This window comes from Corylus avellana, chromosome 2, assembly GCF_965113065.1.
Source record: "Corylus avellana chromosome 2, dhCorAvel1.hap1.2, whole genome shotgun sequence".
In the NCBI taxonomy this organism is placed as follows: domain Eukaryota; kingdom Viridiplantae; phylum Streptophyta; class Magnoliopsida; order Fagales; family Betulaceae; genus Corylus; species Corylus avellana.
In genome coordinates, this window is record NC_142491.1 from 21,597,627 (window position 1) to 21,669,715 (window position 72,089).

Sequence of the window (72,089 nt, forward strand, 5' to 3'; positions counted from 1 at the left end):
CAAGCTTAGGTGATTTGCCAACTTCCGTGAAACTCACCTTCTTCTGCTTCCCTAGGATGCAGCCTTTACACAAATCAGACTCAACTGACTTTAACCCCAGTAGTTTCCCTTTTGACATAAGTACCTTCATCTCTTTCTCACTCATGTGCCCAAGCCTTAGGTGCCATAGTTTTGAGTCAGCATCCGTATCTGCAACAGCAACTGTATCCTTGCTGTTCGTCGTCATATAGAGAGTACCCGTCTTATGACCATGAGCCAAAATCCTAGCTCCCTTGCTGACCTTCCACTTTCCACCGTGGAAATGAATTGAATGTCCTTCCTCATCAAGATGTCCCACTGAAATCAGATTCTTTTTCAGCTCCAGAACATGCCTGACCTTCTGTAGCTTCCATACCGAGTCATTGTGAACTCTAATGCGAACATCGCCTAGGCCCACAACATCCAGCGCCATTCCGTCAGCCAAATACACCTTCCCGAAATCTCCACCAACATAGTTCACGAGAATTTCACGGATCGCTGTCGTATGAAAAGATACTCCTGAGTCTAAGACCCAAGAATCAAGGGGACTATCAACAGATAGAAGTAGGGCATCATATACTTCTACATAATCATTCTCAGTCTCCTTCTGCAGTTCCCTGCAATTCTTCTTGTAGTGACCAGTCTTGCCACAGTTCCAACACTCAGGTTGTTGGCCGAATCTGAATTTGCTTCTCCCTTTTCTGAAATTTGATCTGCCTTGACCAGAGTTTCTATCTTGTCCTCTACCCCGAGTCTCGAGGTTTAAAGCAGCACCAGAACAAGAGGCTTCACCCGCATCTTTTCTGCGAACCTCTTCACTGAGAATCAAATCTCTAACGTCTTCATAGCTTAGTTTACTCTTTCCTACAGAGTTACTCACAGCCATCCTCACTGCTTCCCAGCTATTTGGCAAAGATGCCAAGACGATCAACACGCGAACCTCATCATCAAAATTAATTTCTACCGAGGACAATTGATTTGTGATGGTGTTGAACTCATTGAGATGATGTGCCACCGAAGCTCCTTCCGCCATCTTTAGGTTGAACAATTTCTTCATTAGATGCACCTTGTTGTTAGCCGACGGCTTCTCATACATGCTTGACAAAGCCGTCATTAGACCTGCTGCTGTCTTCTCCTTTACAACGTTGTCTGCAACTGATTTTGACAGTGATAACCTGATAACTGCTAGGGCTTTACGATCAACCAGAGCCCACTCGCTATCATCCATGTCGTCGGGTTGTTCTTCCAAAAGAGGTTGATGAAGATCCTTGCCATAAAGAATATCTTCAATCTGTACCTTCCAAAACCCAAAATCTTTGCCGTCGAATTTCTCGATTCCCATCTTTCCTTCTTCACCTGCCATCGCTCCCACTCGAACCAACAGCTCTGATACCAGTTGTTAGGAAATTAATCCTATTTCCCAAGACCCGTGAGATGCGAAAAATAAGAAGAATGCGGAATAACAAAGATAAGCAATCACACACGACACAAAGATTTAAGTGGTTCGGCTTAACAAGCCTACATCCACTGGCGGAGACGACCCGGAGAAAATCCATTATCAAAAGATGGAGTACAAAAATAGTAGAGAGAAAATCACTCAGATCCCAAAGCCCCAATACACCAAAATCTCACTATCACACAAGAGAGATTATTCATAAAATAGAATACAAAAGACAGATGTACAAACTCTTCTTTTGCTGGAACAGATGGCGGCTGATATCTATTTTCTTCTCTCACTCTGCAGCACCCTTTTTCTTCTAATCACTTGTTTTTGGCTCCTCCAAAAAACCACCAAGAAGAAAACACTCTTGCTGCCCTTGTACCTCCTTCTCTCAAATTCTCTCTTTTTTCTCTTCCCTTTGGTGCTTCAGGTTTTTGGCACACACAAAGCTATTTGGCTTGGCATACATTAAAACCAAGCTGAAGCATGCCTTTTATAAGGCTCAAAGTCGGTCAAAGGAAATCCAAAAGCAAGGTGGACTAAAACCTTCTCCAAGTCAATCTCAAACTCCTACACCTAGGAGGACTTGGAGAAAGAGTCGGTGAAACAATACTCCTACTACAAAGCCAACTAGGAGAAGCCACCTCACGGGCCCACTAGCAAATAGATGGGTTCATGTCACCCTTAACAGATGGAATAGTTCTTTTGGAACCCAATTACATTTCACTGAAAAAGGTGATCGGACACCTCTCTTGACTTAGAACGCCCCCAATGCTAATGCCAGATGCTAATACACTACAAGAAACTTGCTCATTAGTAGCGACTAGTACTTGTCACTACTATTATGCTAATGAGCACTTTATCGCCACAATTTTTCAATAGCGGCGACATATCACTGCAAATGTGGTCACAACTGATGGTGCGTGGCTAATGATCAGTAGCAACTACTTGTTGGGTCGCTGCTAATCATCACTCGACAGCAACAAGAAATATCACCTCTAAAAACTATAGAACTGAAACCATATGTAACAGTTGATGATCTATTACTAGCGACGACACATCTAGCAACGAAACTTCTATCGCAGCTAATTAATGATCTATCCCTAGTGGAAACACTTCTAGCTATGATCATTAATTAGCAGTGATACTTTGGTCGCCACTAATGATCTATCAATAGCGGCAACATATGGGTTCGCCGCTAAGGTCGTGAAAAAATTTAAAAATAAAATAAAATAAGTTTTTATTTTTCAAAAATTAAATATAAAACAAATCCCAAAACAGAAACAATTTCAGTGTGCTCTCTAAATCAACCAAAATAATAAAATCATACAATCTCTTATATATCCATTTCTTATTCATCTTTTTGGTAAATCTATGATTGAATATGTGAGACCTATATGTAGTCCCACATATTCACTGATAGATTTGTCAATTCTTATATGGAGATAGGTAAGAAATAGGTGAAAGATAAATAACAAATATTTATATATATATATATATATATATATATATATATAGAAGATTCTTACTATTCCGATTTTACAGGTTGGAGTTAGAAAGTATTTGTTACTCACACAAGGAACAATAAAATATAGTACGACCTTAGGACGATTTTAAATCATTAAGTTGTTCCTGAATGGGTCAACTGCATTTTGAAATATCAAATCATTAAACTATGAACTTCTGAATTTATAAACAAAATATTTCTTAATCGAAACATCATGAATTGACTGAGTGGTTGCGTGTAGAACAGATTAACAACAGCAGGCAGAAACATGCAGTAACAATGTAACATATATAAATAATTGAGCACAATCACAATACAAAAAAACAAAAAAGGATGAAAATATCTGAAGTTTTTTAATGACATAACAGGGTGAATGACTCATCAATATTATTCATCAAATAAAAATTCAACCTAAAGTGTAAAAAACATTCCGCGTATGAAACATCATGACAGAATATTGTTAATTATATTTCTGCTCAAACCTGGTCGTTGGAGGAATTTATCATGGTGTTATTGGAAGACTTCCCTGGAATTTAACTAAACGACAGGGTTCGTGGCTCTTTTATATATATATATATATATATTCTTGTTTAAGTAATATTTTTTGTTATAAAAGGTGGGAGAAAGCTACATTAGAACAATAGAACTGCACTGTTCCATTAATTGAAGTGGTCGGATTTGGCTAAATTTCTAAACGTGCAAATTAAGTGGACAAATAAAAAATCGATAACTTACCAAGTCTTGCAGCCTTACAGGCTCCATCTGGTGAAAAACACATACCGGTTCATTCACTAACTGCTATAATACTAGCAACCTTTTGAATCTGTTAGTATTTTTGTTGGCTTAATTCGGTTTCAAAATGTAAAGGTTACTGTCCACGGGCTCAAACATTGATATAGAATGCTCAAAATCCAATCTCCTCCATTCATAATGTGGATTCATGTGTCATGAACGTCCTCGCAAAGTTTCAACTCAATCGGACCACAAACACTTATCAATCAAAGATGTTGATCAAGGACTGACAGAATGTCCAATTACACTCCTCTGTAGGGGGTGTCCGAATATGCTGCTAGGCTGTCCGGACACCAATTCCAGCAAGCATGCTTTTGCTTGCTCGCAAGGCCCTGTCCCGACATGCACTTACCTTGTCCGAACACCCCGTACCTTTTTTTTTTTTTTTCTTGAAGATAATATCATGATCGCTTTATTAAATCAATCGGAGGAAGGAGTAGAACACTCCTCCATAAGAATATCATGAATACATTCCGTGTAACAACCCCTCCACGTGTTGGAGTTTTGTGACTTTCACCATAAAGTTGGTGGGACCCAGCATCATTAAAAGAGGATCCTTTTTGGCTCAAGTTTGTATTCCTAGTTGCTCTTGGAATTGGTTTTCCTTTTAGAGCATGACTTGGACTTGAAGTCCTTCTACAATTTGGAATTGGAGGAGCCTTGCTTAGCCAACTTTTATGTCCTATATAAAGGGGTGTCCACAGCACATAAACACACAGAGAAAAAACAAAGTAATATTTGCTTTGTGTTTTGGTGAGCCAATAATAGAAAGAAAAAAAGTGAGAGCAAGAAAGAGAGTGTCTTCTTTTCCCCTTTTGTTATTATTCTCCTTTGGGCAAAGTGAGAATTGGGTGTATTTGGGGCTTTGAGTTTGAGTGGTTTTCTCACCCTGTTACTCTCTTGTACTCATCTTTTGATAGTGAATTTTCTCTGGGTCGTCTCTGCCAGTGGATGTAGGCTTGTTAAGCCGAACCACTTAAATCTTTGTGTCGTGTGTGATTGCTTATCTTTATTATTCCGCATTTTTTTTTATTTTTCGCATCTCACGGGTCTTGGGAAATAGGATTAATTTCCTAACACCACGTTCTCTCTATATTTTCCCTAACAGCCATTCGGGCAATAACATGAGCAGCATTATTCGCTGCACGTCCCACTGCCCGAGCTAACCATTGCGGGAATTCTTCCAACAAAATCTTCATATCATCAATCTAATGGCCTATCTTACTCCAGTTGGGCTCGTCAAGGATGAGGGCATCCACAACTATCTTCGCGTCACCTTCCAGCACAATGTGGCTCAACTCCAACTCCCTCCCAAAGATTAACGCTTGAACACCCGCCCATGCTTCTGCAACCAAAGGGTCAGTGAGCCCCTGTTTTATCACGCACCGCACAGCCGCTACTTCCCTATTTGAGTTGCGAATCACCACTCCCATCCCAGCTATGCCGCGCTTGGAACATAAAGCCACATCCCAATTCAGTTTCCAAACACCCTGATCTGGAGCCTCCCACCTGGTAATAGTTTCCACACTGTGTTGACGGGGTCAGAGGCGGATCCAGGACTTAATTCTACCAGGGGCGTCAATAAAATAATAAAATATAATGATAAAAAAAATTTTTCTTTATATATTATATTTTTATTATAATATGATAAATACAATAAAAAAAAAATTATACCACAATATATGTATCACAAAAAGCATATTTATATGCTAAATTGATATATTAGTTACCATGTAGGCACTAGTATAAAAGTAAAGGAAAATACAAAATACAAAGTGCCTAAAATTGCATTCTATGCGGTCTTAGAAAAACAAAATCATCAAGTATCAAATCTGAATCGAAGCTTTCAGCAATTTCCCTTTCAATGTAGACAAGTAAATTATCTTCAAGAAATTCATCTTCCATTTTGTTACGAAGTATTGTTTTAATAATTGTTTACTTCTCATACTCTAATGATATTATAATAAAATTATTAGCATATTCTGATAGCTATTAGCCTAAAATGAATTAATAAAAAGAACAAATCTAAGATTAGCAATAATCTTCTGAAACTCATCGATGCTTGACAAAATCCCAAAGTATAAAAAACACACAAAAAAAAAATAGCAATATTGTTTTAGAATAAGATAAACAAAATGATGAAAATGAGAGATATATCTCAATTAAAAAGCTTAAATTATAACAAAGACAAATCAAGGCGTTAATGGCTTTAATTATAAGCTTTACTCTCAACTTACTCGGTTGGGTACTTGGATTATGACAAGAAAATGCCAAATATTGATAAATAAACATTAAATTTCTTGACTTCTTTTTTTTAATACGAAACCAAGAAACCGAAACAGATGGAGGAGGTTTTTTTTTTTTTTTTTTTTTTTACCTGGGGCAGTAAACAATTTATGCCAAAAAATTACTTAAAAATTTTTTTTTAATTTTTTTTTTACCAGGGGCGACCGCCCCCAGGTCACCCCCTCTTCTCTCCGCCACTGGACGGGGTACTATAGCATTGGCCTCAATATATTCCAGGCGAAAAGTTAGAGCTTGTTGGACTAAAACATTGGGGTGGGTGAAGGGTCCCCCATGCACAACCTCATTCCTACGGAACCATAATCGTTTAGCCAGCCCCACAAAAAAACATATCTCCTCATCGTCACATTTATTAAAAGTCTCCTCCACCAGCTGACTAAACGTTGGTCCGCCCAATGAGTATTTCTAGAATTTCTTCAGGCTCGCACCCCATGCATCCCGTGCCGCAGGGCAGTCCCACAATGCATGAAGACATGTTTCATCCTCCAAAAAACATAAAGGACATGAGGCATCAGAGAGAATCTTGCGTTGAACCAGGCTTCTCTTCGTCAAAAGGATCTCATGGCAGGCTCGCCAAAGAAAATTCTTGTCTGCAGTAGGTATTTTTAATTTCCATATGAGGCCCCACACCCCCCTGGCTGCAGTGAGTTTTGAACAGGAGGCTTGCTGCTATTTCTCCATATTCTTCGCAATGTGATAGGCACTTTTGACAGTAAAAACACCCTGCACCGTCCCTCTCCATATCGCAACATCCTGCCGATTTGTACAACTCAGTGGAATTGATAAAATTGCTGAAACCTCTTCAGCGAGAAAAATTGTCTCAAGTAATCCCTTATTCCAGTCGTGCGTATCCTGGTATATGGGTTCACACACTTGGGCATCCAGGTCAATGAACCGTGGAGGAGATTGGATAGTATAAGTTGTCGGGATGGGAACCCATTTGGTCCCCCATATCTTCGTTTGTTCCCCATTCCCTATTCACCAAAATAATCCTTCCTTCAATAACTCACGTGAGCCCAAAATGCTCCTCCATGCAAAAGAAGGTTTTGAGCCTAACTTAGCTTCCAAAATAGAGCTATTGTCATAATATTTTGCCTGCATGATTTTTGAAGCTAGGCTATCCAGAGTGTGCCATAACCTCCAACATTGCTTCGCAAGGAGTGCCTTATTGAAACAGTGGAAGTCACGAAAGCCCATACCGCCACTTGCTTTCGAAACTCCCATTTTGCCCCAACTTTTCCAGTGTATTCGATCATCGCCCCACCAAAACGTTTGCATTAAAGAGTTAATCTTGGAACACAAAGCCTTAGGGAACATAAAGACACTTATAGAATAAGTCGGGATGGCTTGTATCACCGCCTTGAGCAATATTTCCCTCCCAGCTTGAGACAGAAACTTTAGCTTCCAGTCTTGTAGTCTTTTTCATACCCTATCAATGATACCCTTGAATTCTTTCGTGCGCAATTTACCCACCAAAGCCGGTAAGCCTAAATAGGTATCATATCTGTGAGTACTTGAAATCCCTGCCACACCAAGTACTTCCTCCTTAGTAGTCTGAAGTGTATTACGGCTAAAATATATAGCCGTCTTCGATGGGTTTAAGCGCTGTCCCGAAGCACTTTCATACTTATTTAGCAAGGTTGTCAGACTGTTCCAATGCTCAATATCTACTCTGCAAAATAGTAAACTATCATCAGCGAAAAAAAGATGATTAAGGCGAGGGCCTCTCACCGAAGTAGGAACCCCCTCCAACTTCCTTTCTCGATCGGCTCATGCTAGCATAGAACTCAACACTTCTGCACAAATAAGGAATAAATATGGTGAAATAGGGTCATCCTGACGAATACCCCGAGTTGGAATAATTCTCCCAGTTGGTACCCATTCACCACCACTGCATAGTTTACTGTTGAAACACATCTCATGATAATTTTTGTCCATGTAGGGGCAAACCCCATACGTATCATTACTGCCTCTAGAAAACCCCATTCGACCCTATCATAGACCTTGCTCATGTCAATTTTGACCACCATATACCCCTTCTTCCCCCCCCCCCCCCCCCCCCCAAAAGAGAGTGCATGGTGTGAAGGGTCTCGTATGCAGCCAAAACGTTGTTTGTAATTAATCTCCCAGGTATAAAAGCACTATTGGTCTGGGAGATAATTTGTGGTAAAATAACCTTTAGGCGATTTGCCAGCACCTTAGAGATTATTTTATATAGCACATTGCACAGACTAATAGGTCGAAATTCAGTCACACACGACAGATTTTTAACCTTTGGGATAAGGGCAATCAAGGTAAAATTCAGCTCACTATCAATTATGGCATTATTAAGGGAAAATAGAATAGCTTTACAAACCTCGGGGCCCACAATGTCCCAATTCTCCTGGAAGAAACCCGTGTTAAACCCGTCCGGTCCGGGAGCTTTCAAAGGGGACATTTGAAATAAAGCATTCCGAATCTCCTCCACTGAGAAAGGGCCCACTAAGAGCTCGTTCATGGGTTCCGTGATTCTTCCCTCCAAAGCCTCCATACACTCCCCATAATCCACGTTTCCCCCTGTTGAGAAGAGATTTTCAAAATAATTGACAAATGCCCTCCCAACCTCCGCATCGATTTTCCATAAACCGCCCCTCTCATCATGAATATGGGTGATTTTATTGGACCTCCGACGCTGGTTTGCACAAGCATGGTAGAACTTTGTATTTTGATCTCCGAATTTCAACCAGTTAATTTTTGCTCGTTGTCTCCATTTTATATCTTCTTGCTCCAGCAGCAATTGAAGCTCTTTTTGGATCATGGCGGCTTCATTCCCATCAGGTACAGTCTCCTCGCCCAGTATCTCAGCCAGCCGGTGGCTTTTTTCAGCATAAAGTTTAGCCGGCTTACCCACTACATTTCGTCGCCATCTCAATAAAGATGTTTTGCAATTGAGTAATCCATGGGTCTTCACGTGAGAAATTCCCCTGCCAACTCTGCTCAATAATGTCCCTGCATCAAGTTTCCAACTCCCAGCCCGCTTCAAACCGAAACTGGCATGGTGTTCGTTCTCGACCAGCACTGCCCATCAAAGTCAGGAAAATTGGTGTGTGGTCAGAGCATATAGCTGCCCCTACCGAGATTTCTAGGTCCTAGAACAAGTCACACCACTCACGATTTGCAACAACCCTGTCCAGTCTTTCCTTTATAAATTCGTTCCCCTCCCGACAGTTGTTCCATGTGAATTTGGGCCCCGTGTATCCTAAGTCCGAGAGACCGCACTCCTCGAGAGTACTTTGAAAGGCCTCCATTAATCCCCTTTGATGTCCATTGCCTCCAACTTTTTCAACTGAACACAGGATTTCATTGAAATCGCTGAGACAAACCAAGGGATTGAGTCCATCCGGCCAATATGTAGCAACAAACTCCATGCTTCCCAACACTTGCAAGCTATTGGCACGCCATAAAATCCCGTCACCTTCCAAAGCGGGTCAGTTGGGGATAGACGCCGTTGCATTTATGTGAGGCCGACTAAAATTCTGGATTTCCACCCCAGCCTCGTTCATCTAGAGTAATGCCAATCCCCCACTTCGACCTACACAGTCCACCACAAACAAATGATCAAAACCCAATTGAATTCTCATACGTTCCATTCTATGAACTTGTAGTTTAGTTTCCATTAAAAAAACTACAAGGGGCTTCTTATCCTTCACCAGGCGGCGAAGCTCTCGAACTGTCCAAGGGTTCCTAAGCCCTCGGTAGTTCTAGCTCTTAATTCTCATTGCGGTCGGCGGAGCTGCTTAGCAACTTCCGCCATCCCCAATCCAATTTTTTCTTCACGTGGAGCCCCCCCCACTGGGCCTGTAACAATGTCCCCCTTTAGCACATCCTTTTTTCGCCATCTGCTCCCCTCCTTCGTTGAAATCTCGTACTTTCCGTTTCCCTGGAAATTCTCCACCAGACTTCACATTTTTTGACACCTGCGTCTCCCTATTCCATCATGTCTAGGAATTGTCATTGGCCCATCTCTTGTCAATATTTTCCCCACAAAAAGTGTCTTTCATTTTTTTCTCCACATCAGCCATGATAAAAAAATTGCCCCTTTCATTTTTACCTCCCACATCACATTCCGTTTGGCTATTGATTTTGGCTGTCCCCCGCCCTTCCTGCATTAACGTAGTCCCCTACACCTGCATGTGAGCCAACTCATTTAGGAATGCATTAAAATTCCCTCCATTAGTGTTCCCCACACTTTCCCTATTGAGCTTGTCATTATTAGCTGGATTATTAAGCTCCTCCATTTCCGTATCCAATCGCCCAGGATTCTCCCTGAGATTTTCTCCATTCAAAACTCCATGATTTTCGGGTCGCAGGTCAGCATTAATGGGATCGTCGCATGTTTTGGTACCGGATGTTTGGCCTCTACAAGGAAACTTTTGGCCTCGTAGATTACTTTCCAAAGGTGACCCCGTTCAGTGCTCCGCCATGTCAGAAAACTCCCCCTCCTCCTCATGACTTCTACTAGGTGGTCGTTTCCTACCCGGGGTCTGCCTCCGCCCATGATCATACCTTCCCCGACCATTGTCACGTTGGGGAGGGTCTCTTCTATCATCCCGTTGCCTGAGCCTACCTCCGAAATTCCGTTTTGGGGATGATGCGCACATCCAAGGTCCAAACTCAGTGGTTGCATTTTGTTTTTTTGGCACCTCTTCTCGCCTCACATCTTGTTGCCCTGTGCTTGATCATACCACAGTCAAAACAAAACTTGGGGAGCCGCTCATATTGGAAACCTATCAACATGGACGCCCCATTAACCTTCAGCTTCCTTCCTCTTAATAAGGGTTTATGTAGATCTAGGGTGATCTTAACCCGTAAAGATTCGCCCCATCCCATTCCTCCATCATCCACATCCACCTCTTCCACATGCCCCATTGACGATCCGATTTGTTGCCCAAACACCATGCTCATACAAGCCAAGGGAAGGTTATACATTCGGACCCAAAAAGCTGCTTTGTCGAAAAGGAACTTCGAAGAGGGGGTCAATCCATCGAAATCCTTGATTACAAATAAACTCCCTTCAAAAACCCAGGGGCGTCCCTCCAACACTCTTTGCTTGTCTCTTCCCGTCACAAAGTCCACTAGAAAAAGGTTGTCTCCAAGGACTTTGAAAGAAGGTGTTCCAGAGGGCTTCCACCCACGTAAAAGTGTGGTTCGTATGATTTCCTTACTAACCAGGTGATCAGCAATCAGTTTTCCCACTACACAATTTTTTCCTTGATGCACTCCTGCCTCCCAAGTCTGATTCTGTATCTCCAGTTCCTCGCACTCCACCTTCGACAAGGAAAAATTACCCCACATCCTTGTGAGATCGTCCTCCATCTGAGATTCAGTCTTTGCCATTTTTGTTCCTTCCACCACCGTAAAAAGCCTTGGAAAACAATTCCTTCTGCCTTAGATCTAAGATTTCTAGGGAGAAAACCAAAAACACTAATAACAAGAAAACTTTCTCGTGAAAAATCCATCTGCCAAGCAAAACAAACCAAACAAATCCTCTTCCACCTTCTCCCTAATAGATTACAGACAAACAGTAAGCGCCACCTCCAAGGCTACACCAACCATTGTCCCCATTAGGTTCTTCGAAGGCAAAGGCTCTGCCTGCTTTTTCATTATCCTTTTGAAATTAGACACCCCATACCTGTAACAATTTTAAATGATTTCAAACAGTGTCCAAGGTCTAGGGATTGTTGGACTATTATAAATACACCTCTATAGAAAGAGAGAGACGCGAATTTTCACCCCCAAAGAGTTCATCAGAGGCAGTACTAAGAGAGATCATATGTGGTGAGCTTTAAATTGAATTTCTTAGAGTTTGAGTTATTCCTTTGATAAATCTATGGTTGAAAAGTGTATCGGAAGGGTCCGGTAAAGGAGAATCACGTTGAAGAAGATTGTGAGTAAGGAGAAAAGTTGTATGCTTGTCAATCTTACAGAGCCAAGATCTTGCAAAGGGTTGTAAGTGTTCCTAGTGTCTGTAATATTTGGATAATCTTTTGATAGTGATTTCTTGGATTTGGCTACCCCAGAGAGGTTTTACTTTTAGATTGGTTTCTAAAAGGTTTCCTCTTCATATCCAAAATATTTGTGTCTGCCTCTTTATTGCTTTATATAATTTGGTGATTGAATTATTTTTGCTTCATAGTATTAATTCCGTGTAAATTGTGATAAACAAGTTTTTGGAGTTGTTAAGCGTTTTTCAGAATCCTATTTTATTATTTATTTATTTCAATGTATGTTAATTTATTTTTTTTAGAAAATAGGAAGGTGAAGGGCATGTATCAAGAAATTATAAGATAAAAGTGAAATTTCAAACACTTTGTGGATTCAAAATTTTATTAAGTTTAATCGTGCACTCACTCTACCAGTAAAAAAAACTGGCCATTAATGTCATTTTTTAAAGAACACTATTCATTAATGAAAAAAATGACACCAATCAATTAACCTTAGTTTCCATGCATGCAATATGTCGAAAAAATCAAATAACAGGAGAGTACATAAGCAACCATTTTATTCCATTATTATTATATATTGCCATCTCCTTACAAGAAGGGAAACATGGAAAAGTACTTTATTCAAACCGTTAGGTCTAACGGTTCATGGTGGCCATTACATATAGTTCTCTAATTATTATGCTGCAAACTTTTTCTGAAGATCGTCAACCACATTCTTCTCTAATTGGAAGGCCTTGATGAGAACATCCGGATTGATAGGAGGATTGGCTCCAAAAACGTTCTTTGCTATGACGATGAGCCCAGGATTCTGGCTGCCAAGACCGGAGAAAGATACAGCATTCGTGTTTCCAACATTAAACTGAAAGTGAATGAGACCAATTGGGAAGACAAAGACATCTCCCGGGTATAGAGTTTTGGTGATGAGGCGGTTATCCGGGTTGGATGTCACAAAGCCAACGAATAGAGTACCCTCTACGACTACTAGAATCTCCGTGGCACGAGGGTGAGTGTGAGGTGGATTTAGGCCGTATGGTGCAAAGTCTATGCGGGCTAGGGATACGCCTAGTGTGTTGAGGCCAGGTATTTTGGACACGTCCAAAAGAGTGACATTCGACCCGAGTTGACTTGCGGTGCTTCTAGGAGTGTTTAACCCCGGAAAGAAGAAATCGTTGGCAGTGACAAGCTTTGGGTCCTTGCAGAACTTTCCATTCACAAATACTGCAGAAAAAAGTAAAAAATAAAAAAGTAAAAAGTTCGTTAATATCACAAGACACTTACATATTTAAGTAATCCTCCTAGCATAATTCAATTGATATACGTAGATCCAAACAATCAAGAAGAAGAAGGTGTAGATACCAGCATCAGCTGTACTGTTAAGTGCAACACAAAAGTCTTGCAGAGGAGCTGGGTCATAGGCAGAGGCAATGGAGCATGCCAAAGCCATGAGTGCCAAAGCTACAAGGCAATTAGGAAACCCTTTCATCCTTCTTCTGTATTATGTGAATTCTTGGTTTTGTGAGAAGTGAGAGATGTTGCATGGGAACATATCTATTTATAGCCGGAAGTGAATGAACCGGTCCATGTTTTTCACTAGATGGAGCCTGTAAGACATGTTTTTTTTTTTCCCCACAATCACATAAGAGTTGGTAAATCTTCAACATAGGGTGACGATCTTTTATTCAGTGGTTGAACCGGCCATTACTTAACCACTTAAATTTGCTGAGATTAGAAATATTGCAGCCAAATTCGACCACTTCAATTAATGGAACAGCGGGAAATATGTTCTATTAATGTTACTTTTATAGAGATAATATATTAGAAATTAATTGAAATGCATGAAACACCTCACCTCTGTATAGTTGACCCTGTCCTAACTAGGCATTTAAAATATATATTAAGCTTCGAAATAATGTAGGGGGAGAGGGGAGAGCAGCCAGCAGGCATCAGGGTTGCTTGTATGCCATGACTATTACGAGCACTTAATTATGTTTTGAGTTGCGAAATTATTATATTGATTTGATGCATTCTACGCAAATTTAGATGTTCATACTGCCTGAAATGCTCCAAGTCAAATGATGTTGTCTTCTTTTGCTCTGCTCCAAGTCAAATGATGTTATCTTATCTCATTAAGATTATCTTCTTTTGCTCTGCTAGAAAAAGCTTTCCCAGATACTACCATTCTCAAAGGCATTTCGTATATTCTTGTCTTGTCTAGCTACTCTTTTTTTTTTTTTTAAGGTTTGAAAGTTTTTTTAGGTTGTTGGGGGAATAAATTCATGCATGCGCAACTTAATGATTCTGGTGTATTTCGTTTACAACAGAAGATCTAACTCCAATTTAAGATTTGAAAGGTTCTCTTAGGTTGTTTGGGGACACTATAAAAAAAAGGGTAAATATATCATAAGTACCTGAGTTAACGCGCCAAAATTAAATAGTTCCTAAGTTTTTTTAAAAAAAAATTTACTTTCTGGGTTAATCGAAATGCCAATAAAATTTCTACCGTCAAAATTTTTTAACCCCGTTAATTCCCATCAAAACGTACCGTTTTGCCACGTAAGCATATTAATTTTTTATTAATTTAATTTAAAAATTAAATCTAAAATTAATTAAAAAAAAAAAAAAAAAAATTCCCGAGAGAGGGAGCGTCGACGGTAGGTATGTGTGAAAATGCCACCCCTGGGATTTTTTCCGACAAGGATTGTGAAACGCTTAATTCAGAGGCTGTTGGTGAACTAAAAAAGGAATCTGTTGAAAGCTTTGGTATTGGAAAGGCCTTGGAGAAAGAAGAACAGGACACATTCGCTGAAGATGGGATTTCCGAGAAGGGAGAGATAGTTGGCTCAAAAGCAAATTTTCTGGGTAAGGATGGTTCTGTGGATGAGGCTGAATTAGTTTCAGAAGATTGCTCACTACAGTGTGTGAATTCAAGTTTGATTCAATTACCCACGAGCTCCAAGCTTTATTAAGAGCATCTTTAAACATTTTGAAGTTCTGGGGTTTTTTGGAGGTGAGCCAAAAAGGGCAAGATTTGAAGTTGGATCTGAATCTTGGGAAAGGGTTTATCCCAAGAGAGGCTAATGTATCTTTGGACTTTTTTCTTATGTAGGCTATGGCTGGAGATTTGTGCAGTTGGTTTCATTTTCATTTGTGTTTGATTTCTGCTGCCGAAGATTTTTGTTTTTTCAAGTTTCTTATCTGATTCTTTTGTAGATCTTACAGGAACGTATGAGCAAACCCGTTTGGTTTCTCACACACTTAAAGCATTCCTTTGAACATATCCATAGCTTTTCCTAAAGACCCATCATGAACATGAGCTGAAATCATCGAAGTCCATGTCACCACGTTCTTTGAATCATTTTGTCGAACAGGAGGTGTGCATGGTCTAAACCATTACATTTTGCGTATAGGCTCAAAAGGTTGTTTGCGATATGGATTTTTGAGATTGCCCGTGAGACCACAAGCTTTGCATAGAATTTCTTGCACTCTCTGATCGATTCAGGCTTTGGGTTCTTCTCAAATAGAAGTGAAATGGGTGGGGTGGCCAGCGGGTGGGCTTCAAATTTTTTTATTTTTTATTTTAGATTTAAATTTTAAAAAATTAATATTTTAATGAATTAAAACTGTGCGTTTTGACCTAGACTAATGGCTGTTAACAAATTCTGACGGCAGGGATTTTTCTGGCATTTTGATTGACCCATGGAGTAAATTTTCGAAAAAAAAAAACTTTGGAACTATTTAATTTTGGCGCGTTGACTTAGGGACTTATGATATATTTACCCTAAAAAAAGGTATGTTTTTGACGTGGCAAACAGTAACCCACCTTTTGCCACATCAATAAAAGTAGCACTTCAATAATTATTTTATTGACGTGTTGAATGTGCCACGTCAATATTTAGTGACGTGGCACATATTCCATGCGTCAAGAAATAGCAACGTGTCAAATATTGCCACGTTGCTAAAGTTAAATTCAATTTAATTTTTAAAAATTATATTTAAATAATTTAATATAGTAACATGGTAAACTATCACACGTCAATAAATATTGACGTCTCAAAATGACACGTCAATATTTATTGATGTGTTAAAATGACACGTCAATATTTATTGACGTGTTAAAATGCCACGTCAATAAATTATTAATGTGCCATTCCGCCGCGTCAAGAAATACTGACGTGCCATTTTAACACATCAATATTTATTGACGTGCCATTGTTTCACACGTTAAAAAAAAAATTATGTAATCTTTTTAAAAAAATTAACGATTAATAAATATTAATAACAAAATAATGATGAACGATTAATAAAAATTAATAACAAAATTTGATAAAAAAAAAGTTTTAATAAAAATTAACGATTAATAACAATTGGACATGCAGAAATTCCGTCCAAACCGGTATAGAGGAAATATCTTCCAACCCATATAAAATAGTGCAAACTGTTTATAAACATTTAAATGGCACATTAAATTTAATCTAGATTTCCTCCATACCGGTTTGAAGAAAATTCATGTCCATAACAATTAATAATTAATAAAAAAAATTTAATTGCTATGTTTTTTTTTTTTTTTTTTTGAAGAAAAAACTGCCTTCTCATTGATTAATTCAAACCAACTGGAGCATATCACTCCATCTGTAAAAGATCAGAAATACATGCAGGTAGCTCATGTAGCCATAACTTATCCATAAAATCTTGAGTTGCTATTTTTGAAAAAATATGTGCTCCCTGATTACCCTTCCTGCGAACAAAAGACATTTGCCATTGTTGAAGAGACTGTAATTCTTGCTTGATATCGTCCACCATCATCCCCATGCTGCTCCAATCCGGGTTTGAAGAATTAATGGCCTTTATTACCCCCTGTGCATCCCCTCAAAATGAAGGCGATCAAGTCCCAAATTTTTGCAAAATTGGACCGCCACAAGAGCTGCCCATGCCTCCGCCTTTAGAGAATCCAAACTGCCCACACAGGTTCTACTCAAAGCTGCAATGACTAGACCCTGCTCATCTCACACCAACACACCAAAACCCATCCAGCCTTTTCCAGATGCCAAAGAAGCATCCCAATTTACTTTTTTTCAGGCCAGTTGTGGATTTTGCTTCATGCGCCCCTGCTCCCAACCTGATAGCTGCATCAAAGTCTTCTATAGCCACCTTTGTTCGTTGAACCAGTAACGTGGGATGGGTCATAGTGCCACCATGCACCACATCATTTCGTCGAAGCCACAAACGACGAGCTAGGCCTATAAATTGCTTAATTTCAGCTTCTGCACAAAGAATAAAAATATCCTCAACCGATTGGAGAAAAGATAAGACCCCTGTAGAACTTTTCTTCTGCAGTTTCCGGCACCCCATACTCCAAGCATCCATAGCTGAAGGACACTCCCATAAAATATGTAAAGCCGTTTCTGGAGCATTCCCACATAATGGGCACAATGGATCTTCTACAATTTTCCGCTTGTGTAAGTTACTCTGAGAAGGAAAAATCTCATGACATGCCCTCCATAAAAAATTCTTTTCGGCATTTGGAATTTTTTGCGCCCACAACTTGCTCCACACTGTACTACGTCCCACCTGTAATGAGCATTGTTAGTTCTTGTGTTGGCTTAATTCAGTTCCAAAATGCAGAGGCTACTGTTCATGAGCTCAAACACTAATATAGAATGCTCAGAATCACATCTCCACCGTTCATAACGTAGATTCATGTGTCATGAATGTCTCTACAAAATTTCAGCTCAATCGGACCACAAACGCCCATCGATCGGAGCTGTTGATCAAGACTGGACAGCATTTTCAGAATGCTGTTTCACTCATTGCATGCCAGGTCCGGACCGGCCTTTCCCGTGTCCGGACCGCAATTCTAGAAACCTTATTTTTGCTCCACAAGGCCGTGTCCGGACAGCCCATTAACTTGTTCGGACACCCCGTACCTATTATGCCCAAAAACATGTTTTTAGTGGGCCTAGGTCTAGGGTTTGATGTACTGATATATATACATCATTATAGAAGAGAGAGGTACAAATTTTCACCTCTAGAGAGTTCGTCGGAGGCTGTGCTAAGAGAGATCATATGTGGTGAGCGTTAAATTGAATCTCTTAGAGTTTTATTTTTTTCTTTGGTAAATCTACGGTTGAGAAGTCTATCGGAGTTCCGGTAAAAGGAAATCATATAGAAGAATTGTGTCGGATGTTCTGGAAATGGCTACTGCTGTAGAAGTCAAGTGGGTCGCTTGTCGTGTGCAAGGAAGTGTCAATTGCAAAGGTTTTGTAATCCTTCTTGTATTCCTTATTCTTCTTATAGTGGATTGATTTCCTAGGTTTGGCTGCCCCGGAAAGGTTTTACATTTAGAGAGTTCTCTAAATGGTTTTCTCTTCATAACCAAATATCTGTGTTCTTGATTGCATATTTCATATCTATATTTGGTTGATTTTTTAACTACTAGGTTAGATCTTTTTCTGTTTAATTTGTGTGAAACACCTAGACATTTGGATAGGTGTTGTTTGGAGTCGTTTTAGAATTTTCAATTGGTATCAGAGCGGGTTCACTCTGTCAAATGATTAAATTCCTGAGTGTGATCCTATATACTTTCTAGATGTCCCAAACTCTTAATTGTTTCGAAACTGCTGATAATTCTTTTTGTGAAGCTATTATGTCTTCTGATAAACAGTATTATTCTGATTGTGATTCTGATAATGAAATTGATCTTCAGGAGACTTATAATTTGTTGTTTCTGAAATTCTCTGAGCTACAAGTTATTAATTCCAAGAATCTAAATGAACTCAGAGAGGCTGAACATGATAAAGATGAACTAATTGGTGAATTGAGTGATTATCTTGATTTGTGTAAAACATTGAAATCTGAAAATCATGATCTTGCTAATAAAGTTGAGTCATTAGAGAATGAATTAAAGGAGTCCAAAACTCTATTGGAAAAATTCTCTAATGATAATCTTGGCAAAATTTTACATACCCAAAAATCTACTTATGATAAATCTGGGATTGATTTTGACAAGATTATTGCTCCTTCCTCTAACCTTGCTTCTTCTTCCAAGAAAGTTTTTGTTGAAACAGAAAACTTGGAAGAGCCATTGGATAAAGATAAGCTAGTTCCTGTTCACTCCTCAGGAAGAAGAGGAAAAAAAGTCTTAAAGAAAAAGAAGAAAACAGCTACTGCGACCTCAAGAGGTAAGAAGGGTAAGAAATGTAAGTACTCTCGTGTTAAGCACTTTTTACCTAAAAGCAACTCCAACTTTGTTTACCTTGCAAGGAACCAACCTTCTCAAAGGTTCATTCCTACATGTCATCACTGTGGTAAGATTGGGCACATTCGCCCTAATTGTTTTCAGTTGAATAATCATGAGTCAAAAAGAGATTATTTTCGTTTTAGGAATAGTCATGAAGAATTATTCAACATGCTAAGGGGTGTTATCACCCAGTTAAATGATTTGGACAAGAGTAACACATTTGTCCCCAATATGAAGAAAGTTTGGATTAAGAAGGTTGATACCATTCACCCATTGAGGGGGAGTGGTAGTGATCTCACCTAAATTTAGGTGAGTAAATAATATGTCTAGGAATGGTTGTTTTGCTTATTTTTGAAAATCCTAGAGCATGTTATTTTTCTTTACATTGCATTTTTTTTTGTTTTGCATTTGTTTTTCGTTCGTGTGCATTTTTTTTGTGAAAAAATTTCAAAAAGATAAAAATATGTTACTTTGATTGTTTTATTTTCTTTCTTTTGTCTTATGCACCTAGGTAGTCCATTAATTTCTCATGTTGTTTTTTATGGATTTAATTCTTTGTGTAATACCCCGAAATTTATACTTAGAATAAATGTGATCTTATTATCAAGGATAAGGAGGATTTGCAATTTTATTAAGATTTATATGGAGTTAGGTAAATAGACTTAATGTGAAAGATGATGGAAATTGATAGTTATAATTTTAGTGGGTTATTGAAAGAAAAGTCACATTGTTTTGGACGCCGAAAATTATTTGAGTGACCTTAAATAAAACTGTTTTAATACCTTATAGAATGATGAGAAATGAAGATTTTAAAAGTGGTTTCATGATTTTTGGATGCTTGGAGAAGGAGTTATGATTTTTAGAAGATGCAAGTGTCAAAACAGGAATTTCAGTCAAACAGAGGCACCGAATTTCGTGGGACTTTTGAGGTACCAAACAGTTATGGGTTACTATGATTTTTGGATATGTTGTGCATTTTGGAATGAGGAAAATTTCAAACCAAAGTTCGTGTCATTTGGAGTTAAATTGAAAGAGTTATGGTTTTTCCAAGTTTAATAGATCAAGCTGTCGAGTAGTTGCAGTACCTGCAATTTGGAAAATTAATTGGATGGGTTACTGATGTCCCTAAGCCACGATTTTTGGGTATGTGGTAGTCAAAAGGTTTAGGTTCATTGAGGATTAATTGTAGATTTTTATGACCACGTTCTAATGTAAATGCATGAGGATTTTAAAGCTTGACAAGTCACCAAGCTCAAGATGACACATGGCATTGTATGAGAAGTTGCTTGGGGACCAAGTTTAAGCTGCTTGGTTGACACCTAAATTTACAGATGGCATACAGCATGCTCCCACAGCTTTCTCGGTGAACACCTGGGCAGCTAATGTGTCAAGCTTACTTGACACTTGTACTGGTTCAGCAGGTGGCTAGAGTGTATGTGGGACAAATGTCCCACATACGGCCAGCTCTTCATCCTATAAAGGGGGGAAATTTTCCCCATTTGCTCACAGCTCAAGTGAGCGTGAGATGAGTGAGAGAACCGGAAGAAGAAAAGAAAGGAAAGAGAGGAGAAAAGAAAGAGAGAAGGGAAAAGAGAAGAAAAGAAAGAAAAGAGAGAAGAAGAAAAGAAAGAAGAGAAAGAAAGAGAAGAGGATGAAGAAATAAAAAATTTGAGAACTCTCCAAGGAATTGTGAGTTGGATGCGGATTCAAAATAAGGACATGCAATGCCAGGTAAGGGGACACAACACCAAAACCCCCAACAAATTTTATTATAAATCATTGAAATAAAATGTTGGGAATTTTATAAAGGATTCACTTACATGGTTTTCAATTGCACTTCCTTTCGTTTTTTTATGACAAGTTTTATTTATTTATATGTCATTGTTTAAGAATTTTACGTGATACAGTTACCCTATCTCATGATTTATGCATGACTGCAATTATGAATGAAAAGAGCTCTCAAAGTTCATGGCACAAATGAGTTTACAGATTATATCAAATGTTATATGTACATTCATGGCATAACATACAGTTACAGATGAGCTTACAGATCATATGAAATGTTATATGTGCATTCATGGTTTTAAATGTTTAACCCGAGACACGATTATAGTGACGATCGGTACCGCATAGGGTAGCAGGGCAAGCACACCGAAGGACGGTTACGAGAAGGTGTGTGCTACCGGCCAGGTGGCCTTCACCTAGGGAAGTTTCCAACTTGGTAGCTCTCCCCTGTGACGACAGGATGAGCATATAAGTCCTTCGGGACAAGCCAACGTGCGCTGCTCAAGGTAAAAATTGTGGCGTCGGGTCAAAAGGGTAAAATAGCAGTTTTGAAAGAAAGAAAAAGAAAGTGCTTGTACATCTCATAAGTCACCTAATTAATTGTCATTTATTTTATTAATTGTGCATAATTGATATCATAGCATAACATCTGCATTGCATATTTTATAGCATCTTGGTTTTGTGGCTACTTACTGAGTTGTCGAACTCACCCCTTCTCCCTATACATCTTTTTCAGATTGCTCTATATGTATATCGTAATAATTGAAGACATGGGTACCAGTGGGCCTCTTAGTTGTTAAAGATCTTATCGCTGCTTTATGGACTAGCAGGAGCAGTAGCAGTAGAAGTGTTTGGGACTCCATTCTATAGACTAGACGGCTTGGGCTAAGCATAGACGGTGTAATTTTATTGTTTATGAGATTATTGAATACTAGCACATTATGTGTTTGTGATTTATAAACGAAAAATTTTAGTACTCTGGTGACGTTATGATCTTATATTAGGAGAATTTTTTTTGTTTAAATATGAATATGTTACAATTGCTCTCAATCGCTCTACCTCTAGAACTTGGGGCGTTACACTTTGCGTCTTGAAATGTTCTTAATATGTCTGAGATGAAAATATATGTCAATGGACTTGTTTTTGTGGTTACCTAAAGCCTAAGCTTATGTGATACATTTTGCCTATGCTTTATCTCTTGTGCACATTTAAGCTTAAATTGAGGTTTTGTTTCACTTTATTTGTGAGGTCTGTTAGGTAACCATATGAGGTTTTTGACTAGTCATATTTTTCAAATTGACCATATGCTAATTGAACCTAGGGCTTAAAAATTCCTGCTTTCTCTTTTGTGATAAGCACCAAAAGTTTAAGGATACTTTCTCAAAGAGAAAAATAAACAAAATAGTGAAACAAATAAAATCAAAAGATCATATTCCAAAAGGAATTTATTTCACTGTGTCAAACTTGTGCAAAATGTTTTACAAAGAGAAATGTATAGGATGAGAGTGGCTAAGCCCTAGTATGATAAGGTTTGACTTTTGATTTGATATACTTGTCAAAACCTCATGGTGGTGAAACTTTCTCCTCATTTTGTAAGTTGAAAATTTTTCTCTTTGGATGGCTTACACACACACCACACAAGTATGGGTTGAATGGAACATTTTTTTTGCTTGGGTTAAGCAATATGAGTTTCTTGCCATTTCTAGTCTCATGTATATTTTGCATATTTGGAGCATGTTTGGGATATTCATTGTGCAATACATAAGTTATTGATATGTGTATCATGTGTGTTCATTTGACTTTTGAGGGGAAGAAACATGTTTTGCTTTTTTAGCTTCTTGTTGATTATTGAGTCATATGTTGAGGGGGAGTTTTTGGTGATGGATGTTCATGATCTTGCATTCTACGTCATTTTTTTTATCATGAGTTTTATTTCTGTATTCCTGTTCCACATATGCCTTGATGTATTTTGTGAAGTGTTTCAGGAAATATGAAGACCTTTTGTCATTCTGTGACAAAAGGGGGGAGTAAATATGGGGAGATGATGGGATTGGCTTGGCATTTTGGTTTTGTCACTGAATTGCCAAAGGGGGAGTTTGTTAGTTCTTGTGTTGGCTTAATTCAGTTTCAAAATGCAGAGGCTACTATTCACGAGCTCAAACACTGATATAGAATGCTCATAATCAAATCTCCATCGTTCATAATGTAGATTCATGTGTCATGAACGTCTCTACAAAATTTCAGCTCAATCAGACCACAAACGCCCATCGATCGAAGCTGTTGATCAAGACTGGACAGCATTTTCAGAATGCTGTTTCACTCATTGCATGCCGGGTCCGGACCGGCCTTCCCCGTGTTTGGACCGCAATTCTAGAAACCTTATTTTTGCTCCACAAGGCCGTGTCCGGACAGCCTATTAACTTGTTCGGACACCTCGTACCTATTATGCCAAAAAACATGTTTTTAGTGGGCATAGGTCTAGGGTTTGATGTACTGATATATATACATCATTATAGAAGAGAGAGGTACAAATTTTCACCTCTAAAGAGTTCGTCGGAGGCTGTGCTAAGAGAGATCATATGTGGTGAGCGTTGAATTGAATCTCTTAGAGTTTTATTTTTTTCTTTGATAAATCTACGGTTGAAAAGTCTATCGGAGTTCCAGTAAAAGGAAATCATATAGAAGAATTGTGCCAGATGTTCTGGAAAGGGCTACTGCGGTAGAAGTCAAGTGGGTCGCTTGTCTTGTGCAAGGAAGTGTCAATTGCAAAGGTTTTGTAATCCTTCTTGTATTCCTTATTCTTCTTATAGTTGATTGTTTTCCTAGGTTTGGCTACCCCGGAGAGGTTTTACATTTAGAGAGTTCTCTAAATAGTTTCCTCTTCATAACCAAATATCTGTGTTCTTGATTGCATATTTCATATCTATATTTGGTTGATCTTTTAACTGCTAGGTTAGATATTTTTCTGTTTAATCTGTGTGAAACACCTAGACATTTGCATAGGTGTTGTTTGGAGTCATTTTAGAATTTTCAAGCATGAAGCACCTTCGTAAGCGTCCATTTCCAGCTGCAAATGATAGGCACTTTTAATAGAAAAAATTCCATTTCTTGTGCGTCGCCATATACACATAGCATTTTTAATTGCTATGTGTATAATGATTATTGTAATTAATTTTAGGGAAAAATATAAAAAAGCCCCTCAAACTACTAGCCGTTTTCGATTTAGCCCCTTGATGTTCCAAAAGTCATAAAGTAGCCCCCCAAACTACCAAACTGTCGCATTTTGGCCACTCCGTTAGTCAAAACCGCCAGTCTAGACGGAAACTACAAAACGACGTCATTTGGTTACGGGTAAGTTACAAAAATGCCCTTGTATGTTTTTTTTTTTTTTTTTTTTAATTTTTTATTTTAAGGAGGAGTAAAACGGCGCCGTTTTGCTCAAAAAAGGGTTCACTTACCCTAAGCAAAACAGCGCCGTTTTGCTTAGGTTAAGTGAACAAAACGCCCAATCTCAATCAATCCCACGCAGCACAGGTCCCCCCCGTCCCCCTCACGCACAGCCGTCACCGATCCTCTTCTCCACACTCATAGCTCCGGTCATCCAGCCCATCGTGCCGGTCATCCCCCTCACGCCAATCGTCCCGTCGTCACGCTGTCATCCTGCAAAACCGAAAAAGCCAAACGTGTAAGTTGGGTGGAGGGCGGGCTAAGAATAATTTTCCCTTCTCGTGCCAAAATATATACAACTACTAAGGTTCTTTGTTAATGTCTACTTTCTATTGGAGTTCATTTAAGATTTGCAAGCCAAAGATGTGTTCTTAAATAAATAAATTTAAATTTGTTGAAAGTTCCTCATTTGGGAGTGCATTTTAAATAAAATGCCGGTCCGTCCGTAGGTTGAAAGAAGCAGGGTGGGTGCGCTGCATTTGGACAATTTCATTTATTTTTTTGTTAATTTTCGGTTAGCTCATGGTGTATTGCTTATTGTCATGGATGGCATGCATTACAACAAGGAGGACCACAGAAAAAAGGGAAGGCAGAATGCAAAAAAATAAATCATACAACCAACCCATCCGACAATAAGCAGACAATAAACTCATCATCAACCAATAACTTCAAATATTATATTATACAGAAAAAACAACGGGTTTGCAGACAAGGAAAAAAATATACAAACAACAAAGAAATACACAAAAACATAGGGACCCATATCACTTTCGGACACTATAAAGTCAATCTTTCTTCACACTAAATCAAACCATCAATACATCTGCAAAATGCCCAAAATCATTCTCCACAAACCCTAAAAAATAGGAACAACTCAATGGGTTACCTTCAGTGACCGATTGGGCTGTTTGGAGAGAATGATTTGTGGCTTTTTCGGTTTTGCAGGACAACAGCGTGACGACAGGACAACGGAACGATCGGCGTGGGGGGGACGACCGGCACGATCGGCTGGAATACCGGAGCTGTGCGTGGGAGACGATCCGATTGGGTTGTTTGGACGGAATGATTTGTGGCTTTTTTGGTTTTGCCGGACGATGGCGTGACGATGGGACGATGGGCGTGAGGGGGACAACTGGCGCAATGGGCTGGATGACCGGAGTTGTACGTGTAGAGAAGAGGATCGGTGACGGCTGTGCGTGAGCGGGAGGGGGGGGACCTGTGCTGCGTGGGATTGATCGAGATTGGACGTTTTGTTCACTTAACCTAAGCAAAACGGCACCGTTTTGCTTAGTGTAAGTGAACCCTTTTTGGAGCAAAACGGCGCCATTTTGCTCCTCCAAAAATAAAAAATAAAAAATAATACAAGGGCATTTTTGTAACTTACCCATAACAAAACGATGTCGTTTTGTAGTTTTCGTCCAGACTAACGGTTTTGACTAACGGAGTGGCCAAAATGCGACAGTTTGGTAGTTTGGGGGGCTACTTTATGACTTTTGGAATATTAGGGGGCTAAATCGAAAACGGCTGCTAGTTTGGAGGGCTTTTTTTATATTTTTCCCTTAATTTTATTTGTTTCCATAAGATATATATATATATATATATATATATATATATATATATTAAAACCCGTTAAAATGTTATAAAAATCATAAAATTTAATGTGTTTGAATTATAAGCTTATAATTTATATATTTATTAAGGCATTTCACAATATACGAAAACTTCACACGCATTGATTATTTTTTCTTTGAAATTAATCCTACTTGTTTAATTAGACCTTTCATATATATATAGCTAGCTAGGGTACGTATATATGTTAGTTGAAATAATTAGCGAGCTTTGAACCTATCTAGCTAGCTATAGCTGTTAAGTATATATGTATATTATAGCGTAAATATACCTTTCATGGACTATCAAAAAATCAAGTGATATAAGAGGCACTTTTTATTTATTTCTTTTTATAAATTAAATAGTTAATTAGTAGCTAGCTAGGTTTTATTAAAATTAACTACCAGTCAAAATGACACGTCAATAATTATTGACGTGCCATTATTTCACACGTCAAAAATTAATTAATTAATAATATTAATTATTTGTTTAAAAAAATATTAGACAACAAAATTTAATTTGTATATGTATAATTGGTATATGTCATCATATATTAAGAGATATATTCAAAACCATTAAAATTTTATAAAACTAGTTAATGTTCTTGTCTCTTATATGCAATGCTTTCACTATATATGGTTATTATATGTGCTTTGTATTTCTTTAATTTATGGTTATTAATTAATATTAGGTAACAAAATATATATGGCTATTAATTAATACTAAAAAGGGAAAACTTCAGAAAACCCCCCTGAAGTTCCAGCCGATTTGAAAAACCCCCCCTGAATTTCCAAAGCTCTCACTTAGACCCCCTAAACTTTAGTTTTCTCTCATTTTGGACCCCTTTAACATTAAACTACGTCGTTTTGAATGTTTTATACCCATTTTACCCTTCCCCAAAACTACGTCGTTTTAGGCTGGGTAATTTTAGGACACAAAACGATGTAGTTTTGGGGAAGGGTAAAATGGGTATAAAACATTCAAAACGACGTAGTTTAATGTTAAAGGGGTCCAAAGTGAGAGAAAATGGAAGTTCAGGGGGCTTAAATGAGAGTTTTGAAAATTCAGAGGGGGTATTTCAAATCGGCTGGAACTTCAGGGGGGTTTTCTGAAGTTTCCCCTAATAAAAATTATGCAATGCTTTCACTATATATAGTTATTATATATATATATGTGCTTTATATTCTTTAATTTATTGGCTATTAATTAATAGTAGGTAACAAAATATATATGGTTATTAATTAAAGTGATATAGTATTAATACATATCACCTTTTCAATATTGTAGGAATATTAATACATATATGCATTATCTTAGTCTTAAGTATATAGTATTTTTTTTAAAAAAAAATAAGTGATCATATAATTTTTTTCTCTTATTATTTTCAATATATTTCCTTAACGTGCCAGTATTTCACACGTCAAAAATTAATTAATTAATAATATTAATTATTAAAAAAAAAAAGATATTAGATAACAAAATTTAATTGGTACCTATATTAAGTAACAAAATTTAATTGGTATATGTATAATATATATGTATAATTGGTATATGGATATTAATTAATATTAGGTAACAAAATATATATGGCTTAGTAATAAAAATTATGCAATGCTTTCACTATATATGGTTATTATATATATGTGCTTTATATTCTTTAATTTATGGCTAATATTAATTAATAGTAGGTAACAAAATATATATGTTTATTAATTAAAGTGATATAGTATTAATACATATCACGTTTTCAGTATTGTAGGAATATTAATACATATATGTATTATCTTAGTCTTAAGTATATAATATTTTTTTTTAAATAAGTGATCATATAATTTTTTTCTCTTATTATTTTTAATATATTTTCGTGACGTGTCAAATGTAACACGTCAATAATTATTGACGTGGCATTTTATCACGTTAATAATTATTGACGTGCCATTATTTCACACGTCAAAAATTAATTAATTAATAATATTAATTATTTGTTTAAAAAAATTATTAAATAACAAAATTTAATTGGTACATATATTAGGTAACAAAATTTAATTGGTATATGTATAATATATATGTATAATTGGTATATGGTTATTAATTAATATTCGATAACAAAATATATATATGGCTATTAATTAATAATAAAAATTATGCAATGCTTTCACTATATATGATTATTATATATATATGTGATTTATATTCTTTAATTTATGGTTATTAATTAATAGTAGGTAACAAAATATATATGGTTATTAATTAATAATACAAATTATGCAATGCTTTCGCTATATATGGTTATTATATATATATACTTAATTTGTATTCTTTAATTTATTTGGAAATAATTATCTCCCCACTAGTGTCACTAAATACCGGCCCATTAGCTTGTGTAATGTACTTTACAAACTGGTTTCTAAGACCCTGGCTAGTAGATTGAAATTGGTGCTTCTTAAGATTATCTCCCCAAACCAAATTGCTTTTATTCCGGGGTGGCTAATTTCTGATAATATATTAGCCGTGTACGAGACTTTGCACACTATGCAGATGAGACTGTGGGGAAAAGTGGGTCATATGGAGGTGAAACTCGATATGAGTAAAGCCTATGACAGGGTAGAATGGGAATTTTTAGAAGCGGTTATGGATCGGATGGGATTTGATGGTTGGTGGATTGAAAGGATTATGATGTGTGTCAGGTCAACCACTTATCAGGTCTTTATCAATGGGACCCCTATGGGTCGGATCCTTCCCACGAGGGGCATCCGACAAGGCTACCCAATTTCACCTTATCTCTTGTTTATTGTGTGCAGAGGCTCTAAGCTCCCTGTTGACATAGGCGGATGGAAATGGCGAATTACCTAGAGTTCCAACTTCCAAGAAGGGGCCTCGACTAAGCTATCTATTCTTTGCCGATGACAGCCTCTTGTTTTGCAAGGCATCTCCCTCACACTGGATTCGATTGACAAATCTCCTTAAGACATATGAGGTGTCTTTGGGACAACGCTTAAACGAAGCGAAAACATCAATTTTCTTTAGCCACAACACTCCAATAGAGGAACGGACGAAAATTTTACGACTATCAGGGATCCCAACCACTCAGAGATATGACACATATCTCGGACTGCCAGCACTTGTGGGCAAATCTAGAAAGCAAGCTTTCAAGAGTATGAAGGACAAAGTTTGGAGGCGTCTTAGTGACTGGAAGCTCAAATTTTTGTCACAAGCAAGGAAAGAGATCTTATTGAAAGCAGTCATTCAAGCAATCTCTACATACAGTATGAGCATCTTCCTCATTCCAAAAGGATTGTGTGCCGAAATCAATTCCATGATGCAAAAATTCTGGTGGGGGCATCAAGAAAATGAAACACGTATTCATTGGATACGATGGAGTCAATTGGGATTGGCTAAGGAACGGGGTGGATTGGGCTTCGGAGATTTGGTGAGCTTCAACAAGGCCCTCCTAGCTAAACAATGTTAGCGTTTGCTACAATCCCCGAAGAGCCTTACAGCTACAATTTTGAAGGCAAAATATTTTTCCAATTCCTCTTTTTTGGAAGCAAAGCTAGGCTCAAGACCCTCCTTTGCATGGAGAAGTATCCATGGAGCTAGGGACCTTCTCGAGGCTGGATTGCTATGGAGAGTCGGAAATGGGCAATCAATAAAGATTTGGGGTGATGCTTGGATCCCAATACCATCAACTTTTAAAATCCATTCCCCTTCGAAGGTGCTGAATCCTAATAGCACGGTACAAGAATTGATTGATCGGGAAAGGGGTGAGTGGGATCAATATCTCTTAAATAGCATTTTCACAACCGAGGAGGTAGCGGCCATTAATTCTATACAAGTGAGCCAGCTGCAGCAACCGGATAAACGAATCTGGAGATGTACAAGTTCGGGCATCTTCTCGGTAAAAAGCGCCTATCACTTAGCAAAGGAGATGGAGATGAGGAACTGGCTAGGAGGATCTACAAAGAGGGAGGAAAGTATTCTGTGGAAATCACTTTGGAAATTAGCAATTCCAAACACAGCAAAAAAAATTTTCTGGAGAGCTTGCCACAATCTATTGCCCACTAAGGAGAATTTACTTCGACGTAAGGTTGTGAAAGAACCTTATTGCCCCATTTGTGAGCAGGAACTGGAGACTGCTCTTTATGCCTTGTGGGATTGTTCGGCAGCAAAAGATATATGGGGCTGCAGTAAAAGGGCCTTCCAAAAGATGACCACGGAGGTGGGGGGGGGGGGAGCTACATGCAGACTGCGGAGACCATCTTCAATAAATGTGAACTGTCCGATTTTGCTCTTTTTGTTCAATTATCACGCCAGTTATGGTTCCATAGAAAGAAATGGGTCCATGAAGGAATTTTGGTTAATCCCAATGTCATTCTCCACAAAGCAACAAGGATACAATGGCCTATGCCCAGTTATTACAGAAGAAACTAGAGGAAAAGGTTGGGTCTCCTCTTTTGAAGGGATGACGAGCACCTAACCAAGGATGGCATAAGGCAAATTGGGATGTGGCTATTGATAAAGTAAATGAAAGAGTGGGGATCGGAGTTGTACTCAGGAACAAGAATGGGAAAGTGATCGCTGCTCTGTGTAAAACGATGATGGGTATTTTAGAGCCAGCTATGGGGGAAGCATACACTGCCTATCACGCAGTTTGTTTATGCAGAGACATGGGAGTACAAGATTTAATTCTGGAGGGAGATGCCAAGCAAATTGTGGAGGCTATCCAACATGACACGGGCACATGGAGTCGATTTGGGCATCTAATAGAAGAGACAAGATGGATACTACGCACTCTCTCAAGATGGAATTGTGTCTTCATTCCTCATGAAGCAAATGAGGTGGCGCATAGGTTGGCGAGAGCGGCTACAACTGATATCAGTGATAGAATTTGGAGGGATTCCACCCCTAATTGTATTAATGATATTATTTTGATGGAGCATTTGGCTCTATCTCGATGATTGTTTGTTGGAGATTTTATCCTCCACATATGATTTTTTATCAATAAAGTCTACCATTTAATCTCAAAAAAAAAAATAATAATAATAAAAATTATGCAATGCTTTCATTGTATGATTATTTTCTTGACGTGTCACATGTGGCATGCACGTCAAGAAATTCTTGACGTGCCACATGTGACACGTCAATAATTTATTGATGTGTCTACTGTGGACACGTTAAGAAACCTTCTCGAGAAGGTGCGAGCCCAGCTGGACCCCTTTTTCTTTTTTTTTCTATCCTTTTTCCTCCTCTTTTTCTTTCTCCTCCCGTGTGCGCCCACAGCCTTCCATTTCAAATAAGTTTGATGGGATTTGTTTTGTCATTTTTTTTTTCTTTTCTTTTTCTTTTCCTCTTCTAGAAGAGATCTCTTCCCTATATATATATATATATATATATATATATATTTTTTTTTTTTTCCCTTTCTCCTTCTCCTTTCAACTAATTTCTTCTCTCAAATTCCTTCTTTCTGCTTGTCTTTCGGTTCTCACTTTTATATATATTCTTTTTTTTTTTCTTCTTCTTCCCTCTCTTGTTTGTAGCTTAAACAAAAGAAAAGCAAAAGAAGAGAAGGAACTTGCGAGAGAAGAGGAGAAAAGGTGAAGAAGAAAGAGAAATGGAGAGAGAAGGGAAGGGGTCTAAATATTTGAGGATTTTAAGGTATAAATGCTTGAATTTTAGTTATTCTAGATCTATTAGGCTCTTATATAGAAGTTTTTTTTTTTTTTTTTTTGTTAAATTTGCAAACCCACTTTTAGATTTGTTCTTCCACATTATTTGGGGGTTTGAAATATTTTAGGAATTTCTACCAGATGTTTAGAGATCGGAGTACTTGTGTAGTGATCACTTTTTGCCCTTACTGGGTTAGGGATTTTTTTTGCTCTTTGATTTTGATTGGGTTTCCAATTTTTGGTTTGATTCTGGGTCCCTTTTTTGATCTGCAGATGGTGAGCTGAGTTCCGGTGCTTTTACTATATGTAGTTCCAATTTTTTGATGAAATTTTTACCAAGAAGGAAATTGTCGTAGAGAGGGAAATGGAACTGAAAGAGAGAGATGCAGAGATCTAGAGTTTGGAAGAGGAAGTGAAAGAGAAGCAGGGGGCTGTAGAGATCCAGAGAAAGAGAGACAGTGAAATGGCCTAGCTATGGAGAAATGAAGGAAGAGAGAGAGAAAGAGATGATGGTGAAAAAAATTATATATATATATATATATATATATATATATATATATATTAATTAAAAAATAATTTAAATTAATAAATTTTTTAATTGAAAAAAAATTCCATAAATTTTTTTTAAAAAAAATTATTATTTTTTAATCATTTTTAAAAATTTACTGACGTGTCAAAATTTACACGTCAGTAAATTTATTGACGTGTTAAAATATAACACGTCAACAAAATTTATTGACGTGCCAAACAGTAACACATTAATAAATTTTGACATGTCAAACAGTAACACGTTAGTAAAAAAAATTTACTGACTCATGTGTTTTTGACCTTCAACATACATCAGAAACGCCACGTCATAAAATTTTTCTAATGTGTCAGACACCATGACACGTCAGAAAACTCTGGTTAAGAAAAAAATGATTTTTTGTAGTGTCTATTGCATTATTTTGATTATACTCTTTAGTTGAAATAATGTTATATATTGTAGTTGAATTAGATGAACTAAATGAAAGGATGTAAAATCTGTCATTAATTTTTTTTTTTTTTCTTTAACATTTTGCAATAGAAACATAATGGAAAATGCAACAATCTCACGACAGAGAAGATGGAGTATTATGAAAGATAACAAATTGAGGCATTAGTGTGAGTAGTGGAAGTAGGTCTAAGCAACTTAGAAATTACAACATGGTTCAACCAATGAATTCAACTTCTCCGAGTATGATGGACAATAGAAACGAAATGAAACAGATATAGGATACATAAAAAATTTACAGTACTATTACAAAATAAAGTAATATATATATATACTAATCTCTTATAACATTATGTTTTTTTGTTTTCTTTCTTTCTATTTTATACTGGACGACAATATCTTGCCAAGAGAAATCAAAACTATAGTTTCCTATGAATATGTATTCCAATTGCACCTTAATGGTTATAATTTCAAAAAGGATTGGAGAATTATACTGTTACAAGAATCTTTGGATCACATGTTTCACGAGAAGTTAAGATCCGAAAGGTAACTTTTGATTATATGTTTTTTTTTTTTTTTTTTCCTTTACATCTACACAATATTTTCCTACATAATTTGATGCATCTTCTAATTAAATTCAATAATTATAGGACATAGAAGATGAACAAATCTTCACTCAACATTCTTCTTCACCTATTAAAGATATAAAATCAGATGATAATGACATGCCTATGGTTAGTTCTTGTGTTGGCTTAATTCAGTTCAAAAATGTAGAGGTTACTGTTTACAAGTGCAAACACTGATATAGAATGCTCAGAATCCAATCTCCACCGTTGATAATGTAGATTCATATGTCATGAACGTCCTGCGAAATTTCAGCTCAATCGGACCACAAACGCCTATCGATCGGAGCTGTTGATCAAGGCTGAACAGCATTTCCAAAATGCTGTTTTCTCCCCACTGCAGGCCATGTCCGGACACGGTGCTAGGTTGTCTGGACAGGCTTTCCAGAAACTCTATTTTTGCTCCGTAAGGCCCTGTCTAAGCAGCCCATTAACCTATCCGGACACCCTGTAAGTTTTATGTCCAAAAACGTGTTTTTAGTGGGCCCAGGTCTAGGGTTTGATGTACTGATATATATAAGAGAGGCACGAATTTTAGAACCCTAGAATTCGTGAGAGGCTGTGCCTGAGTGATTATTTTGTTGTGAGCCAAATTGGTTCCTCTTAGAGGATTTTTGTTAGTTTTGATTGTGTGCTTAATTGAAGTCTATCGGAAGGGTCTGATAAAAAATAATCACATTGAAGAAGATTGTGAGCGAGGAGACGAGTTGGAGGCTTGTCGATCTTACAGATCCAAGGTCTTGCAAAGGGTTGTAAGTGTTCCTAGTGTCTGTAATCTCTGGATAATCTCTTGATAGTGATTTCTTGGGTTTGGTTGCCCTGGAGAGGTTTTACTTTTAGAGCGTTTTCTTAAAGGTTCCTCTTCGTCATCAAAATCTTTGTGTTCGATTTTGCTTGTGTTTGGTGATTGTTTGCTTAGATTTAAACATCCGTTAATTCTGCATAAAATTGTGATATTTATCTGTTTAGAGTTTTTCACCTATTAAATTGATTTGCAAATGAAAGCAAGATACTTAACACAGTAATTTGAAGAATAAGAAAGTTTCAAAATATGAGCATAAAAAGTTTCAAAACACGAGCCAATCTTCAATACATTGAGAAATGACAAGTCGCATAACCAAATCTACATTAATTGAGAATGTTCAAGAATTTTTTTTAATGCACTCATGATTGAGAATGTTCACGTGTGAAGCTTGGCACGTCACCTTCAAAAGGTGACGTGATGATTTTTACACGTCACCAATTAGTGACGTGTGAATAGTGTCACACGTCATTAACCACATTTGCAATCTCATGGTTTTTTGCCATTTTAAAAACGACATTACTCCCACGTCACCACCCTATTAGTGACGTTTTTTGGCCTAAAAACGTCACCAATGGGTAGTCATTAAAGCATGAATTTTTTGTAGTGTCATTTTTTTCTATTTCTTTTTTCCATTAATTGGAATTTAGACAGTTGCTATATATATATATATATTTTTTACAAATGTGCTTCTATGTGGATATCAAATGTAAATTAATACAATGATAAAACACCTCTCGCATTGCATTAAATATTGAGTGAAATATGTGTTTTATTTTGTATTACAAAGAAGAGAGAAGATTTTGTTTATTTTACTTGGTGTTTTTCTGAAATGATTAGAACTTTATGGGTTTTATTTGTATTGAAATATAATAAGTATCGCATCAACAATATCAAAGTTTCAGATTAGTATTTTGATAATCAGAATTCATGTTTTCTTCTTGGTATTTTTCTTTTCTTTTATACTTTTCGTTAAGTACATGTTTAATACACTTAAAACAAAAAAACAAAAAAACAAAAAAAAAAAAACAAAAAAAAAAAAACAAAAAAAAAGAAAAGAAAAGAAAAGAAAGTACATGTTCAGTAATGTACTTGTACGTGTATAACTTTTAGTATATATTTTCATTAAAAGAGGCGTGATAGATTTTTTTACACACCTATTTTAACTTATAATGAAAAGTAAGATGGGATAGGTTTAAATTTTTAGATTAAATTAAAATGAAGAATTCCGCGCATAGCGTGAGTTATGTGCTAGTATTTACTAAATCATGGACTCACACGTCTGCTTGTAAATTGTGGTAATGTAACAAATGTCACTTAAGAAAATGAAAACCAACAATTGCTTGGACTTTTTTCCGTGGGATTAGCATCAGGCCCTTAACAATGGAAGGGCTGACTTGAGCAAAGTTTACTGTGTAAGAAATTACATTTAAACTATGTCCCTTATGTCACATATATTATTGTAATTATAAAATATATATAATTACGGTGTTCAGTAATTTATTCCAATTAAAGCTTATTGTGTGAAATCAAATATTCTGAATTAAATTGCTGATTTAATTCTTGTGGAACAAGTATTTGATTTCATTACTAATTTTATTTTGTGGAATCAATTAGCTGTATTGATTATTTATTTGATTTTTTATTCCTTGATGGGAAGAATAATTAAGGTAACAGCTCTAATTGAGGGTCCTTGACCTACTTATAAATAAGGTCTATGTATTCCATCAATTGGCACTCACTGGTAGGCATAGGTCAGAAGAACCTCTTAATATTTTTAGTTTTCCAGATTTGTTTCTGTGAAGCTGTTCTTCAACTGGCTTGAGCAAAGCAATGGCCGGAGGTACATATATATTAAATTATTTTCGTTGCTAGTTTTATTGTTAATTAGCATTTAATATATATAGAATTCTTAGATGTGGTATCAGAGCCTCCTCTAGGCCATATTTGCTCAGTTTAATTTTTGAGATATGCCTGCTATAAAATTTTAATTTTGTTTCAACAATATATTTTTTTGTTTATTGATTATTGAAACAAAATATATGGTGAGGAGCATAAAGCATGAAATCGACGGCCATGTGGATATATATTGTTTTGTTTTGTTTTTGCAATAGTTATTCGCTCAGTCTATTTTTAATATGTTGGCGGTTGATATTTTTATGTGAGTGTTGAAATAAAAATGAAACCCAAGGCCCTTACAGCAATTTTCAATCCACTATTTTGTTTCAGATTGTGGTGGTTTATGGCTTTATTATGCCTGTAAAAATGCCCTGGAGTGCTTATATGAAGCGCCGGTCTTTCCCCCACTTGCAGCGGCTTTGGCCGCATAAAGTGAGCAGCAGCCCTTTGCCCGTGACAGTGGCCGTTTGCTGTTGGGTGGTGGCTCTGTGTGGCCAGCGCATTAAGGAAGCGGCACCGGTGGCCGGCGCATGAAGAAGGTGGCGGCTGCGGGGCATGAGGAAGAAGAAGAAAGGGGCGGCGGCTAGGTTTGGGGTATTTCCGGGTTGGGGAGTTAAGGATCTGGGTAGGGTTTCTAACCCATAAGGAACCGGGTCAAGTGCTTTTGGGCCACTGGGTATGGGTTCATTCTAACCCAAGCCCAATTCAGTTTTTTTTTTAAAAAAAAAATTGGTTTATTAAGTGGGCTAACCTGATTGGGCCAACCCAATACAGAAACCAACGATTGGCCCAATAAAGAAGCCCAACCCGATAACCCATTCAGTTTAAAAAATAAAATAAAATAAAAAAACCAATTTTCGGCTTTTATGGGATTAGAACTTGGGCTCTCAAGGTTAAAGGGTCCTAAGACATTCTACCATTAGGCCATGCATTTTCATATGCTTTTATGTAGCAATTTAATATATCTTATCATTTAAATTGTTTAGCATTGAAATTATTATTTCTTTAATGCATGGACTTAAGATTAAATATATTCTTTTTATTTATATTGTTTGATGCCTAGACCTGAGAATAATTAACTAAGCCACATATGTTGATAAATGTTTATGGTACTATCCAAAATTGCAATCGGAAAGCTCTGGTAAGGCAAGTCTTGGGACTTAAGTGTGCCGTTGTGCGCCCCCTCACTTTCCTGGGACAAAGTCCGGTTGTACTTTGGAAAAATACAGTTTACTCACTGACATGTTGGTTTTGTCTTTTATTTTTGGGAACTTTAGTCTTGGCATCTATACAGTTATTGGATGTTAATGAAGTCGTGATTATCATAATAATTTTGGGAGAGCCACAGCATCCTGATTTTATAATGATAATTGCATCAAGATCATATATGTGAACTTCATAAAGAAAATTAACATCTTGTTGTAATTAATTCATAAATTTAATTACTAATCCCCACAGGGACGTTATTATTTTTATGACTTAATTAGAATAAGATAATAAATTTAACTTTAAAAATAAAATTTCTCTTAGGCCCACAGGTACAGAGAATTTTATTTATTAATGTTAAATTTATTAGTCCTATTAAAGAGTAAATTTCATGCGTGATGCAACCTTTGCCTACAGGTAGGTTGAAATTTACTATTAAATTAACATTGGTAAATTTAAATAAATTAGATGTTAATAAATTCGTAATTGTCATAATAATTGGGAGAGCCATAGCATCCCGATTTTAAAATGATAATTGCATCAAGATTATATATGTAAACTCCATAAAGAAAATTAACATCATGTTGTAATTAATTCATAAATTTAATTACTAATCCCCACAGAGACGTTATTATTTTTATGACTTAATTAGAATAAGATAATAAATTTAACTTTAAAAATAAAATTTCTCTTAGGCCTACCGGTACGGAGAATTTTATTTATTAATGTTAAATTTATTAGTCCTATAAAAGAGTAAATTTCATGCGTGATGCAGCTTTGCCCACAGGTTGGTTGAAATTTACTATTAAATTAGCATTGGTTAATTTAAATAAATTAGATGTTAATGAAGTCATAATTGTCATAATAATTTTGGGAGAGCCATGACATCTCGATTTTATAATGATAATTGCATCAAGATTATATATATGAACTTCATAAGAAAATTAACATCATGTTGTAATTAATTCATAAATTTAATTTGCCAATCCCCACATGGACGTTTTTATTTTTATGACTTAATTAGAATAAGATAGTAAATTTAACATTGAAAATAAAATTTCTCTTAGGCCCACAAGTACGGAAAATTTTATTTATTAATGCTAAATTTATTAGTCTTATTAATAAAGGGTAAATTTCATGCGTGATGCACCTTTGTCCACATGTAGGTTGAAATTTACTATTAAATTAACATTGGTTAATTTAAATAAGATTATTTCATAGCATTAAAGTATATTATTTTTCTTGGTTATTGGATGTATTCCTACTGCTTTAATTATGCTAATTCCTAGTGGTAATTTTTCCTGATTGAAAAGAAAATGTGCTTTTCACTTTGGGGTATTTGGAGATTGAATTGGCGTTCCATGTGGACAAAATCAAGTACACCACATGAGATTGTTAAACATGAACGATTGTAGTGATTTAAATTGCTTAAGTTTCAATGTTCATGAAATCTCATATCAAGGAAAGCATTAGGGTTTTATTCCTTAATGTTTTAGGGCCAAAAAAAGGTCGTTGAGGAACATTTAGTGAGTTCCAATAAGGGTTTGGCCTGCACCCTAATAGAAAAGCTTTAAAGTAAAACCTTGTTTCAAAATGTGTCTGAGTACATTATGGAAATGAAAGACATAACAGTTCATTATAAGTCCCTAAAGGTTGAGTTTTTGAGTCATTTTGGTCAATTTTATTTTAAATTCTCTCATCTAAATATGGTATTTTTCAAATATCGTGTGGTACACATAAGGATAACTGATCAATAAAGGAACTTCTGATCATGTGTGTTCAAGAAGATGAGAGATTAAGACATGAGAATCCAGAAGTTACTCATGTTAAGGGAAAGACCCTTATAGGCAATTATGTCCACTACTTAATGAATGAGAACAAGGGGCCAACAAAGTGTTATGGCAATTAAGGTACTTGTTTCTCTTACACTAAGGAAAATTATGGGCATATAAAGAATGATTGTATAAAGTATCATAAATGACTTGAAATAAAGGTAATCTCATACATCTACTGTGTCATGAATTTCTTTTATTGACTCTCCTAAATACTGTGTAGATTGAATTTGGTTTAGCGGTCTACGTTGTCAACATAATGCAGGGTTTTTTAAATAATATTTATTGGGATCTATAGATTAATTTTAAAAATTCAGTTATGTCATTTTGACCTTAATAATGTTTTTATATATTCCACAATTCTTTTAGAAATTTAATTTCTATTTTAGTTTGTTAAAATCAAGTTTGAACATTATTAAAATTTTTGAGTGGAATATTAAATTAATGGTCTATTTAAAATTGATCTAGATCCCAATTTTTGGAAAATTAATCCCTGCATATAAATGTTGACATAAAGCAGAGTCTTATAAATGAGGAAATCCTCTATGTTATGGCATTGGAGATTGGAATATATCTCTATAAAGAATAAAATGTCGATAAATGATAGAGTTTTTACGACTTTTGAAATTTACTACCTTTGGTATATATGTGGACTGTATTAAGGAAAAACAGACCAACTACACCACTAAATATGCCAACAAAAGGGTTGTTGAGATTCTTAAGATCATGTACAAGTGTAGACCTTTTCTATACTTCTTGCCTAAATGATTAGAGATATCCTATCTCTTTCGGTAATAACCATATAAGGTTTATATATCTCTATCTTCTAACTCATAGGGTTTGGGCATTAAATGCTTCTAGTACCTATAAGGTAGAAGTAGAGAAACAAAACAAAAGGAAGTCAAGATTGTAAGATCTAATAGAGGCAGATAGTATTATGGTAGGTAAATGAAAAAAAAAGGGGGGGGGGGACATGAAAGGTAATACTAATATTCTATTCTCCTAATGGAGTGAAGCCTTGAAAACCGTTGTGTATACATTTAACTGGGTTCCATTCAGGGTTGTCCATAAGACACCTAAATTAAGGAATGAATGAAACCAAGTTCAAATTGTTTACACATATGGGGTTGTCTTGCTATAGTGAGGATTTATAATCCACACCTAAGGTAATTAGATTCAAGGACAACTAGCGGAATTTTATAGGTTATACAGTAAACTCCAAAGGGGTTTAGGCTTTACTATTCTTCATTTAGTCCTAAAATCGTTGAGTCTAGATATTCAAAATTTCTAGAGGACGCTGAACTTAGTGGGAATACTTATCCTCAAGGGATTGAATTAGAGGAAAGACAAGAGTTGACTGAAGCTCCTTCACATAAAGGGTGTTTGATTGTGCTTAAGAAAAATCAACTCATAAGGAACAAGTTTATAATGAACCTACTCAGACTTTGTCAAAAGTAAATGAAGTAGAATTAAGAAGATTCTCTAGAATAAGGTGACCAACAATCCCTAGTGATTATGTTGTATACTTCCAGGAGTCTGATTTTTATGTTGGACCTAAGGACGATCCAAAAAATTGTTTTCACATCATTTTGGGTGGAGATAACTTCACATTGTGTTTCAATGCCATGAAAGAGGAGATAAAATCATTGGCTAAAATTCAAGTCTGCAATCTAGTTGACTTACCAAAGGGAGTTGTAGCCATAGACTACAAATGGGTTTACAAAACCTAAAAGGATGCTTCCGGGTAATGTTGAACGATATAAAGCTAGACTTGTAGCCAATGATCTTATTCGAAAGGAAGGCATTGATTATCATGGTATGAGTAGCTCATTTCGGTTTAGAGCTATATCAAAAGGATGTGAAAAATAATTTTCCTGAATAAGGATCTTAAGGAGGAGGTGTACATAAGACAACATAAGGGTTTTATTAATAACAGTCAAAAAGCTTGCAAATTAAGGAAATCTATTAATGGACTAAGATATGTCTCTCATCAATGTTATACAAAAATTTTACAGGGTTATTACCTCACATGGGTTTATTGAGAACCTTGTTAATCATTGAATATACCTTAAGGTCAGTGAGAGTAAAGTTACATTTCTTTTAGTCCTGTATATAGATAATATTTTACTTACAAGCACTAATTTAATTTTGCTACATAAAGTTCCTCTCACTAAAGTTTTGGGAGAGATTTAGATTGAAGAACTATGAATCTTCAGTAGCATCTATTATTAAAGGGGATACTATCCCAAAATGTATTGGAACAAAGGCAGATGAAAAATATTTCATATGTGTGCACAGGTCTACATTAGACTTGACATTGAAATAACAGTTGGACTATTGGGTCAATATAGTATTGTGGAATATGCAATGAACTAAGAACTATAGTTTAACCTAAAGATACACCTACCATTTGGTGGTGTTTATTTAGGTTTGATTACATGCTATGAATTTGTTACACAGGCATTATAGTTGAGACATTTTTGTTAAAGGTTTCAAGATTGTCGATTTTGTAGTTAGACCCATAAAAATCTTCTGAGTTAATTCTACTCCAGTTATCTTTTCTAAGAATAAACTGAGTAGAATGAGAAGTATGTATATCGACATAAAGTATCTCAAAGAGAATATTAAGTGACATGAAGTATCTATTGAGCATATAAGTATTGAATTAATGATTGCGGATCCCATGACTAAAGGTTTACCGGTAAAGAAAGTATAAAGTCATGTGGAATATATGAGATTCATTAATTCATTTGTGCTTAGTTTTTTTCCTTAATTTGTCTATAGGCATAAAGATAATGTTATAAAGATTTTTGTGCGCATATATATTATTTTTATCCGTGGAGATAAAATTAAAGTTAGACCCGAATGACTTATAGGAAGTTCATTCATAAAGTACATTATCCATAAAGTACTCATTTAGGGAGGCATTACACATCGTGATACATGGAAGGGACGGCTTATCATATAAAAGTTTTACCGCCATGATTCATGTGTAGTATTCCTTGAGTGAGTGGGAGGATTCCATGAAGGATTGGAATAAATAAAGTATTGGCCATATCATAAAACCGAACACCATAAGCAATTTATGTGTCATAAGGGCCTAGTGGGAGAATGTAAGAAATTCCATTTAAAGTATGTCCCTCATGTCACATATATTATTGTAATTTTAAAATATATGTAATTACGGTGTTCAATAATTATTCCAATTAAAGCTTATTGTGTGAAATCAAATATTCTGAATTAAATTGCTGATTTAATTCTTGTGGAACAAGTATTTGATTTCATTACTGATTTTATTTTGTGGAATCAATTAGCTGTATTGATTATTTATTTGATTATTTATTCCTTGATGGGAGGAATAATTAAGGTAATAGCTCTAATTGAGGGTCCCTGACCTACCTATAAATAACGTATGTGTATTCCATCAATTGACACTCACTGGTAGGCATAGGTTAGAAGAACCTCTCAATATTTTTAGTTTTCCAAATTTGTTTTCTGTGAAGTTGTTCGTCAATTAGCTTGAGCAAAGCAATGGCCGGAGGTACATATATATTAAATTATTTCTGCTGCTAGTTTTATTGTTAATTAGCATTTAATATATATAGAATTCTTACATACTGTAGATGTTAGAATATATATCCCTCATGTGGCATGTTTTGATAGTAATGTTATGAATTAGAAACTCTGGTATATTTTATAATTGAGTTAGGTGGAAAAATTAGACATTTCCCACTTACGCTTTGTATTTGAAGCAGGGGCGTTACATGTTTGGATTTATGGTCAGAAATATATAGGACTTGTTTTTCTTATAAATGTGATCATAAATAAAGGAATATAGTATAGGTTTTTTTTTTTTAATATTTTAATATTTTAATTTTTATTTTTTACATCAAAATATGGAAAGAGCAAGTAGGAAACAAAAGTGACAAGGAAAAATCTGACATCAGCTTTTGGTACATAATAGGAGAAAAATATTAAATATCCAGAATCAATTCATGGGATCTGTCTTCCCTATATTCTAATTTACCTAATTTCTCCTCTCTATGATCGGGAGCTATCTCTCAAATTGTTAAGATCATGTGCCTTTCGTAATTTGAATGGGAAATTGTTAAGATCAAGTGCCTTTATCACACAAGTTTATCCCTCTATTTGATTAAGCAAGTAGATTTTATGCATGCAGGATTCGGTATGTGGATGCTGTTAAGGAATTTTTGGTTTGATGTAGGCTTCCTAATTGATATACATACTCGTTTAGTCTTTTTACATGATATACACATGAGAAGTACGCAAGGAAAAAGTGATGTCCTAAAGGTAGGCAACCCATTTGGCATATCTGCAGCTGAGTTTTTGTTGGCCAATGATATACTTGAGGGCCTCATGACTAATGATAAGGATGTACTCCTTCTGCACCAGGTAATGACGTCAATGCTTCAAAGACTGTACATGACATAAAACTCCAAGTCATATATAGGTGGAATAGTTCTTTTTGGACCCCAATTACATTTCATTGAAAAAGGTGATCGGACACCTCTCTTGACTTCGGATGCCCTCAATGCTAATGCCAGATGCTACTACACTACAAGAAACTTGCTCATTAGTAGTGACCAGTACTTGTCACTGCTATTCTGCTAATGAGCACTTTATCGCCACAATTTTTCAATAGCGGCGACATACCACTGCAAATGTAGTCACAACTGATGGTGCGAGGCTAATGATTAGTAGCGGTGACTTGTTGGGTCCCTGCTAATGATCACTCAACAGCAACAAGAAATATCACCTCTAAAAACTATAGAACTGAAACCATATGTAACAATTGATGATCTATTACTAGCGACGACGACACATCTAGCAACGAAACTTCTATCCCTGCTAATTAATGATCTGTCCCTAGCGGCAACACTTCTAGCATTGATCATTAATTAGCAATGACACTTCGGTCACCGCTAATGATCTATCAATAGTGGCGACATATGGGTTCGCCGCTAAGGTCGTGAAAAAATTAAAAAATAAAAAATAAAACAAGTTTCTATCTTTTAAAAATTAAATAAAAAACAAATCCCAAAACAGAAACAATTTTAGTGTGCACTCTAAATCAACCAAAATAATAAAATCATACCATCTCTTATATATCCATTTCTTATTCATCTTTTTGGTAAATCTATGATTGAATATGTGAGACCTATATGTAGTTCGACATATTCACTGATAGATTTGTCAATTCTTATATGGAGATAGATAAGAAATAGGTGAAAGATGAAATATATATATATATATATATATATATATATATATATATATAAGATTCTTACTATTCCGATTTTACAGGTTGGAGTTAGAAAGTATTTGTTACTCACACAAGGAACAATAAAATATAGTACGACCTTAGGATGATTCTAAATAATTAAGTTGTTCCTGAATGGGTCAACTGCATTTTGAAATATCAAATCATTAAACTATGAACTTCTGAATTTATAAACAAAATATTTCTTAATCGAAACATCATGAATTGACTGAGTGTTTGCGTGTAGAACAGATTAACAACAGCAGGCAGAAACATGCAGTAACAATGTAACATATATATATATATATATATAATTGGGCACAATCACATAAAAGGTTGAAAATATCTGAAGTTTTTTAATGACATAACAGGGTGTATGACTCATCAATATTATTCATCAAATAAAAATTCAACCTAAAGTGTAAAAAACATTCCGCGTAAGAAACATCATGACAGAATATTGTTAATTATATTTCTGTCTCAAACCTGGTCGTTGGAGGAATTTATCATGGTGTTATTGGAAGACTTCCCTGGAATTTAACAAAACGACAGTATATATATTCTTGTTTAAGTAATATTTATTGTTATAAAAGGTGGGAGAAAGCTACATTAGAACAATAGAACTACACTGTTCCATTAATTGAAGTGGTCAGATTTGGCTAAATTTCTAAGCGTGCAAATTAAGTGGACAAATAAAAAATCGATAACTTACCAAGTCTTGCAGCCTTGCAGGCTCCATCTGGTGAAAAACACATACCGGTTCATTCACTAACTGCTATAATACTAGCAACCTTTTGAATCTTTTAGTATTTTTGTTGGCTTAATTCGGTTTCAAAGTGCAGAAGTTACTGCTTACAGGCTCAAACATTGATATAGAATGCTCAAAATCCAATTTCCACCATTCATAATGTGGATTCATGTATTATGAACGTCCTTACAAAGTTTTAACTCAATCTGACCCCAAACACTTATCAATCGAAGGTGTTGATCAATGAGCGATGGAATGTCCAATTACACTCCTCTGCAGGGGGTGTCCGAACATACTGCTCGGCTGTCCGGACACCAATTCCAGCAAACATGTTTTTGCTTCCTCGCAAGGCCCTGTCCGGACATGCACTTACACTGTCCGGACACCCCGTACCTGTAACAGTTTTAAAAGATTTCAAACTGAGTCCTAGGTCTAAGGATTGTTAGACTATTATAAATACACCTCTATAGAAAGAGAGAAACACGGATTTTCACTCCCAGAGAGTTCGTCAGAAACTGTGCTAGGAGAGATCATATGTGGTGAGCATTAAATTGAATATCTTAAAGTTTGAGTTATTCCTTTGATAAATCTACGGTTGAGAAGTCTATCGGAAGGGTCCGGTAAAAGAGAATCACGTTGAAGAAGATTGTGAGTAAGGAGACAAGTTGTAGGCTTGTCGATCTTATAGAGCCAAGGTCTTACAAAGGGTTGTAAGTGTTCCTAGTATATGTAATATCGAGATAATCTTTTGATAGTGATTTCCTGGATTTGGCTGCCCCGGAGAAGTTTTACTTTTAGATTGGTTTCTAAAAGGTTTCCTCTTCATAACCAAAATATTTGTGTCTGCCTCTTTATTGCTTTATATATTTTGGTGATTGAATTGTTTATTGCTTCAAATTATTAATTCTGCATAAATTGTGATAAACAAGTTTTTGGAGTTGTTAAGCGTTTTTCAGAATCCTTTTTTATTATTTATTTATTTCAATGTATGTTAATTTATTTTTTTTAGAAAATAGGAAGGCGAAGGGCATGTATCATGAAATAAAAGATAAAAGTGAAATCTCACACACTTTGTGGATTCAAAATTTTATTAAGTTTAATCATGCACTCGCTCTACCACTAAAAAAAAACTGGCCATTAATGTCATTTTTTAAAGAACACTATTCATTAATGAAAAAAATGACACCAACCAATTAACCTTAGTTTCCATGCATGCTATATGTCGAAAAAATAAAATAAAAGGAGAGTACATAAGCAACCATTTTATTCCATTATTGTTATATATTGCCATCTCCTTACCAGAAGGGAAACATGGAAAAGTACTTTATTCAAACCGTTAGGTCTAACGGTTCATTGCGGCCATTACATATAGTTCTCTAATTATTATGCTGCAAACTTTTTCTGAAGATCGTCAACCACATTCTTCTCTAATTGGAAGGCCTTGATGAGAACATCCGGATTGATAGGAGGATTGGCTCCAAAAACGTTCTTTGCTATGACGATGAGCCCAGGATTCTGGCTGCCAAGACCGGAGAAAGATACAGCATTCGTGTTTCCAACATTAAACTGAAAGTGAATGAGACCAATTGGGAAGACAAAGACGTCTCCCGGGTATAGAGTTTTGGTGATGAGGCGGTTATCCGGGTTGGATGTCACAAAGCCAACGAATAGAGTACCCTCTACGACTACTAGAATCTCGGTGGCACGAGGGTGAGTGTGAGGTGGATTTAGGCCGTATGGTGCAAAGTCTATGTGGGCTAGGGATACGCCTAGTGTGTTGAGGCCAGGTATTTTGGACACGTCCAAAAGAGTGACATTTGACCCGAGTTGACTTGCGGTGCTTCTAGGAGTGTTTAACCCCGGAAAGAAGAAATCGTTGGCAGTGACAAGCTTTCGGTCCTTGCAGAACTTTCCATTCACAAATACTGCAGAAAAAAGTAAAAAATAAAAAAAATAAAAAGTTCGTTAATATCACAAGACACTTACATATTTAAGTAATCCTCCTAGCATAATTACAATTGATATACGTAGATCCAAACAATCAAGAAGAAGAAGGTGTAGATACCAGCATCAGCTGTGCTGTTAAGTGCAACACAAAAGTCTTGCAGAGGAGCTGGGTCATAGGCAGAGGCAATGGAGCATGCCAAAGCCATGAGTGCCAAAGCTACAAGGCAATTAGGAAACCCTTTCATCCTTCTTCTTTATTATGTGAATTCTTGGTTTTGTGAGAAGTGAGAGATGTTGCATGGGAACATATCTATTTATAGCCGGGAGTGAATGAACCGGTCCATGTTTTTCACTAGATGGAGCCTGTAAGACATGTTTTTTTTTTTTTTTCCCACAATCACATAAGAGTTGGTAAATCTTCAACATAGGGTGACGATCTTTTATTCAGTGGTTGAACCGGCCATTACTTAACCACTTAAATTTGCAGAGATTAGAAATATTGCAGCCAAATTCGACCACTTCAATTAATGGAACAGCGGGAAATATGTTCTATTAATGTTACTTTTATAGAGATAATATATTAGAAATTAATTAAAATGCATGAAGCACCTCACCTCTATATAGTTGACCCTGTCCTAACTAGCCATTTAAAATATATATTAAGCTTTGAAATAATGTAGGGGGAGAGCAGCCAGCAGGCATTAGGGTTGCTCGTATGCCATGACTATCACTACAGGAAAATAGCTCTTTAGTGACGACCCTGAGTCGTCGCTAAAGGCCCACATGTCGTCGCTGATGGTCATCAACGACGACTATGGTTGTCGCTCCCAGTCGTTGCAAGTAATCCGTCGTTAAAGACTAAACAGCGACGACATTCAATGTCGTCGCTATTAATAATTATCAGCGACGACAAATGTCGTCGCTAATAACTATCAAATTTTGTCGTTGAAAATACTTGTTAAAGTCAATGTCGTCGCTGATGACGCATATATCAGCGACGACATTGTCGTCGCTGATGACTCACACATCAGCGACGACAAATGTCGTCGCTGATGATGCACATATCAGCGACGACATTGTCGTCGCTGATGACTCACACATCAACGACGACAAATGTCGTCGCTGATGATGCACATATCAGCAACAACATTTAGCACACATCAGCGACGACATTTGTCGTCGCTAATGACCCACACATTTGTGTTTCTAATGATCGTTGTCGTCAACATCAAATGCTTTTCTTTTTGGCCGATTAATGTTTTAAATTGTTAGGTATTAATGATCTAAACATAACAATATGTTAAAGCTTACTTAAGAACTCTTTCTAATTAAATATGTTAAAAGGTCTGAAACAGAGTTAATTACAAGTGAAGAAGTCTAAAAAATAGCCCGATAAAACTACATAATTGTCAAGTTTTTAAGCACTTGCCAAAGAAGGCATACATCAACAACAGTGTTCCTTGAGAAATTAAACTTCATATGTAGCTAAGCAAACAAAGGATTACAAAGAAGGCTTCCCAGATGTAAGAACTGATAACTTGTACAACTCATTGATACCATATGTAACTACACAGAGAAGAAGAGATACCATACATGATACGCGGTGTATCATGTATGAAATTTTTGTTCAAAAATTTCAGAAACCGCGCTACTGGTTGGCGCTTTTTCTGCACTCACATCAGCGGCGACCAAAGTCGCCGCTAATTACTTTAATTTTTAAAAAATAATTTTAATTAAAAATGTAGGGTAAATTTGAAATTTTATAACATTTATAAGGGTATAAAAGTCATTTTCAAGGAAAAATATAATTCACAAGATATTTTTTTATAATTTATTAATAGCTTAAATTTTTGAAATAAAAATAAAAAATACACCAATAATTAATATAAAAGAAATTCACCAATAATTAAAATAAAAATAGCGATCAATCAAACCAATTCACTAGGATCGATCGGATGTTCATATACATAAAAATTAATTAAGCGTAGGAATAAATGAAATATATATACATTTGAAAACATCTTTTATATATATATATATATATATATATATATATATATATATATATAAATTAAGGTCACTTCATATATCAAGAAATTAAGAATCAAAATATAATAAATTATAAGCAATGTTTTGATGGTCATGATTGAAAAAGTAATTATGATATGATGTATCATAATTAAATAGTAAATTAGATCGATCATTTGATTGTATCACGATCAATCACACTAATATTGCACTTGGATCAATCGATTGAGATTATCACGATCAATCGGACTAATGATCAATCGGTTGATCTTATCATGATCGATTAGACGAATACACTAAGAGCAATCAGATGTTTGATCGAGCAATCAATTTTGTCAAATTGGATCAATCAATTGATTGTATCACGATCAATCACACTAATATTGCACTTGGATTGATCGATTGAGATTATCACGATCAATTGGACTAATGATCAATCGTTTGATCTTATCATGATCGATTAGACGAATACACTAAGAGCAATCAGATGTTTGATCGAGCAATCAATTTTGTCAAATTGGATCAATCAATTGATTGTATCACGATCAACCACACTAATACTACACTTGGGTCGATCGGTTAATCTTGTCATGATCAATCAGACTAATATACTAAGAGAAATAGGATGTTTGATCGAACATTCAATTGTATCAAATTGGATCGATCATTTAATTGTATCACGATCAATCACACTAATGCATTTGGATTGATCAATTGAGATTATCACGATCAATCGGACTAATGATTAATCGATTGATCTTATCATGATCGATCTGACTAATACACTAAATCCTTTTTTTTTTTTTTTTCTTTCTTTCTTCAGAACCATTATGGTCAATCGGTTAATCTTTTAAAAATTGCGACGACACTATCGTCACTAATTATGATTCTTATTTCAAGAAATATATTTAGCGACGACACAGTCGTCGCTAATTATTATTTTAATAATTTTTCTGTCATTATTTAGCGACGACACTGTCGTCGCAAAAGAGAATTCTCGTTAGCGACGACAATGTCGTCGCTAATTATGCTTTTAATAATTTTTCTTTAATTATTTAGTGACGACATTGTCGTCGCTAATGATCTGGACCCGTCACAACATTTTTGGCGGTCCTTTTCGCGCTTGAGAAAAAAATATTATTCCGACGTTAGCAACCACATATCAGCGACGACATCTAGTCGTCGCTGTTTCCAAATTTATTTTAACGAAATTAGCGACGACAAGAAATTGTCGTCGCTGATATTGGGCAATAGCGACGACTTTTGAGTCGTCGTTAAAAATATGGTCGCTAAAGACCAATTTTCCTGTAGTGTATTACGAGCACTTAATTATGTTTTGAGTTGCGAAATTATTATATTGATTTGATGCATTCTACGCAAATTTAGATGTTCATACTGCGTGAAATGCTCCAAGTCAAATGATGTTATCTTATCTCATTAAGATTATCTTCTTTTGCTCTGCTAGAAAAAGCTTTCCCAGATACTACCATTCTCTATGGCATTTGGTATATTCTTGTCTTGTCTAGCTACTCTTTTTTTTTTTTTCCTTTTTTTTTACTTATTTTATTTTATTTTATTTTATTTTTTTTAAGGTTTGAAAGTTTTTTTAGGTTGTTGGGGGAATAAATTCATGCAACTTAATGATTCTGGTGTATTTCATTTACAACAGAAGATCTAACTCGAATTTAAGATTTAAAAGGTTCTTTTAGGTTGTTTGGGGCCACAACAAAAAAAATTATGTTTTTTGATGTGGCAAATAGTAACCCACCTTTTGTCACGTCAATAATTATTGACGTGGCAAAAGAAGCACATCAATAATTATTTTATTGACGTGTTGAATGCGCCACATCAATATTTAGTGACGTGTTAAAATGACACATCAATATTTATTGACGTGTCAAAATGGCACGTCAATAAATATTGATGTGCCATTTTGACACGTCAATAAATATTGATGTGTCATTTTAACACGTCACTAAATATTGACGTGTCAAATATTTTCCACATTGCTAAATTTAAATTCAATTTAATTTTTAAAAATTATATTTAAATAATTTAATATAGTGATGTGGAGAACCATCACACGTCAATAAATATTGACGTGTCAATATTTATTGACGTGTTAAAATGACACATCAATATTTATTGACGTGTCAAAATGGCACGTCAATAAATATTGACGTGTTATTTTAACATGTCAATAAATTATTGACGTGCCATTCCGCCACGTCTGTAAATATTTGCGTGTCATTTTGACACATCAATATTTATTGACGTGCCATTTTGACACGCCAATATTTATTGATGTGCCATTGTTTCCACGTTAAAAAATAATTAAAAAAATTATGTATTTTTTTTAAAAAAAATTAACGATTAATAAAAATTAATAACAAATAATGATTAACTATTAATAACAATTAATAACAAAAATTTGATAAAATTTTTTTTAATAAAAATTAACGATTAATAACAATTGGACATTCAGAAATTCCCTTCAAACCGGTATGGAGGAAATATCTTCCAACCCAAATAAAATAGTGTCAATTGTTTATAAACATTTAAAAGGCACATTAAATTTAATCTAGATTTCCTCCATACCGGATTGGAGAAAATTCCTATCCATAACAATTAATAATTAATAACAAAATTTAATTGCTATGTGTATAATGATTATTGTAATTAATTTTATTGTTTCCGTAATATATATATATATATATATATATATATATATATATATATAAATCATAAAATTTAATGTGTTTGAATTATAGGCTTATAATTTATATATATTAAGGCCTTTCACAATATACGAAAACTTCACATGGATTGATTATTTTTACTTCAAAATTAATCCTACATGTTTAATTAGACCTTTCATATATATATATATATATAGCTAGCTAGGGTACGTATATATGTTAGTTGAAATAATTAGCGAGCTTCGAATCTATCTAGCTAGCTATAGCTGTTAAGTATATATATATTATAGGGTAAATATATCTTTCATGAACTATCAAAAAATCAAATGATATAAGAGGCACTTTTTATTTATTTCTTTTTAAAAATTAAATAGTTAATTAGTAGCCAGCTAGGTTTAATAAAACTTAAATACCAATTAAATAATTAAGTAGTTACCATATATAATTAGCTGTGTTTTAATTATGGTAATTACCATAATTAAAAACCGGACTAATTATGGTAAGTTAACTAAATAATTAACTTACCGTAATTATAGTAGCTTACCATAATTAATTAGCTAGGTTAAAAACATATATAGCTATTTATGGTAATTAAGTTAGGTAATTATTTTAATTAGTCAGTCATTTTCTGACGTGCCACATGTGACACTTTAGAATTTATTGATGTGCCACATGTGGCGCGTCAACCTTTTTCTGACGTGCTACATGTGGCACGTCAGAAATTCTTGATGTGCCACTTGAATTCTTCACGTGTCACAATTTAGATCTGGCCACGGATCCCCATGCCAGCTCATTTTCTTTTCTTTTCCCTCTTCTTTCTTCCTCCTCCCACTCACAGCTCGCACGCTTCTCCCTTCTCAACAATTTTTTCACCGTCGGCCACCCATTCCTCCACTATCGCCACACAACGTTTTTGACACCCATATTTTTAATGCTCGACACACGTCAATAATGACATGTTAATAAAGTTTAGTGGCGTATCAGACTACCTAACACATCAAAAATACCTTATCAAAACAAAATTCATTTTTGGTAGTGGGAATAAATTCATGCAATTTAATGTTTCTGGTGTATTTCGTTTACAACAGAAGATCAAACTCCGATTAAAGATTTCAGACATGAAGTCTGCTCTTTAGATGTTAGATGCAGCTTAATTTCCTGTCAAAGAATTAGAAAACAAAAGCATATTGGAATAGAACATTCTAATATCGAGCTATCTCCTATATGTACTATACGAATAATTTAACATTTGGAAAATGTGTCCTATATGTTTCTTAAGGACAATGTGTCCTATTTGTACTATACCAATAAGTTAACATTAGGACACATTTCATTTTGTCCTCTCAATCTCCCAAATTTCAAGTTCTAGCGGTCATATGCCCTCTTCGATCAACTCATACACAACACCGAAATGTACTGGATCCTCTCCAATTCATTCGGAATGGTGACAGTTTGAGAGAAACTATTTTGGTTTTCTTAACCAATAACAGCAAGTGTATTAAGTATTTATAGCCAATAGGCTCAAGTGTAATTACAAGGCATGGTGATTACAAGAAGAAAGACTAGACATAACTTTACAAGATTGATAAAACACGAAATGACGAAATGGTAGAGAAAGGAAAATTAGGAACTCAGAGTTGATGACATTGCTGGAGGAAAATCAGCCATAACTTAAGGAGTTGGAATTGCAGCATGAAATGAGAATGAAAGGCTGCTACAGGTCAGCAGAAATTAAGGAAAATAGGCTGCTGTTGTAGGCTACTTATGTGTGCAAAAGTGGGGAGCAGGTTTCGATGAATTGAGGAAGAAAGGTTGTTGTGATGTGAAGTTTTTCTAGTGGCTGCTGTAGGAGTCAAGGTTGCATGAAAAATATGGTGTTTGTCACGTGTATTAGGTAGAGTTTCTTGATTATCCTTGGCCTTCATTTGATCTTCTGGTTTACTCTTAACAACCTCCCCCCCCCCCCGCCCGCAAACTCATGGGAGGGAGGACCATGAGTTTGACCCTGAGAAAGCAAAACCTTGCAGCAGTGTGACCCTTGGTGAAGATATTTGCAACTTGGTCAAGAGTAGAGAGATGATGGATTTGAATGTTATGGTTAAGAACTTTCTCTTAGAAAAAGTGGACATCCACCTCAATATGTTTGGTGCATGCATGAAAGACTAGATTAGAGGCCAAAGCAGGAGCTCCTGAGTTATCACACTAGAGAGTGGGAGGAGAGGGGAGACTGGTTTGTAGTTCCTTGAGGTGCATGCGAAGCTAGAACATTTCAGATGTTGCAAGGGAAAGGGAACGATATTCTGCCTCTATACTGGACCTAGAGACCACATGCTGCTTCTTGGCTGACCAAGAGATTAAATTTGGGCCAAAGAAAACACCAAAACCAGTGATGGATCTCCTGTGATTAGGGTTACCAGCCCAATCAGAATCACAACAGGTGGTGATGGTGGGAGGACCTTTGCCATACTAAAGACCAAAATCAACAGAACCCTTGAGATATCTAAAAACTCGTTTCGCTGCTGTGAGGTGAATTGAAGTTGGAGCATGCATGTGTTGACAAGGTTGGTTTACGAAGTATGTAGTATCTGGTATGGTGAGATTCACATACTGCAGAGCACCTACAATATGTCTATATTCAGTATGGTTATAGAGAAGTTCTCCATCAAATGTGGACATTTTGGAACCAGCACTGCAGGGAGCTGAATAAGGTTTGCATTCTGTCATCTGAGCTCTAGCAAGAAGATCAAGAATGTACATGGATTGTCGAAGATGAAGGCCTGCAGAGTCTCGAGTGGCTTGAATTCTAAGGAAGTAAGTGAGGGAACCAAGGTCTTTCATGGAAAAGTTAGCCTGCAATTTGCTAATAATGACAGTAAGAGTAGTGGAGTGATTGCTTGTGAAATGATATCATCCACATAGACTAGAAGAAGATGTGAATAGGTCCAGCATGATAAGTAAAGAGAGAGGGATCAACTTGTGAATCAGAGAAGCCAATATCCAGCAAGGCCTGGGACAGATGAGTGAACTAGGCTCTAGGTGCCTGCTTTAAGCCATAGAGAGACTTGTTCAATTTGTAAACATGATCAGGATATGAAGGATGAACAAAACCTGGAGGTTGCTCCATCTACACCTCTTCATTCGGAATGCCATGAAGGAAGGCATTTGAGATATCAAGCTATTTGATACTCCAATCAAATTGGACTGCCAAAGCTAGAACCAAACGAATGGTGGCAGGTTTCACAACAGGGAAGAATGTCTCATAGTAGTCCACACCACTCAACTTCTCAAAACCTTTAGCAACTAAGCATGCCTTGGACCTGTCCACAGTGCCATATGGTTTTTGTTTGATTTTGAAAACCCATTTGTTTCTGACCACATTTTGATGAGAAGGCCTAGGTCAGAGGGTCCAGGTTTGATTGGAAAGAAAAGCATTATACTCGAGGGACATGGCATCCCTCCATTCTGGTTTGGTAGCAGCTTGTTTGTAAGTGGATGGTTCTGAGGGTAGCAGATTGGCTTGAAAGACTAACAGGGGGTGTTTGATGTGTTGGAACAATTTGAAGCCAGGGAACTCTTTTGGTCTAAGATGACCTATTTGGGATCTAGTAATCATTCTAGGAGCTGGGATAATAGGTGGAGTGTGGTGAGAGGATGATTCTAGATGACAAGGTGAGAGAGGAGGTTGGTCAGTAGGTGAGGATTTAGTGAGACTAGTATGGGGTTGGTCAGAAGGATGTGAGGGGGGAGGTTGTGGAGCTGAATGGAGTTCAGTTGGCATATATGATGCGGTAGGTAAATGAGAAGGTATCATGACTAAGGAGTTACTTGGAGAGGTAGTGATCTTGTAGGAGCCTTGTGAGAGAGACATACTCGGATCGAATGTCATTATCCCCAATGTTGACAAAATACTAGGCTTCAACACCTTAGGCATATCATTGGCTCGCATTGACTTTGCTCTGTACGGCCTAAATCCTCCCCACATTCTCCCTCATGGAATTGAGATTCTTGTAGTCCAAGAGGGTACTCTATTAGTTGGCTTTGTCACATCCAACCCAGACAACCGCCTATTCTCCAAAGTTCTAAATGCAAGAGACGTCTTTGTCTTCCCAATTGGTCTCATTCACTTCCAATTTAACGTAGGGAAAACCAATGCCATTGCTTTTGCTAGTCTCAGTAGCCAGAATCCTGGGCTCATCACCATAGCAAATGCTGTGTTTGGATCTAATCCTCCCATCAATCTTGATGTTCTCGCCAAGGCCTTCCAACTTGACAGGAATGTGGTCAATTATCTTCAGAAAAAATTCTAGTAGGACAATAATTTGAGAAATATTTGTAATACCCAATAATGAATCATTAGATGGTTCAGATCAAGTTTGTTATTATTTCATTCCCTTATTGTAACGTCATAGTAATAAATTAATTGAAATAGAATGATAATTTCTTATATTTACTCTCTCTCTCTCTCTCTCTCTCTCTCTCTCTTTGTCATTGAGTAATAATGGGGGAAGAACAATTGCACGATTGGGTCACAACCTGACCCATGGCAGGGTTTGGTGGTGACCCCGATGTGGTTCTGCTTCATGACCAGACCTACAGCGAGGCCTGGTGGTCACCACATTGTGGGTGTACTGAGCCATGAGTCACAAGGCGGGTATGGTTATCCACCAGACCATTCTCTATAGTTTTTAAAAAAGAAAAATTAAGCGTATTTGTAAATTTCACACCTTCCATCAGGATTTTTTAGAAGTTCCTAACAGATAGGGGACATTGCAAAAAATTAGAAGTGCAATGAGAGTTTTTAAACTTTTGGGGGGAACATGCAAAAGTGATGGAAGGTAAGGGGTATTAAGCGGTTATTTTAATAGCTGACATCTTGGTAGCAAACTCTATTCCAAAAACTCTGTATAATGACATTTGTTGTTATAAACATTGATTAAAGGTATTTTTAAGTGAGGGCTCATTTAAAAAAATTGTTAGTATACTTATATTTACTGACTCATGGACTCACACATCTACTTGTAAAATTGGGGTAATTTAACAAATATCTCTTAAGAAAACGAAAACTAATAAGTGTTTTTGGACTTTTGTCCGAGGGACTACAATGAGGCAACTATCTTTGAAAGGGCTGACTTGAGCAAAGTCAATTTTTACTATAGATGTGAGAATATATATTCCTCATGCATGTGGCATGTTTTGATAGTTATGTATAAACAATATGGTTTAATTTATGTAATGACATTATGTTATGTATTAGAAACTTTGGTATATTTTATAAGTGAGTTTGTAGTGCCAAAAAGAAAAGAAAAAGTTTTTACATGATTTTTTTTGTGAGTATTTAGTAAGTAATAAAGTCACGTGGGAAAATCAGAGTTTTCCTACTTATGGCTTATAAAGTGTATCCAGATTCCTTCGATGGGTCTAAAAGGCGATTTGCTTTTGGCTTGGAGGCATGGAATTGAGCTTGAGCCTATCGATCAGGACTCTCATCAGATTTCTTGTTTAATTTATTCGAATCCTCTACATTGCCCTTGGTTGTTCTCATTTATTTTTCTGCTCCTCACCTGAGCCATAAGAGCGTGGAGTTTTGGGAGAAGATTACTGGTGTTGGCTTTTCCTTCTAGGGTTCACGACTGCTGCTAGGGGATTTTAATTGCATCCTATATCCATCGGAGTCCTTTTTGATGTAGGACATGAATAGTTACCCATATTTTCAGTGAAAACGAAAATAAGAAAAATATCTAAAATAATGCTGAAATAACGTCGCTTGATCAGAATTTTATACATTCTAAGACAATGGAAATACAAAAGGAAATATTGTCACGATTCTCGCTAATTGTCAGTTATATTTGATTTTTTATTTTAGAATTAGGATTTTATTTTTAGAAGATTTTATTTGATTATGACTTTATTTTTCTTCCTTATTAGGATTGGATTTACTTTAATTATTTCATTTCCTTATTAGGATTATGTTTACTATTAGGGAAAATATAGTATAAGTCCCTAAGTCAACGTGCCAAAATTAAAAACTACCTAGGTTTTTTTTTTTTTTTTTTTTTTTTTTTTTTTTTTTTTTCGACAATTTACTTCCTAGGTCAATTGAAACTACAATAAACTCCTTACCATCAATTTTTGTTAACTGCCGTTATTTTTATTTAAACGAACCGTTTCACTTAAGTCCACTTCAATCGATTTTTTGTATCTTACGTGTACACAAAGGATCAAAACTCACCATTTTGGACCATAAAAAACGGTGAGTTTTGGCTTAAACTTGAGGGCTTATTTTTTTGAAACCCCCAATTACTAATCATGTGCCAGATGATTCCTTAAATGAATTGCTTGATGTCGTTATTATTAAATCACTTTTCTCACAAGTTTAAGTAGATAGAAATAGATAAATTTAATTACTTAATCATTACTTTAACACCCACCTCACGTGTGGTTTCAAATTCTCTTTTAATAGGTGAGATGCCCAACACGTGAAATAATTAATTGAAATGAGATCGAGGTAAATGACGGAGTCAAAGTTCCATCTCTAGACCTTTGGCTATGATACCATATTAAAGCATCACTTTTTTCGAAAACTTAAACTCTTGAGAAAAGTTAAATTTAATAACTTAATATTAATTTATCATTGATGAGGAAAATTATGTGTCATGTGCTATCCCTAATGAGGTTGAGATTTTCCAAAGCCATTTATTGGGATCCGGATTCTCTCCACTCCATTTTGGACCGGAGAATATCCAGTTAATGGCGAGAATCTCTTTAGAGAGATCCCGAGGCCATAAATGGGACATCTATCCCATTAATAAAAAATAATAACAAAATATTATATATTTTTTAAAAAATAATAAAAAATTACAAAATATATTAAAAAATAAAGTTGAGGTTGTGGGTGGCTTCGGCCACCCCAGACCGGCCCTTGGGGGTGTCTTCGGCCACCCTATGGCCCTTGGGGGTGGCCAGACCACCCCTTTAGTTTTTTAATATGTTTTTTAATTATTTTTTAATATATATATATATTATTATTATTAATGGGACAGGTGTCCTATTTATGGCCTCAAGATCTCTCTAGACAGATTCTGGCCATTAACAAGATATTCTCCCATCCATTTTAGACTGGAGAAGATCCTGTTAATGGAGCTAATTAAAGCATTAATGATAAATATATTATAATCAAAGTTTGGCAATCATTTATCACAAGCATTAGCTTCTGAAGTTTGTGCAATTTCTTTTGAAAAACTATTAATGTAGTATGCTGTTCTATAATCTACAAATTAATAAAATCGAACGGTCACATTATAAATATACTCGGACGAGGAACAATAAAATATAGTACAACTTTAGGATGATTCTGAGGAAGATTCTAAATCATTAAGTTGTTCGTGAATGGGTCAATTGTATTTTGAAATATCAAATCATTAAACTATGAACTTCTGAATTTTATAAACAAAATATTTCTTAATCGAAACATCATGAATTGACTGAGTGTTTGCGTGCAGAGCAGATTTAGCACCAGCAGGCGGAAACAGTAACATATGTATAACAGAACAACAAAAAAGGGTGTATGACTCATCAGTATTCATCAAATAAAAACATTCCGTGTATGCAACATCATGACAGAATATTGTAATTATATTTCTGTCTCAAACCTGGTCGTTGGAGGAATTTATCATGCTGTTATTGGAAGACTTCCCTGGAATTTATCAAAACGACAAGGATTCGTGGCTCTTATATATATATTATATATAGTTTTTAGTAATATTTTTTGTTACAAAAGGTTGGAGAAAGCAACATTAGAACTACACTGTTCCATTAATTGAAGTGGTCGGATTTGGCTGAATTTATAAACGGCAAATTAAGTGGATAAATAAAAAAATCGATAACTTACCAAGTCTTGCAGCCTTGCCGGCTCCATCTGGTGAAAAACACAGACCAAATCCCTATTTTGCCTATTTTAAAATTTTGAATCCACAAAGCGTTTGGGATGGTATTTCTAACTTCTCTTGACACATGGCCTTCGCTTCCTCTTTTCTTCCTCTTATCTAAAAAAGTAAATTAATAAACATTGAAATAAACTAATAATAAAAAGGAGAGAGCATATCGGAAAGGTTGCAAGTAGGAGGTAAAATCACAACAGAAAGAAGGGAGAGTCTGCATTTCTGCCATTTAATTCCTGCTGGTTACTAAATACCACGAAGTGAGAGTCAAAAGATAATTAAATACCACGAACTGAGAGTAAAAAAAAATATTATCCTAACAGATACATGCGTCAGGATGACAATCTCTTAAAATTTTTCTTTATTTTCTCTCTCATTAAAAGTTTGTCAAAGTAAGTCAACTTTAAAATTTAATATTGACCGTTATGTACACTACATCATACATGCTGTTATTTTAATAATAGCATATAAGCCAGATCCTACCAAGAAAGCATGTGCCGATAAGCACATAGCTCGTGTGTCAAAAAGTATAAAAAATAAAAATCTACAATAAACTTCTTGGGACAAGACAAACGCCTAGGTAATTTACACTTGGAATAATTGTTGTTTTTTTTAGTGAATACATATACACAATATTTATTATGTAACGGTAAAAACTACATTTTTATATTTCAAAAGCATCCAACAATATTGACATCAATCTTCAACTAACTCTTCAATTTATCACCATTAAAAAAAAAAAATCTAATAGCCCCTACACTGAGGATATTGCCAACTTATTAAATAATAATGGAGAAGACTCTGGGTCTTCTCTAACAACATTAATTCACCCTGATTATTATTGATTATTATTGAGGATGCCACGAGATAGCTCAGTTAGAATTAAGAGAAGATAGTACCAAAGGTTTATTGTTTGATTTTTTTTTTCTAATAGGTTTATTGTTTGATTTAATAATTTAGGAGTTTGGATTTATATCTCGAACATTGTGGATTCAAAACTTTAATCGTGCAATTGTTCTTCCTCCATTATTACTCAATGACAAAGAGAGAGAGTATATATAAGAAATTATCATTTTATTTGAATGAATTTATTGCTATAACGTTACAACAAGGGAATTAAATAATGAAAAACTCGATCCGAACCATCTAAGGATTCATTATTGGCTATTACATATATTTCTTTAATTATTGTCGCACTAGAATTTTTTCTGAAGATAATTGACCACATTCCTGTCGAGTTGGAAGGCCTTTGCGAGAACATCAGGATTGATGGGAGGATTTGATCCAAATACTGCATTTGCTATGGTGATGAGCCCAGGATTCTGACTGCTGAGACCGGCAAAGGCAACGGCATTGGTTTTCCCCACGTTAAACTGGAAGTGAATGAGACCAATTGGGAAGACAAAGACGTCTCCTGCGTTTAGAACTTTGGAGAAGAAGCGGTTATCTGGGTTGGATGTGACAAACCCAACTAATAGACTACCCTCTAGGACTACAAGAATCTCGGTACCACGAGGGTGAATATGGGGAGGATTTAGGCCGTATGGTGCAAAGTCAATGCGAGCCAAGGATATGCCTAGGGTGTTGAGGCCTAGTATTTTGTCGACATTGAGGAGAGTGACATTCGATCCGAGTGGATTTGAGGTGTCTCTGGGAGTGTCTAACCCTGAGAAGAAGAAATCATTGGCAGTGGCAAGCTTGGGGTCCTTGCAAAACTTTCCGTTAACAAATACTGCAATAGGAAAAAAAAAAAGAAAAAAAAAAGCAATTGTTATATATCGCAGATCACGAAGGGCTTTCAAATGATGAATGGTTGAAATATATATATTAGTATGTAGAGTCCTAAGATGCATGAGGGGAAAAGAAGAAGATCAAATGAGTGATGATATATACCAGCATGGTCAGAAGAAGTATCGTTGATGGCAACACAGAAGTCTTGAAGAGGACTGGGGTCGAAGGCAGAGGCAAGGGAGAATGCCCAAGCCAACAAGGCCACAGTTAGTAGCAACGTCTTAGGAACACCTTTCATCATTTTTGAGGTTATCTCGATCACCACCTTAATTTGAGTGTATATGCTATGTATTCGATCTTGCTGTGAGAAATGTTGCAATGGAAGACGCCTATTTATAGATGGAGGGGAGTACTGATATGAGGGAAAGGGTCTTATGTTTTGACTTCAACGGAGATTGAAGATTTCTAATTAAGACTTGGTACGTAAGGCTTCATCAATGGATATTTAATTAATTAATCGGTGAACCATTCGATCTTTCAACCACTATTGACATTTTCTATTAAAAAGCCATTTCAAGAGAATGATAGCCCACGATTTGACATCTAAGAACTCAAGAGAATCATGCATGATCCAATTATTCAAATACTAGCATACTATTTTTGACCTTTTCTTTGCATCACACAAAATTTAATCGGCAAAGTTAAACAAAACGTACAATCCAAAATTTTGATATCGAATTAATGTGCGGTTGTAGGACAAAACTGTTATTTTGTATGTGTGGCACCAATCCTAAAATGTCCCATGGTTATAACTTATTTGGTTCTTTAAGTTGTCAACTTATGGACTGATTGTTGTGAGTATACTTATGAGTATTGAGTCACACATTGAGAAATTATAAAGAAAAATAGTACTTAATATACATAAGTGAACCTAAGCCCATTAGCTTAAGCTTTAGGGTTCGAGTGGTGTTCAATATGTATATTAATATACTTTTAGTAAAAATTCCCAAACCATTTATCTCCCCAACACTTGGTCATAGAGGTTTCTCATTGTATGAGAGAGCGGAAATGAAAAGCCAAGGGAAATGTTAGGTTTTCTCTTGGTATTAAGTAGATATTATTTTCTAAAAAAATATATGAATGCTAATGCATATGTGGTTAGTAAAAGTTTTCTATTCATACCTTTCTATATAATATATTTTTTTATATATTATAATTAATAAATTTACCAAATGAACATTATTTTATTTGATTTTTCTGAGCAAATAAGAGAAAGGTATAGGGATTAAAACACTAAAAAAAGGGATGGGTTCGCCCACAAAAGACCCAAAAGAAAACTACAATGCAATCTATACATGCAAACAGTAGGCAATGGGTCATAAAATGTCCCGAGCCTCTCCAAGGGGACCGCATAAAGCGCTTTAAACACCAAAACAGAAAAAATAGGTAGCTTTAACACCACCCAAAATCTTGCAAGGTAATGACAACCCCTGGAAGGAGGTTGTAGAAGAGTAAACACCGTAAGATCAATAGGATCCAAAGTTAAAGAATCACTCCAGATTTCAGTACAATAACCCAAGTAATAAACATAATAAAAGCAAAAGAAACCCAAAAATCAGCAGCTGCAGTAGGAGGCGAGACGGAGGAAGGAGGCACGTGGAAGCTAGCGGATGGTGAATCAGTCGGTGGCTACGGGAAGCTGGAGCGACATTGTAGGTGGTGCAATGGTGCGTTGATAGCTGGATCCATTGGAAGAGAGTAGATCTAGATTTAAAGAAATCCGATCTCAAATCCTTGATAAATCCGGCTAACGACACGAAGGAGAAGGCGGAGAGCGTGGCAGAGAATTAAGAAGACCGGTGCAGATATGAAGCCTTGATGCAGAGATTGAGGTTTTGGGCGGGATAAGTCGCACAAGACAACGGATAAAACTTCAAAAGAGGTTTGAAAAGCTAGGGAAACCTCTGGCCATGTAAGAAAAACAAGAAAAAACTTCATTTACAGGAAGAAGAAGAAAAGGGGGAGGAGCCAGGGACACCAAAACAACATCATTTTGGATTATGTATATGTTATGTTTACTTACACTGTTTTAGATTTTTTTTCTCCACAATTCACTCATTCTCTTGGGCAAAAAGGCAAAAATTATGTGAAATCAATATATTTTCAAAATATTTGGGCTTCAAAAAAAAAAAAAAAAACATTAAAAAATTAAAACAAGTCCAAAACACTAGAAACTTGACTAAATTATTTTCAAAATTGCTTAAAATATGTCGTAAAAAGTGATATCCTCAAAATTGCATTCGCATCTGCCTGTACACCGTACCCCTAATCAGTGTATACTATACACTGTGAAATGATTCTCAGCATTTTTTTGCTATTTCTTGACGTTGCGGGATAATGGTCGGTGATATATTCTCTTCTTATGAGTGTCCACTAATGGAGTAATGCTGAACCCTTCGCTTATTGGTAGGTTAATTAGGTTTGTAGCTAGATTCTGTATAAAATTCTACGCTTCCTATTACTAGTTAATGTTGATTTCGTCAGAATTAATGTTTTGTTGAAACGTTGTCTCTATGACTCCACTGACGTGTTCAACCTATGCATTAATTTTTGTTGAAACGTACGCCACTTACACGCATATTGGGTCAATTACATATAATATAATATGAGCTCTTCACTATATATATATATATATATATATATATATATTTATTTATTTATTTATATGAGCTCTTCAGCCATTTCAGTTTCAAAGAGATGTATCAACGTTAATTGATATGTGCATTTTTTAATTGGCAAACAAATTAAAGAGTTGAACTATTCCAATATTAACCAAAGCCATCAAATTTGACTGCATCGTCTCTTATTTAGTGTGTATATATGTATATGTGCGTGCAGTAGTAGTTAAAGAATGGTTCACCCATTAATTAATTAAATATCCAATATTCATGAACACTTAATTATCAAGTCTTAGGCTCCGTTTACTTCGACGTAAAATGATTTCCGTCGAAAAATATTTTTAGGGAAGTCATTTTTCTTGAAAATGTTTTTCGCCGAAAACATTTTACGGTGTTTACTGCGCGCACGGAAAATCAATTTTTTTTTAATATTTTCATTTAATTATATTAACCTATAAAATGTAATTTTTATTCACAATATAAAAATATTAATATAAAATAATTTATGTTTGATTGTTAAAATTCGACAAAAACAATCAACCTAACTGAGAATATTTTTGGATTTTCCATTTTTTGAGAAAAAGAAAATAGAAAAATAGAAAACGTATTTTGAAAGTACTGTATCTAAAATGTCCATACATCTAGGTTAAATTGAACACATGAACAGGAATAAGAACTAATTACAAGATAAAAGGCATAAACCGAGATATCAAACAATTAAGAAATGAAAATATATACTTATAATAAAAATAAGATAATTGGAGTGAATTACAACACTCAAACATAGAAAAAAACAAATGCATAAAACAAACCATTCTTCATTGCATCGCTGCTGCGCGCACTTGGCCAATGACAGCTGCAGCTGCTGCTACTTGTCACTTCGGTCCATGGAGAGCAAGAAAATCTAGAGAGAAAAATGGTAAAAGAGAGAAAAAGAGGACAGAGGTGGTGGTGGTGAGGTTGAGGGAGTGAACTGGGAGAGAGAGAAAGAGAGAGACAAAGACAGAGACCTAGTTGGTGATGTTGCTGTTGGTGAACTTCTTCTTTGGCCATTTTCGTCAAACAGTTGGTGTTCAAAGCCATGGATTGCAATTGCCCAAAGTAATTGGGCCTCTCTTGTGAAAAAGGTTTCAAGTAAACCACTTTTGCACGACTACAATTCTTTTTGGCTCCCTTTTTACATAAGAGGCAGAGGGGGCGTGATGAATTTTACTACAAACATGAACCAAAGTGGGCAAAACCACGAGAAATTCAAAACAATCATAGCCAAATTCAACCATAAACAGAGCTAAGGCATTTATTCTCTACTCTCTTCCCATAATCGCATCCCATATTCTCTTCGCAGCCAGTCAGAGCAATTCAAGGCAAAAAGCAAGAAAAACAACAGCTACCAATCAAAAACTCCAAAAATTAAACACTAAAACAACTCTAGAAGTTCTCATTTTCCAAAATCCACACCATAGACCCAAAACCCAATCCGTCCCAACTGATTGATACGAGAGTAAAACACAATCGCAGATCTGATACATTAAAAGGGAAAGAAACCAAAATCAAAATGCTCCATAAATTCCAGTTGTCCAACAGAGAAAGAAACCAAAATCAAAATGCTCCATGAATCGCTCCATACATACAATTCAACAAAGAAAGAGAGAGATGAGTATCTGCTTCGGATTTGAAGAGTGAAGCTCAGCCGAGAGAGAGAGGAGTTGTGCAGCTTGTGTGTGTTGAGCGTGAAGGTGAAGGAGAAGTTGTAGCTGTGCGTGAGGGTGAAGAGAAATCGTCGGGCTTTTTTGTTTTTTTTTTTTTCTAATCAGAAGAGCGTCGAGTTGAGCAAGGAAAATGGTTTACGAAATTAAAAATTGTAAACCATTTTCCTGAAAATGTAAAAGTTTTTTGGTCAAACCGAAAATGATTTCGGTTTGACCACTATTTTACGTTGAAGTAAACACCATAAAATGCGAAAATTATTTTCTAGAAATCATTTTACGTCGAAGTAAACGGAGCCTTAATTAGAAATTTTCTTTCTTGATCCGTGCGTGGATGTTAAAACATAGGACCGCTTCATATCATCAGTGACTCCCTGGCCTCCATCTATAAATAGGCGTCCTCCAATGCAACATCAATTCTCACAGCAAGAATTAATACAAAGCATATACACTCAAATTAAGGTGGTGGTCGAGATAACCTCAAAAATGACGAAAGGCGTTCCTAAGATATTGCTTGTAAGTGTGGCCTTGTTGGCTTGGGCATGCTCCCTTGCCTCTGCTTATGACCCCAGTCCTCTCCAAGACTTCTGTGTTGCCATTAACGATACTTCTTCTGATCATGCTGGTATATATCATCACTCACTTGATCTTCTTCTTTTCCCCTCATGCATCTTAATTAGGACTCTAGACACTAATATATATATATATTGCAACCATTCATCATTTGGAAGCCCTTTGTGATCTGCGATATATAACAATTGCTTCTTTTTTTTTTTCTTCCTATTGCAGTATTTGTTAATGGAAAGTTTTGCAAGGACCCCAAGCTTGCCACTGCCAATGATTTCTTCTTCTCAGGGCTAGACACTCCCAGAGACACCTCAAGTCCACTCGGATCGAATGTCACTCTCCTCAATGTCAACAAAATACTAGGCCTCAATACCTTAGGCATATCCTTGGCTCGCATTGACTTCGCACCATACGGCCTAAATCCTCCCCACATTCACCCTCGTGGTACCGAGATTCTTGTAGTCCTAGAGGGTACTCTATTAGTTGGGTTTGTCACATCGAACCCAGATAACCGCTTCTTCTCCAAAGTTCTAAATGCAGGAGACGTATTTGTTTTCCCAGTTGGTCTCATTCACTTCCAGTTTAATGTAGGAAAAATTAATGCCGTTGCCTTTGCCGGTCTCAGTAGCCAGAATCCTGGGCTCATCACCATAGCAAATGCAGTCTTTGGATCTAATCCTCCCATCAATCCTGATGTTCTCGCAAAGGCCTTCCAACTCGATAGGAATGTGGTCAATTATCTTCAGAAAAAATTATAGTGGGATGATAATTAGAAAATTATATGTAATAGCCAATAATGAATCATTAGATGATTCGAAACAAGTTTGTCATTTTTAAATCCCTTGTTGTAATGTTATAGCAATAAATTCAATCAAATAAAATGATAATTTCTTATATCTACCTACTCTCTCTTTTCTTTTTCCTTTTGTTCTTTTCTTTTAAGTGAGTGATATTACCGGAGGTAGAACAAGTGCAAGATTAAAGTTAAGTACTGTTGAAGCAATTTCCGGTATGGTGAATTTGAAGGAATCCAAATCTCCGAGCTATGCCTTTCGTTGTTCACCTTTCTGTAAACCTGCAAAACCAAAGCTTGCGTTAAGAGAATGTGGCGGGTGTTGGCCGGCAGTTCCTCCTCCGATGCTCAAGTCAGTATGTATATCACCTTAATATGCGTATTCGTGGTCCCTCATACCTTCAGGGTGAGGCCTTTTATAGCTGAGCATGCGGAGGTGGTTATGATGGCTGGGCAGAGGATCCAAGAGTTGGGCGTAATGGCTGGAAGAGTTAATATTTGTATCTCCTTTCTTTATGATCAGTAAGAGGCCGTTACATATGTTGACTAGATTCTGAGGATGGCATCTATCTGTGAGGCGTCTTTAAGAGTAGGATCGTAATTGGCCCGGTGATCTTGCTATGTGCGAGCTGTCTATTTAGCCGAGCCTTGTCCCTAATATGATATATGCATCTAGATGTTAAGTGCGGGAGGTTTATTGTGGCCCCATACCTGGACTTTGGCCGTCCAAGAGTGTAGGGGACGATGTCGTATCCATTGCTTTGTGCTGGGCGCGTTTGGTAAGCCCATTTGGATGCACTGGGCTTTCTTGGGCCCACTTTGACCCGTGGGCTCGGGTGATGGGTTTATGTGTAACAGTTACCCCCCGAATTCCTTTTGCTGAGACTTCGGGAGGAGAGAATTCAAACTCTAGATCTTCTAGTGGTGTTCTTTGTTCGAGGGTAGACCGTTCAAGTGTCTTTCCTTACTCGGTTCCCTGTAGCCTTTTTTCTTGGCGTCTTAGCCATTTATGGAACCTGACATCCGCACGTCCCGGATATTCCGAGATCTGTTGCAATCTTGCGATTTTCAAATCTTTTGTCTCTATCCACGTAAATGCGCTGTTGTTTGTCCACGTGTTCTTCTAGACGTGATTCGAAACCTGACGAAATAGATATCAATGTGTGAACGGTACCTTTGGTTGTGTTTTTTGAAGGGAAAACTGACTTGAGTCTCTTTGGTTCAGGCGCGACTGCAGGCTCATGATGTCCTTGCATTAAATGCCTTGCGCCTTGTCCGAGGTTTCCTCTTCTATAAAGATTTTGCCGTCGACCTTCATTGCTTAAGCCTTCTAGATTTCCATTCATTTATTAGATCTTACTGCATTTTATTTTTCCAGTGATCATGTCTTCTTAGAAACTTCCAGTACATGTTGATGAGATCGTTGATGAGTAATCATCGAAGACTCCTCTGACTCGCCGCTCAGGCAGCTCTTCAGCCAGAGTGCATCCGGTTGGTGAAGGGTCTCCTTCATCCTTGCACCTAGAATTCGTGCGTCAGCAAAGATCCGACTTCTCGGTGGAGGACGAGAGGGTGCTTCACCACAACTACGACATACCCTCATTAGTTTCGCTATATTTTCCAGATGACTCTACTGGAATGGTTGGTGGTCCTGGAGAAATTTGTGTTCATGAACGTATGTTCATGGCAGGAGTTCACCTACCCTTCACTCCTATAGTAAGGGGAATGTTATCTTTTTTGGGGGTGGCCGCTATGCAACTTATGCCAAACGGATGGCATTATTTCATGTCCACACTTCTATTGTGGCCCTCTGTATTTTCGAGAAAAATCCTGTCGTTCTAGGAATTTTTAAACATATTTGGGCCTCATTTTTACCCTACTTTCGAGACGGTCACCTTTATGGTTTGTAGGAAAAACCAATTTATCGAGCTCAGGAAGACCTTCTCCAACAACAAGCATTGGGCGGAGCAGTTCTTTTACATATCCAGAGCCTGGGAGGCGTCGGGGTTCGAGGTTCTGCCCTTACAGCATTATATTCCCCGAGAATGGGGAGTCTCCCGAGAAAGTTGTAAGTGTGTTTGGCTCTTCCTCTCTTCTTCTTTATCCTACTTTACATGTCCTTACTTCCCTTTCCTGTGTAGGGAAGGAGTGCCCTGCGCTGAACCCGGAGCAGCAAGGTCGGGTTGATTACATCCTGGAGTACTCTCAGCTTCCCGAGAATGCAGATCGGATGCTTTTTGGCAACATCATTACTGATTCCACACTTCGTGAGTGTCTGGGGTACTAGATTCCGAAGGACAAGGTTGTCTTGGATTGTCAGGGGAACCCTAAGATACCAAATCCAACCGATGACAAGGTGGTTTCGAAGTCGCTTGCTCGGCCCCCGAGCAAGAAGAGTCGAGCGTACAAGAATGTCTCTTCTTCGGGCAAGCTGGCGGTAACCACGGCGTCTGCTAGGGATTCAGATCCAGCTTCAAAGCCTTTAGATCCCCATGTTCAGGGCCAGGTTTCGTCAGCTCCAGTGTCTGCGACGGACCCACCGGTGTTCAAGAGGAAAGTTGATAGAGGCAAAGCGCCCCTGGAACTAAAAAGGGCGTTCAGACAAATCGAGGGATCTCCTGGATGTGTTGTCTTCTGTTCGGTCTGATTCCGTACCGATAACTTTTGGTCTTCCTTGCGGCTCAAACGAGGCTTTAGAGCCTGTTTCTATAATGGAAACTGCTCCTCTCCACATAGTACCCTTGGAGGCGTGACCTCGGGAACCGAGAGAGGCATTGGCCACTTGTCGTGAGACCCGTGCTACATCTCCTTCTAAGGATAGGACTGTCGACCCCTCAGTTGAGCCATCCAACCAGGCTCCCATATATCGAGGACATCCACTTAGGGGGCATTCCGAGAGCAGTTCACCGATTATTAGATATTTGGCCTTAGGTTTGGTGGGAAACCCTTTATCAGCCGTCAGCAGGCTACTTCCAGCAGACTATACCTGAGGAGAGGGTCAGCTTACTCTAGAGATGTTTGTGGACAGGTTGATCCATTGTCATTATTCAGTAAGCTGTTTACATTTCCTCCTTGTTTCCCTTTTTTGAGTATCTTTGTTGTTTTTGACGTGATTTTCTTTCCTGTAGTGCTTCACTCTCATTGCAAGTTGGTATAAAGAGTTTCAGGAAGGTCAGTAGGAGTATGCTGATGAGAGAGTCGAGCTTCGGGATTTAGTTCAGAAGCTGAGCAAGCGGCAAGAGGCCTCTAGTTCTTAGGACCCTAATTCTTAGGTGGAGAGCCTCTGCCGTCTATTGGCAGAGAAGGAGAACGAGCTCTTTGCAATCAAACTAAGGCTCAGTGAGTCAAAGTTGGCCAATTACCATCTTCAGACGCGCTTAGATGTTACCGACCAAGATGGCCAGGGGTTGGCGGAGCGTGTTATGGAGGCGAAGTCCACAGTTGCCCGATCGGTTGCAGAAAATGCAAAAATTGCGGAGGAGCTTTCTGAGGTTTGGGTTTCCGAAGAGGGCTTCCGAAAACTTTCCGAGACGCTTGAGGCTCAATTATCCCAATCGGAAGACGCAGTGAGAAACTTGTAGGTGATTTGGGAGCTTCCCAGGCCAGATGTGATCAATTTCGCCAAGGGTACTGCTATTGGAAAGCTAAGGCGGTTCGTTACCTTGCAGACCTGTCGTTTGTTCATTGGCTTCGGGATTTGTTGTGGGCCCACAGGTTTCATTGGGGTTTTGAGAATCATTGGTACCTCACCATCCATAGATTAGTTTGGCATCAACCCTGCCACAGTTGAGTCAAACTTCTTGGAGGTGCCAGCTGTTGCAGTCGACGAAATGGTTGACGCAGGCAGAGAGTTGATTCTAGATGCTCCAAAAGTCAATGTGCATCGGTTTCGCCCGGAAGCGAATTTACCCCCCGAGCCTTTTGGTCCCGAGATCATCATAGATGATGATACTGATAAAGTGGGAGCGCCCATACTTAAACATTGTTTCGTTTGTTTGTATAAGGGCTTTTGCTCTGTGCTTATTTGAACTGCTGTTGAACTTCTAATTTTTTTGGATGCTTTGAATGCTTTTGCTCTATGCATATTTGAACTATCTTTGAACTTCTGGTATTTTTGGATGCTTTGATATTTTCGGGCACCTTTGAATGCCCTCGTTGTTGTGTTATGCGGTTGGGTGTCCTACCCTCCATGGCCAAGGATTAAAATGTATTGTAAACCTCGGTCATTAAATTCTCTATTAGTCTTTTGGTATCTATCGTTTTAGATTTTGAAGTCCATCATTATTACATGCACGGCCTCCGATGGCGAGACATGTGGTACATCGCCGTTTGGGTTTCCTAGGCAATTCTGCACGGGATGTCTCTTCGCATTTAAAGGCGACCCTTCGTTTTCCAAGGGCTTACGCACTATAAATATCCCTTTAGGTTAAAGGTATTTTCATTCAACTGACTACGTTCTTTCTCTTTGATTTCTTTCTTCATGGCTTTTATTTCTTCATCTGGGAGTTTGGCGAAGACAGAGTCATCGGTTGCTTCTACCTCCTCTTCGTTTCCTAGGGGTGTGGCTTCTTCATCCTGTCCATCGAATGAGCAGCCTCATTCATGTGCTCCTGGCGATTTTGAGGCGGAAATTGCTGAACTATGCTTGTTGTTGGAGGCATGGGAGTAGTGCTTGGTGGACCGCTCTAATCAGTTGGTGAAGTTGAAGGCCGACATCGAAGTGAAGAATTATCAGATAGCCTAGAAAGATCGGCAGCTGGAGTCACGAGACCGATGGATTGTGGATCTCGAGGCTTATCTCGTTAGTATTCATGAGAAAAGACGGGAGAAAGCCTCTAATTTTTACTCTG

General features: G+C 36.6%; 6 protein-coding genes across 6 annotated transcripts; 2 read left to right on the forward strand and 4 right to left on the reverse strand.

Annotated features, from left to right (window-relative positions):
* Positions 1-4,966: 4,966 nt before the first annotated feature.
* On the reverse strand, positions 4,967-9,469 carry LOC148587478 (uncharacterized). Its single transcript, XM_088512637.1, has 3 exons — positions 9,214-9,469; positions 8,321-9,119; positions 4,967-5,267 (listed from the first exon to the last, which is right to left on the reverse strand). Exons 1-3 carry the CDS (start codon positions 9,467-9,469, stop codon positions 4,967-4,969), a joined length of 1,356 nt encoding a protein of 451 aa, XP_088368763.1.
* A 3,253-nt stretch (positions 9,470-12,722) lies between these two features.
* Positions 12,723-13,529, reverse strand: LOC132169109 (germin-like protein subfamily 1 member 13). The gene is made up of 2 exons (XM_059580195.2): positions 13,403-13,529; positions 12,723-13,264 (listed from the first exon to the last, which is right to left on the reverse strand). The coding sequence occupies exons 1-2, from the start codon at positions 13,527-13,529 to the stop codon at positions 12,723-12,725; spliced, it is 669 nt and encodes a 222-aa protein (XP_059436178.1).
* A 15,126-nt stretch (positions 13,530-28,655) lies between these two features.
* Positions 28,656-31,081, forward strand: LOC148587479 (uncharacterized). The gene is made up of 4 exons (XM_088512638.1): positions 28,656-28,826; positions 28,951-29,587; positions 29,672-30,562; positions 30,645-31,081. The coding sequence occupies exons 1-4, from the start codon at positions 28,656-28,658 to the stop codon at positions 31,079-31,081; spliced, it is 2,136 nt and encodes a 711-aa protein (XP_088368764.1).
* Positions 31,082-46,536: 15,455 nt separating this feature from the next.
* On the reverse strand, positions 46,537-47,345 carry LOC148587480 (germin-like protein subfamily 1 member 13). Its single transcript, XM_088513555.1, has 2 exons — positions 47,219-47,345; positions 46,537-47,078 (listed from the first exon to the last, which is right to left on the reverse strand). The coding sequence occupies exons 1-2, from the start codon at positions 47,343-47,345 to the stop codon at positions 46,537-46,539; spliced, it is 669 nt and encodes a 222-aa protein (XP_088369681.1).
* Positions 47,346-60,821: 13,476 nt separating this feature from the next.
* Positions 60,822-61,796, reverse strand: LOC132162050 (germin-like protein subfamily 1 member 11). Its single transcript, XM_059572302.2, has 2 exons — positions 61,658-61,796; positions 60,822-61,496 (listed from the first exon to the last, which is right to left on the reverse strand). Exons 1-2 carry the CDS (start codon positions 61,794-61,796, stop codon positions 60,961-60,963), a joined length of 675 nt encoding a protein of 224 aa, XP_059428285.1. The 3' UTR covers positions 60,822-60,960.
* Positions 61,797-66,365: 4,569 nt separating this feature from the next.
* LOC132166176 (germin-like protein subfamily 1 member 11) lies at positions 66,366-67,258 on the forward strand. Its single transcript, XM_059576956.2, has 2 exons — positions 66,366-66,504; positions 66,669-67,258. The coding sequence occupies exons 1-2, from the start codon at positions 66,366-66,368 to the stop codon at positions 67,202-67,204; spliced, it is 675 nt and encodes a 224-aa protein (XP_059432939.2). The 3' UTR covers positions 67,205-67,258.
* The last annotated feature ends 4,831 nt before the right edge of the window (positions 67,259-72,089 follow it).

What these genes read in the sequence shown, in the direction of transcription:
- LOC148587478 (XM_088512637.1), bottom strand. Translation starts at nt 9,469, where the DNA reads ATGGAGTTTGTTGCTACATATTGGCCGGATGGACTCAATCCCTTGGTT. An exon ending in GGACAGGGTTGTTGCAAATC is followed by an intron (nt 9,120 to 9,213) that starts GTGAGTGGTGTG and finishes TTTGATGGGCAG; the next exon opens with TGCTGGTCGAGAACGAACAC. An exon ending in CCAAAGGTTAAAAATCTGTC is followed by an intron (nt 5,268 to 8,320) that starts GTGTGTGACTGA and finishes AACTATTACCAG; the next exon opens with GTGGGAGGCTCCAGATCAGG.
- LOC132169109 (XM_059580195.2), bottom strand. Translation starts at nt 13,529, where the DNA reads ATGAAAGGGTTTCCTAATTGCCTTGTAGCTTTGGCACTCATGGCTTTG. An exon ending in TAACAGTACAGCTGATGCTG is followed by an intron (nt 13,265 to 13,402) that starts GTATCTACACCT and finishes TTTTTTCTGCAG; the next exon opens with TATTTGTGAATGGAAAGTTC.
- LOC148587479 (XM_088512638.1), top strand. Translation starts at nt 28,656, where the DNA reads ATGCAGATGAGACTGTGGGGAAAAGTGGGTCATATGGAGGTGAAACTC. An exon ending in GGCCCTCCTAGCTAAACAAT is followed by an intron (nt 29,588 to 29,671) that starts GTTAGCGTTTGC and finishes CTTTTTTGGAAG; the next exon opens with CAAAGCTAGGCTCAAGACCC. An exon ending in AGAAGAAACTAGAGGAAAAG is followed by an intron (nt 30,563 to 30,644) that starts GTTGGGTCTCCT and finishes CTATTGATAAAG; the next exon opens with TAAATGAAAGAGTGGGGATC.
- LOC148587480 (XM_088513555.1), bottom strand. Translation starts at nt 47,345, where the DNA reads ATGAAAGGGTTTCCTAATTGCCTTGTAGCTTTGGCACTCATGGCTTTG. An exon ending in TAACAGCACAGCTGATGCTG is followed by an intron (nt 47,079 to 47,218) that starts GTATCTACACCT and finishes TTTTTTCTGCAG; the next exon opens with TATTTGTGAATGGAAAGTTC.
- LOC132162050 (XM_059572302.2), bottom strand. Translation starts at nt 61,796, where the DNA reads ATGATGAAAGGTGTTCCTAAGACGTTGCTACTAACTGTGGCCTTGTTG. An exon ending in TACTTCTTCTGACCATGCTG is followed by an intron (nt 61,497 to 61,657) that starts GTATATATCATC and finishes TTCCTATTGCAG; the next exon opens with TATTTGTTAACGGAAAGTTT.
- LOC132166176 (XM_059576956.2), top strand. Translation starts at nt 66,366, where the DNA reads ATGACGAAAGGCGTTCCTAAGATATTGCTTGTAAGTGTGGCCTTGTTG. An exon ending in TACTTCTTCTGATCATGCTG is followed by an intron (nt 66,505 to 66,668) that starts GTATATATCATC and finishes TTCCTATTGCAG; the next exon opens with TATTTGTTAATGGAAAGTTT.